Source organism: Macrotis lagotis, chromosome 1 (genome assembly GCF_037893015.1).
Source record: "Macrotis lagotis isolate mMagLag1 chromosome 1, bilby.v1.9.chrom.fasta, whole genome shotgun sequence".
Classification (NCBI taxonomy): Eukaryota; Metazoa; Chordata; class Mammalia; order Peramelemorphia; family Peramelidae; genus Macrotis; species Macrotis lagotis.
Window position 1 is genome coordinate 561,189,918 of NC_133658.1, and position 72,089 is coordinate 561,262,006.

The following is a 72,089-nucleotide window of genomic DNA, read 5'->3' on the forward strand; positions in this document are numbered from 1 at the left end:
TTTAATTCTTTGTATTTGTATCCCCTGGCATATACTGTGTTCTACAAATGCTTTCAATTGACTGACTAATATGATCAGTAGTTGAGAATTCTTGAATTAGTTTCCAGTTTCACTAAGGACTTCTCCCATAATATTGGGCATTAAATATTCTTATTTTATAGCCATGAAACTTCTGCTAGAAACACATGAATGATTTCATACTCTCTAGTTATCTTCATACAAGTCTTATTGTGTCCTTCAAAGGTATGTTTCTTTTTTTTCTCTCTGGTTAAAGCTGCCTTTATCTTTACTTATTGTTGATTCATTTAGTTAGTGAGAAATTAACAGGAAAATGAAACCATTATTTGATGTCTAAGCATACGTTTGGGTTAGCCAATCATTCAACTTTTCACTCCTGCATTTCCAGTAAATATCAAAGTTGCTTTGGTTTTCATACCATTAAAAAGTATAGATTGTCCTTAGTCAATGATGTCAGATTTACTTTGCAAGAGTTCAAAAGACATTAGTAAACAAAGATGATTCAAGTTTGCATGTGGTTGCAGTGAAAGCTAAATTTCAAAATTGCAAAAGACAGAAAAAAAGGAAAGGGAAGAAACCAGCTGTTAATGGACCTAGCACTATTCCAATTCAACATACTTATGATTGTGAAGCAAAGGAAAAAACATATATTTGATGACCTGGAATAAGAGTGAAGAGCTCAGATGAAGAAGTGTCTGTTTGACAGGGAAATAAATTGTTTGTAAATGGACTTTAAAAGCACCAGGAATTGTTTATGTCTGAATTCCCTTCCTGGGGATTTTGTGAGTTATCATTCCTCCTAGCAATAATCAGATAGTACATAATTAACAGACTTGAGCATCTCTGGATGAGAAAAGAGCATTTTAATCCTATTCGAGATGATTATTTTTGTTTTGTTTTATAAATTGTTTGTAAATTTTATTTTCTAAAAGTAAACACTGTTAATGGTTTCTTTTTAAAAATTTCTGCTAGAAATCTTCAGACACTAACAGTTCATATTAATTAATTTCAATTTTAAAAATTCTGGAAGGTTTTGATCTTAGTAGGATTTAGAGAGTGTTTTGTTCTATGGATGACTTGCCTGTAAATCTATTAAAGAAAAAAATAAAGGTTGATGTACTTCTTTGTGGTTTAGGCTATGAATATGAGATCCCTGTAGCAGCCATCAAATGCAAAAATCTAGATACACTAAATCTTCCCTTGAATTTTTCCAAAAACAAAATTTTCAGTGGGGGAAGAATAGTATGGGACCCTGGGAAAAACACTGAGTTTGTAGTCATAGAATTTGAATTCAGGTATACCACTTCTTTCTGTGACCTTGGGAAAGTCCATGAACCTCTGATCCTTAGTTACCTCTTAACTTCACTTTCTTCACCTGTAAAATGAAGGAGATGAGATAGGTGAACTTTTATAAGGCTTTTTACAAAGGGATAGCAAAACTATTTTGATTAACTCCTACTAATGATTACAAAACTGGATGGGTTAGGACTTGTAGGATTGTAGTCTGTTGTTTTCTAGTCATGTCTGAGAATCTTTGCAATTTCATTTGGGGGTTTCATGGTAAAGATACTGGAGTGACTTGCCATTTCTTTCTTCAGCTCATTTTACAGATAAGGAAATTGAGGCAAATAAAATTAAGTGCTTACCCAGGGTCACACAGCTAATAAGTGTCTAAGGCCAGATTTCAACTAAAAAAGTTGAATCTGCTTAACTCCAAGTCCTATACTCAAATCACTGTGTCACACAGCTGCCCTGAAGCTTATGATTGCAGTAATATAATGAGCTTCTGATAAGGAAACTCCCCCAATCATATAACCCATAGTTACCATCTCTGAAATTTAGAATTCTGCAGTTGTTGGATCAATGAAAGATTCAATGACTTGTCTAGGATTATATAGACCAGTTTGTCACAGGTAGGACTTAAATCCAAGTCTTCTCAACTCCAAACTCATCCTGATACATACTATTCCTCAAATTCTTCCTAAAGAACTACATTGGGACAATTGGTTACTCCTTCCTCCTTCCTCCACACATTAATTATAATATTTGGATGAAGAAAACTCCCTAGCCTTACTTTTTTTTTACCATTGCCTGAAACAAAACTAACTAAATAAATAATCAAATTAGATAAGATTTATAAAACACTTTACAAACCTTAAATTGTTATGTAAATGTTAGCTATTATCATAACAGCATTACATTATTTTCATAAAAGCTATTATCATCAAATTTCACTAAGACTTTGGGGAGCTCCTGTATAATATTGCAGTGAAAACTGTTATATCTCCTGATCTGGCATTGGAGAAGATTCAGTCTCCAGATGAGAATCAAAAAAGAAAGAATTAGATTTGAAGAATTTTAAAACTGGTAACCTTTGAAAATTTAGAATCAATGTGGAATTTATGTATGAAGCCTATTCCTGTCTTTACTCAGACTACCAACTCCCATACTGCATTACCTTAAGGAATTTTGTTACTACTTTGCAGACACTATGGTACTTCTGAATACATGGTCATTGTCATTTACACTGTCATCTTCAGGGATTCAAAGAATTAATTTAGCTTTAACAAACCAGCTAATTTTCTCCAAAAGAGTAGCCTGCCCCTTGATAAAATCTGTTTAATACATGACATTTATTCTATTGTCTGTAGCTTAATAATCATTTAAGTAATCGTGATATGATTACAGTCTGCATGTTTTAGATTTTTTTGAGGTCTTCCCTCCCTTCCTATTCCTGCCAAAGCACCCAGCCTCAGGCTCAACCTGGTAAAATTCAGATAAGCACTATTAGAGTATTTATGATATCACAGTATCAATACTCCCACAAACACTATGATGCAGACACAAGGGAAAGAGACCAAAGAGTAACATCTGTGCCACTAGTCATATAATTCCTTTCAGTCTGCTATGTACACATTTAGTCTCCTTCTAACTCTAAAAAAATGCTTTCTCCACTGTAGGGAATTCACCCTCCAATCATACTTTATCACAATCAATGGTAGGTCTCAATGCTCACCAAACTTCATACACCAGCTCCCTTCCTACTCTCTTGGATTCTCTAGATATCTCTCAGGAGATGCTCCAATGACACACTGTTGCCTTCTTTAGCTGCTGCTGCTGCTACTACTGCACCAAGACTTAAGGAGGAAGATTTCCTGTGTACCTGTCCATGTCTCCACCCGCTAGTCCCACAGTGACTATCTCTGGATATGAATAATTTCCTGATGAATTTTCAGCAGCACAGATTGTCAGTAGGTGAGTGGTGATGTTATAGAACTAAATATAAAATTTTATTTTTATTAACATATTTGTTGTTCTTGTTCATTTATTTTCAGTCATGTTTGATTCTGTTACATCATTTGAGGTTTTCTTGGCAGAGATACTGGAATGACTTTTCATCTCCTTTTTACCTCATTTTTACAGATAAGGCAAACAAGATTAAGCATTTGCCCAGGGTCTAAAGTATCTGAGAATGGATATGAACTCAGAAAGGAAATTTTTGTGACTCTAGACCTGCTTCCTATTTAATGTTACTATGTTGTATGTGCATGTATATATACAATATGTAAATATGTTTGTAATAATATGTATAAAATTGTATATGTATATACACACAACCCTGATTGTCTTGCAAAAAATAAAAAAATGTATATAAAGTGAGAGAAATAGTATAGTAGACAGACTCATCCTACATTAATTTGTTCTGGGGAAGCAACATTAAGTAAGCATTACAAGGGGTAATTAGCTTAATAGGAATAATATTTACACTCATAGAATAAGCAATATAGCAACAACAAGTAAACAGAATGTTCAGAGGAGTTGACTTCCTCAGCATAAATACTAATCAAGTTTAAACACGGAATTTAACTCAGATTATTGGTTATATTCTATTACAGTTGGATTCTGTGACTTTACAGCAGTGTTTGTTCTCTCTCTTTCATCCCTCACATCCATTCTGATGCTAAATCTTATTGTTTCTAACTCCTCTAACTTCACAATCTAGCTCTAATCTACCTCTTCAGCCTTTATACACATTTTTCTTCATACTTATATGCTATCCAATTGGTCTTCCTATTCACCCTAACAATGGAGGTTAATTTCTTATCTCTGTTACCCTTTCCAACACACACAAACACACACACACATACACACACACATACACACACATACACACATAACACACACACACACCAGGCTTCTTACACATTTTACTCTGTTTCAAATACTCTATTATCTACCCATCGTAGCCTCACACAAATTTCATCTACCATCTCTGAGCTTTTACACGCACTATCCTCTAAATCTAGAATTTACTCTTTAACCCTCTCTTTCTGTCTTTTAGAACCACTAATTTCCTTCCAGACACAGATCATTTGTCGCTGTATATATATGGAGCCTTTCTTGATGTCCCTAGCTGCTAGCACCATATCCCCTAAAATCACCTAGAATTCATTTGTATCTATTTTGTGCATTCCTCTATATTGAAGTATTGATTCCCTCAATAGAATAAGCTTCTTAAAGGACAGACATGGTTTCATTCTTGTCATATATCTGATGCCTAGCATAGTGCTAGTTGCCTAAAGCTTGGTGGCTGTTTAATAAGCATTTATTTATCAATTGGTAATTAGCAATGTGTTTTGCCTTTAATAGTCCAAGGCCACAATTAATCAAAATTAAAGGCATTCTTAGTTGATTGTTTTAATGAGTACAATGTTTTCCCAGTTTTTGCATCAGATCATACAAGTCTTTCCAGGTTTTCTAAAATCACAATCAAATACTTGTTCAGTCATACCCCAGTTGACAAGTATCCAATTATTGTTGCCAACAGGTATCCCCTCAGTTTCCAATATTTTTTTGGCATCACAAAAAGACCTTCTACAAATATACATGCACACATGCATACATGTTTTTTTTTACATATGGCAGACCCTTAGTTTCTATCACACACTTGTCCACTGTTTATATAATCTGTTGAATTCTGCTCTACTAGAGCCTTAGTTTCCAATGGCTGCTCCTCAAATAGGAAACTCTGGTCTCTGCAGCATATGACTATGGCCCCTTTTTTGTGGTGGAAAAAAAGTACTAGATCTGATCAGAGGACTTTAGTTTCAAATTCTGATGCTGTTAACTTGTTACCTTTATGACCTAACAGACCTTACATTCTAGGTCTGACTTTCATCTTCAAAAAAAAAGGAAGTTGGACTGGTGGCTTCTTAGGTCCCTTCTAACTACTTAAATTCAAACTAAAATCCCATCTTTCACTGGAAACCTCCCCAAACCCCTCTTCATTCTAGTGCCTTCCTATTTTTCCTGTCTATACCTTGCTTTATATATATATATATATATATATTTGTTTACATGTTATCTCCCCCATGATAGTCTAAGCTTTTAGAAGGCAAGGAGTCTTTTGCCTCCTTTTGTATTCCCAAGTGCTTAGCATAGTTTTTGTAAACAAAAATAAAATTATACAATATTAGATTTGAAAGAAATAGACTAGGTGGCCCAAAGTATTTCCTACATAAGAAAAGAGTCCCAGACAAGCTAGAGGATATGTCTGAGAGCATACACCTAACTTATGTGAGTACACCATATTGATTTAACATGAGTTTGTTATCATGGTGGCTGTCTCACCACTCCTGAGCTTTGCCTTTACCTTCCTTCCTATCCTCAATGCTAATCATACTGTCTGAAACATAGCAAATGTTAGTTGACTTTTTACCAGAGATGATTGTTTTTACCAGACTCTAGATTTCCTGGCAATGGAATACCTTCTATCAATGTAAGTAGTAACTGTTCTTCAACTAATAATATTAGAGTCACGGTTACTTAGTATGTATTTGAAGAGGGACTTGAATGAACTCCTGTTCTACAGCCTCACAATCAGCTTGCAAGGTGAATTTAGAAACCAGAAAGAGCTCTTTATTTAAATATGTCAATATATTTAAGTGTCCCAAAAGTCTTAGTGCTATTTTAGCTTTAGTAGTTTAAATAAATTCAAAATTAATACAATAGTTTAAATAAGTTAATAGTTTGAAATTGCATTAAGACTTTTGAGAAATAGGGGAAGACAGAACTCTGCCTAACTCTTTCTATGAAACCAATATGGTGCTGATACCTAAACCAGGAACAGTTAAAACAGAGAAAGAAAATTATAGACCTATCTCTCTGATGAATATAGAAGCAAAAATTTTAAATAAAATCTTAGCAAAACGATTACAACAAGTTATCACTAGGATGATACATTTTGACCATGTAGGATTCATCCCAGAAATTCAGGGTTAGTTCAATATTAGGAAAACTATTAGTATAATCAATTATATCATCAATAAACCTATTAGAAATTATATGATCATATAAATAGATGCTGAAAAAGCTTTTGACAAAATATAGCACCCATTTCTACTAAAAACACTAGAGAGTGTAGGAAAAAAATGAACTGTTTCTTAGAATAATAAGCATCAACAAGCATTATATTCAATGGGGAGAGGCTAGAGGCATTCCCAATAATATCAGGGGTAAAACAAGGATGCCCATTACCACCACTACTATTCAATATTGTATTAGAAATGTTAGCTTCAGCAATTATAGAAGAAAAAGAAATTGAAGGAATTAGAATTGGGAAGGAAAAGACAAAACTCTCATTCTTTGCATATGACATGATAGTATACCTATAGAATCCCAAGAAATCATCCAAAAAACTACTGAAAACAATTAGCAATTTTAGCAAAGTTGCAGGATATAAAATAAACCCTCATATATCCTCAACTTTTCTATATATGACTAGCAAGATACAGCAGGAAGGGCTAGAAAGAGAAATTCCATTCAAAGTAACCTCGGACAATATAGAATACCTGGGAGTCTTTTTGCCAAGGCAGACTCAGAAACTTTTTGAAAACAATTACAAAACACTTCTCACACAAAATAAATCAGATTTAAATAACTGGGCAAACATCAACTGCTCATGGATGGGTAGAGCTAATATAATAATATAATAAAAATAACAATTCTACCAAAACTAAACTACCTACCTGTTTAGTGCCCTACCAATCAAAATTCCAAACAATTACTGTAATGAGTTAGAAAAAGTTGTAAGTAAATTCATATGGAGAAATAAAAAGTCAAGAATTTCCAGGGATTCAATGAAAAAAAGTGCAAAAGAAGGTGGCTTAGCTCTACCTGATCTAAAATTATATTATAAAGCATCAGTCATCAAAACTGCCTGGTATTCACTAAGAAATAGAGTGGTGGCTCAGTGGAATAGACTAGGTGCAATATCAGGAAATGATTTTTTTTAAGGTTTTTGCAAAGCAAATGGGGTTAAGTAGCTTGCCCAAGGCCGCACAGCTAAGTAATTATTAAATGTCTGAGACCGGATTTGAACCCAGGTAGTCCTGACTCCAGGGCCGGTGCTTTATCCACTGAGCCACCTAGCCACCCCAGCAGGAAACAATTATCATAATCTGCTGTTTGATAAACCCAAAGAGTCCAGCTATTGGGATAAAAAACTCTCTCTTTGATAAAACTGTGGGAAAATTGGAAGTTAGTATGGAAGAAACTTAGATTAGACCAACACTTCACACCCTATACCAAGATAAGATCCAAATGGATACAGGATTTAGACATAAAAAACAATACTATAAGCAAATTAGAAGATCAAGGACTACTTTACCTGTCTGACCTATGGAAAGGGAAGCAGTTTATGACCATGGAAAAGATGGAGAACATCACTAAAAACAAACTAGATGATTTCAATTACATTAAATTAAAAGGCTTTTGCACAGACAAAACCACTGTAAACAAGATTTTAAAAATGTATTAAACTGGGAAACAATCTTTACGATTAATGTTTCTGACAAAGGACCCGTTTCTAAAATATACAGAGAACTGAGTCAAATTTTTAGGAAAAAAAAAGCCATTCCCCAATTGAAAAATGGTCAAAGGATATGCAAAGGCAATTTACAGATGAGGAGATCAAAACAATCCATAGTCACATGAAAAATTGCTCTAAATCATTACTTATTAGAGAAATACAAATTACAGCTTCTCTGAGGTACCACCTCACACCTCTCAGACTTGCCAATATGACCAGAAAGGATAACAAGCATTGTTGGAATGGTTGTGGGAAATCTGGGACACTATCACATTGTTGGTGGAGCTGTGAACTCATCCAACCTTTCTGGAGAGAAATTAGGAACTACAACCAAAAGGCAACAAAAATGTGCATACCCTTTGATCCAGCAATACTACCACTGGGTCTATACCCTGAAGAGATGATGAAAAGGGATAAAAACATCACTTGTACAAAAATATTCATAGCAGCCCTGTTTGTGGTGGCGAAAAATTGGAAATCAAGTAAATGTCCTTTAATTGGGTAATGGCTTAGCAAACTGTGGTATATGTATGTCATGGAACACTATTGTTCTATTAGAAACCAGGAGGGATGGGAATTCAGGGAAGCCTGGAGGGATTTGCATGAACTGATGATGAGTGAGATGAGCAGAAACAGAAGAACATTGTGTACCCTAACAGCAACATCAAGGGGATGATCAACCTTGATGGACCTACTCATTCTATCAGTGCAACAATCAGGGACAATTTGGGACTGTCTGCAATGGAGAATACCATCTGTATCCAGAGAAACAACTGTGGAGTTTGAACAAAGACCAAGGACTATTACCTTAAATTTAGGGGAAAAAAACTGATATCTTATTGTCTGATCTTGCTATCTCTTATACTTTATGTTTCTTCCTTAAGAATATGATTTCTCACTCATCACACTCAATTTGGATCAACGTATAGCATGGAAACAATGTAAAGACTGACAAACTGCCTTCTGTGGGGGGTGGGGGGAGGGAAGTAAGATTAGGGGAAACATTGTAAAACTCAAAATAAATAAAAACTTTAATTTAATAAAAAAGACTTTTGAGACACCTTGTAAAAAATTACAATCAAACTGCCAACTTTACTATGAGCATGATCACTATCTCACCCTTTGTGTTATAGGGTGTCTGTGTGTTTGTGTGTGTGTGTGTGTGTGTAAATAGAAGATGCAAGCTTTCTGAACTTTAAGAAACTCTTAAGCAACTGACCCCTGAGCATTCCTGTCAACACATGTTCATGTAATTATGCCCAAGAAGCACATGATCCTTGAGGCTGCTGCTTTTCCCACTTGTTAACACCCCACCCCTCTTCTTCTCTCTCCCACCCTTCCTGCTCTCCTTTGTCACAGCAGACAAATGGCTTTCTTGTCTTCTGACATGTGAATTGACATCCGTGAAGGTGTGATCACCCACAGGAGCCATGTTAAGTAAAAGCTGGACTTGCTCTTCCTCAGATTAACTGGAAGATGAGTGCACCCCTTAGACCTGATTTTTCTTAACCTTGGTTGTGTCATGAACCCCTTTGGCAGCGAGATGAAGCTTATAGACCCTTTCTCAGAAAGAATTTTTTGTAAAATCACCCCCCCCCAGATTAAGAAGTTCCTGTTCCTAGTCTTGACAGTATCATAGATTCCTAGTGCTAAAATAGAACTTGAAAGAACATCTTAATTGTATGGATAAGCAAAAAAGAAAGGCAAAATAATTTGTGTAACAAGTCCTAGCCAATGAGAGGAAGACCCAACTTCTATTCCAATGTTCTTTTTCCTGCATCATGTATGTGTTCTAGTCTTACCCTGATTTATATAATTCTAGTCTCCCAATATATTCATACACATAGACACACATACACACACACACACACACACACACACACATACACACACACAATCCTGTGCAACAACTTTGGACCTTTCTGCCTTTTTGGGCTTCAATCTCCTCATCTTTAGGTTGGACTAGATAATCTCAAAGCTCCCTCATTCTAGCATTCTTCTTATTTGTTGTTCATCCTTTGTTTCCTAAGAAGACAAATAGCATCATGATGAGAGATTTCTTATTGTGTTAAATTAGATTTAAGTGAAGCAGAGTCACACAAATTCCTCAACCTTACTCTCTTCTAAAACTATTGAAATCCCACACTAAAACAAAGTCAAAATGCCTGGGGATGGCCCTCAGTGCAGAGGATGACCTTTACATCTTCAATGTCTTACCCAACTCTAGGTGCCCCTCAGCACCTGCTTCAGTTGGCTTCATGGCTTTTGGAAGAAATCTACCTATTCTGCCTGGGAGAAAATCCTCAAAGATTTAAGACCAATATCCTCCTATCTTTCCAACAGGTTTAAAGCTTATTGGCTACCCTCAACCTGCCTTAGCCCATCTGCCAAGACAGTTTACTGGCTTCTTGGAGCCACAGGTGACAAGTGGATATCAAAGATGGATGAGCAGTTCTGAAAAGGGCTCAGCAAGCAGTGAATAGGGTTTTCAGGGAGGACCAGCATCTCTTAGGAGTTTGTGATTCACTTGAAAAAATGAAGCATAGTTATAAGCACTTAAAAGGGTAGATTTAATATCAGAACCTCAATGACTTTCATTTCTTCTTGAATCTTCTTTCTGCAAAGGAGTAATCACTCAGGAATATGGCATAGGATACATTTCTCTCCTCTGCTATAAAAAGGAAAAGTGAGTTCATTCAGTATATTACAAAAGAATGTTATCTAATGACCCATGATTTATACCACATTCTGTCCAACATGGCATTTCATATGCTTATTTCTATTTCCACATATGTGGTCTGATAAGACCATCATATAATATTTACTTGTCATAAGGCATAGTAATCAAATCAAAGTCAATCAATTTGTATAATGGTTTCCAGCTCCTATGTGGATGTGGAGGGCAGGCTGAAATATTTATCTAAATCAGCTGTCACACTGAGGCAGGAAATGTGCCTGGGGCTACATGATTGCTACTAGAGTGACTTTTTAGTTGCCTTAGTCTCCACTGAAGTCATCCTCGTAACTAATGGACCCCAAAATATCGTAGTTCTTTGTTTACTGCAAACTTCTTGAAAGAAATTGCTTTATCTCAGGATATGCTCTGTGGGCTCTGCTTAATGCTAGTTCATTCTATTTTTTTTATTTTGAATGAGTAAATAAATTTCTACAATATATTTAAATGTAATTTGTTACATGATCCTTTTTTCTAGAGTGTGTAGTGGGTATGGGGAAGATAAGAGAACAGTTAGAAGTTATTCAATAATGTTACAAGTCTGTATGTAGACAAGTGATGCTTTATTGGTGTTATTAGGCAAATTTATCACAAGTCACATAGAGTTTTAACTGCTAAAAGAATAAAAATAATTAAACCTTTATTAATTATGCCTGTCAAAATGCTTAGTGTGGTTAAGTATTATATGGCTTGATTTTAGATTTTAAATTGTACTCTGGCTCCAGGAAAAAAATATATTTCATTTTATTACACAGAGAGTGGTTATTTCAATCAATTAGTATTTATTAAGTGCACCCTATGTGTTAGATGCTATGGAAAAAAAAGTTCAAAGAAAATCCTTGCTCACAAGCTCATGGGGAGATAACAAAGATGTACAAATAAGATATACATAGATGGATAGATAGATAGACAGGTAATGGATATGTATATATTATATACATAAAACAAATAGGAAATAATTAACAAAGTAAAGGTATAATTAAGAGGGGTTCAGAAAGGTTTCCATTAAAAGATGGGATTTAGTTTTTTATGTGGATATAAAAAATAAATGACTTGCATGGCAATCACATAATCACATCTATATAACATTATTTTGCTTTCATATATATTAATACACTTAAAATATGGATATGTACATACTTGTTTCAGTGGTAACTTTTATAATGTTCAGTTTATTAAAACTAAACTATTTCCATATTCTTTACAATAGTCATATTAATATTGCTCTACTGATGTGTATGAGATGTAATAGGCATGCTTAGAAGGAAGGAAGCTATGAGGCAACTTCAAAACAAAGGCAAAGAACAGGAATCAGAGACGGGACAAGGGGCACTAGCATTTCAAGATGGACCAAAAAATAGTTGAAGAAAGGCAAATCAAGTGAGAGTCTCCCTCCTCACCTGAGCTTGCTCTTCAGTCTAGTGCCTCCATTCCACATGGGATTAACAAGTCATCCGAAGTGAGCAGGATTCAGTAGAGTCAAGCTAACTAAACCTAAAAGCTAAAAGTTGTGTCAGGAAATAATCAGAAGGTAAGGAAGAAATCCCTGCCAGCAACAAAGAAATAAAAGAGGAAGCAAGGGTCCTGAATCCGCCATTTGATGGAACATTGAACCTCTAAAAATTGTAAACATGGGGAGGGGAACAGGGGATGGTTTAGAAGGGGGATAGAATCCAATCCTTGTTCCAGGTATTCCTAGGTTTGAAGGATGTGCTCATGGACTAACCTGAAGTTATTGAGTCTGGGAGAAGCTATGTCCATATTACAATTGTTTTGATGAGGTTTTTTTAATCTCTTTTGTTTCCAAGGTTATAAAAGAAGATTATTAAACTCATTGACATTGTCTAGGTCACTCCTAAAATTCACAGTAGCTTTTGTTTCTTTGACCCTTATTTCAGCTTTCTCATTGAGTTTTCTAGATTTTCTTAATGTCTTCTGCCTATTCAATTGTTTTTCCTCATACTATATTCTATAGTCTTTTCCCTGATAATGTACAAAACAATAAAAAATGTTGGAGTTTGGGAATCAGATCCATTATGTGACTGAATCCATTATATCATGACAATGTGATTGAAGCCAGAGAGGTAGCTATGTGAGTGAAGAGAAGGGAATGGATGAGAAAGAGGTTGTGAAGATAGAAATAAGATTTGGCAATTAATTGGACCTCAGTGAGAAGCCTAGGAAATCTGGTGATGTATTTGACTGTAACAGGGATATTACTATTAATATCATGTAGTGGTCCACAGACTGGTGGCTAAAATGAAGTTTCTTTTTATATGGTGGGTAGGTAGAAGTGGGGTGGAGGGGAAGAGCAAGCTTTTCCCTACATAGTGTTTTTATATAAGCAAATTCTGGTTGAAAAATGTAGATCAAAGACAACTTGAAGAAACTGAACCTAGAACAGTAAATGCTAGGAGGGAAGAACTGTGCAAACCTCCTTTCTATCCCAACTCTTTTTCCTCTTTACAAAAGAATAAGTGTAGAGGGAAGATTTTCAACACATATTTATTACTGAATGCTTTCTCTATAGGTGCATTCAAAATATGCCTATTCAAAATGTCAATTTTGAATGCGTAATGAGTGATGAATAAAAAAAGTGACACTGGAGTCAAGATAACTTGAATTCAAATCTAGCTATTTGATCCTAAACAAATCCCATACAATGTTTCAGTTAGCTCCTGTGTTCAATGGGAATTGTTCTAAGGATAAAATGAAATGTTTGTAGAGAACTTTGAAAACCTTACAGCACTAAGTAAATGTTAACTATTATTTTGATTGTCATTATTATCATTATAAGATAGTCTCTATGGTTTCAAATGAGGAAAAAAATCTATTTTTTCCTGAATTGAGAGGCCAAATTTAAATTTGAACAAAAGATAGGAAAAAATGAATAAGCATATAGAGAAAAATGATATATTCTACACTTAACTAATGGTCTTTAAAGGGTCTGTCCTCAAGGACTATGTATTACTGAACTTGTGCCTCAGGGTATGCTAAGTGTAAACAAAAGGACACTGTGTCTGTGAAATTGAAAAGAAAAACAAAATTCTCTCAAAGCACTTGATTGCCTATTCATTTGCAGGCTTCCACTTTGCACTGAAGTCATTTGGTTGAAATTAATTTAACCTTCCATCTGTGAAATTATTGTTTTCTGTGGGTTTGGTCGCATGGCGATTAAGCGGTAGTTTTAGTTTCGTCATTTTCTTTATTACAGTTTAATGCCTGTGTTTTATTATCTATGTAGAAAGTGGGACTGAGGACTGTAACCACATTCATCAGATTTCCACTATAAGGAAGCAGTTAATGAGCTTCACATAAAATGCTACCTTGAGGAAATGTCACAATTAAAGGTACATGGCTGTTCTGAATATGTAAAATAACTATCCTGCTGGAAAAAAAAAAGAAGAGAGGTATAGACTTCACCGTTATCATTTCTAGAGCACTGCATTTACAGTCCTTTGTAGAATAAAAATCTCTCAATATCCTTCCTGTATTTACTTCCAGTACTGTATTATCAGACATCCTAAGATCAATCTTCCCTAGATGGAAACCTACTTGTGACTATAGCATCCCACAACCATACCAACAGCTGCACCCCTACAAGCCTGTTTATCTACTCTCTCAGTGCCATTTCCACACACTTGATACAACCAAGTTAAGAAGTTTTAAATGATTCATGTGCTCCTCCACCCAGGAGGTTTGTTTGCAGGAAGCAGTTGTAAGTCATTTGGGGCAATTCCCTCCAACCCCTCCCTCTTCACCAGAGGAGAAAAATAAATTCCAAATAGAACAGAACAGCCCCAATGATGGCATTTTAAACAGACACAAGGGCAGCATATCAATTTGATCTCTTGAAACAGATGATATCCCAACCATTTAAGTGGTGATAAAGGCTTCATTAAATAGCAGGACTACTGATACCCTGCTACTACTGCTGCAGTATTTTGCCAGGTGGCACAGCTTCCTTAGACTCTGGCACAAACCTGCAAAATAGATCATATTTCAATATAAACACATATATTTATATAAAACCAATTGCTTGCATATAGTAATTATAAGAAATTCATGTTATTTACATACCACGCTTGAATATATCACAAGATGAATTGGGCTCTAACTGGTACAAAAACCTTTAAAGATGACTCTGAAGCAATTTATTTTCCTCCTCTATTATTTGCATTCCATCTCCCAAACACCTTTGCACAGAATCTCAAAATTACAGAACTTTCTATAATATTTATCATCTTCTTTTGGACAAATAATGATTTCTCTCCCTTCCCTCAACATGTCAACTCCTATTCTAGATCAAAAAGAAATTGGCCTTTCTCTTGTGGACATCATCTGAGCATGAGATCCCCAGGTTTGACCATGCAAGTCAATCACAGAAGATAGAAAATTGAGGTTGTGCTTCTAGGACCTATATGACTAGTAGGATTTTTGACTTAGTTATTGTGAAAAGCTCCCAGGGTGGAAATTCCCTATACTCATGCAGATCATAATAATTATAATAATAATAATAATTATTATTATTATTATTATTATTATTTTATATATATATAGTGTTTTAAGGATTGCAATGCACTTTATAATAATTATTTGATCTTCATAGTTTTTGGTTATCATCTCATTTTATAAATGAGGAAATTGAATCAAACAGGTTAAGTAACTTACCTAACTAGTAAGTATTTATGTTTCAGTATTAAACCTTTTCAAATTGTCTGATCTAAAATTGACATTTATGACATTGTAAGGTTTGTAAAACACTTTACTCACTTTTTCATTTGAATACCACCAATACCTTCTGAGGTAGTTAGATAAGGAAACAGATACAGAGAGGCTAAATGACTAATACATGATTGTACAATAAGTAACCACCAAAATGGGAATTTGGAGTCTTTCTGACTCCAGTCCAGCTCTATATCTACTATGGTGAGACCAGGTACAATCACTCCAATTCACTTGCCCTGCCCTTAAAAAAAAATAATTAAGGACTTGCTGGAGAACTAAAGCAATGAACTGATGATGATGAGTTAAGGATGGAAGAATCATTGCACCAGCCTGAATGTCACCCCAAGGGAGTAGTCTCTTCAATTTGATGAAGAGAGTTATACAAAAGGGATTGAATCTATTCCCTAGGGGTTAGAAATAAAAGGCCTTCTTGAGTTAATTTTCCAGGGACAGAGTTAGCACTTTGTTAAATAAGGCCTCCCCTGACCCATATACAACAAACATTGGTGTTGCCTCTCCAGGCCTAACTTATTCAGTCTTTTTGGTTCTGTGTAGTCCAAAATATATAGAGCACTCAGTTTCCCCACTTAAAGTGAGCACGTTGAATCTGGTTAGCCAGAACTGACTTGACCTAAGGAGAGAGAAAGGTGGGGAAGAGAAAAAAATATATTAAATGGAGTGGGAAGAGGTGAAAAAAGCAAACAAATAAAATGCTAGCGTAATCTGAAAAGTTGTATGGCATAGTGAAAAGAGTTGGCATAGGAGTCAAAATGGAATACTGGAAAGATCACTAACTCTAGAGTCAGGAATCCCAGGTTCAAATCCTCTGATTCTTACAATTAAGCCTGGGTGACTTTACATAAGTCATTTAACTTTAGTTAATTCAGTGTTCTCATCTATAAAATGAATTTTTTGATTGAGATAGCCTCTGAGGTCTGCTCTAGATATACATTGTCCTGATTCAGGAAGTCTTTGCTCTAAGCCTGATTAGGTAGTGTTATGTCCTGGTGCAGGTCAAAAAATTTAGTTCTCAGTTTCCCAATGTATAAAATAAAGAGACTTGGGGCAGCTAGGTGGTACACCAGCCCTGGAGTCAGGAGTACCTGAGTTCAAATGTGACCTCAGACACAATAATTACCTAGCTGTGTGGCCTTGGGCAAACCACTTAACTCCATTTGCCTTGCAAAAACCTAAAAAAACAAAAACAGAACAAAACAAAAACAAATAAAATAAAGCGACTCATAGGATTGGAGATCTGGAACTGGAAATTGAACCCAACCCCCTCATTTTACAGATGAGGAAACTTAGGATATCTAAAAAATTAAGTGGCTTGCCCAATGTCACAGAGCTATTAATGGTCTAAGAAGGCATTTGAATTCTGGCATATTCCTAATGCCAGATCCATTTAAACCATGCTCCTAAGACAAGATTTCTGAAGTGCCATCTATCATTAACTTGCTATGATTCTATGAAGTTTTCAGAAGGAAGATAATTTTCTGGGTCTCTATAATATTTTGAAATGTGTGAATCATTCAAAACTACGTAACTCATAGCCAGAGTACTGGTGACAGCGTCAGAGAAAGAAAGACAATTATAACAGGAGAAAGGGAAGAGCAAGACAAAGCAATGCAGGGTAGGTCAGAGCAAGGAGGGAAAGGGAGGGAAAAGGAGGCATGAGGAAGAAAGAGGAGAGGGAAGAAGAGAAAAGAGGAGAGGAGAGGCAGTAGAGGAAGGGGGGGAGTGAGGGAAGAAAGAAAAGGGAAGTGAAGAGGCTACATTTATATAATTCTAATTTTATGCAGAAGATTGTCAACATATATTCATCATCATCATCACCATCAACAGCAACAATAACAACATCATAATCATTACCTATTTGTATATAATATATGGCACTTTATGGTTTATAGTATGCTTTCTTCACAATACATCAATGAAGTATAAAACAGAATATCCATTTTAAAATTGAGCATTTAAAATCAGAAAGTTCAAGTGACTGACCTAAAGTCACAGAGTAAATTGCAGAGCCAAGACTCCATTTCAGGACTTCCAATTGTAAGATGTGTTGTTTCCACTACACTGAGTTAACAGAAACATAATTATCCCTATTTCCTAAAAAGAGATGCACAAAAGAATTTTGCCTAATTAAGATCCCATTCCAAAGGAAGGACTGAAAAAGAACACAATGAGGTCTCCAATTATTATAGATTTGCTATCTCTATCTCCTTATAATTGAATTTTTTTATAAATATTGAATCTATGTCGTTAAGGATATATATGTGAAATACAATGACAACTTTAAGCATAATATAACTGTTGGCTATTTTGATATATTATGCTTACATTTTAAAAATTTACTTTAAGTATATTAAATTCAATATAGCTCTCTCATTTTAATCATGAGTAAATTTTTAATGTCTTAAGTATATTCCTTGTAACGAAGATCGCCTTGAAATCTAATTTTTAATGCCTTATGATAGCTCCTTCCATTTTATGAGTGAATTCATCTCATTGGCAATTACAGCTGTGATTATTGTATATTCTTTCTATTATATACTTATGTTTATATCTCTTTATTCTTACCCTTTTCTTTACAAAGAAGAGCAAGGAAAGATGATCAAGACTTATAAAATATAACTTAGTAATTCTTCTTTCTCTTATCTCTTTCCCACTCTCAGATCTTGATATATTGTTCTTTCATCTTCTTTCTTTTTAATTAACCCTTTTATGGTCAACCTTCTAAAAGTGAAATTTATCTTGCTTTGTATCATCCACCCTCCAAATCTCTCCTTTTTTATACTGCTGTCCCCACACACACATATATGCCTATTGAGTTTAATGCATTTCTATGCCAAACTAATTTTATGTTTGCATGTATCTATGTATGCATTTTAAAATTTCTTCTATTCAATTCAAGCAATATTTGTGTCACATTTATATAATTTATGTTAAATGATTGGTTCTTCCCCACCTTTTTCCTCACTTCACCGCTTTCTATTTTCTTTCCTTTTTTAAAAACTGCAAATCAGAACAAAACCATGCCTATGGCCTATACTTTACTTAATTCTGTGATTATTGAAGACATTAGTATTCTGAAGGGACATTTTTCTTATTTCCTACCATGTAAACAGCGTATTTTTTTTGTTCTTCAATTATTTGATTGAATTTACCTTCCTAGGCTTCTTTTCATTGCTGTGTTTTTATTTTAAAGTTTCTGCCCAGCTCTAGTGATTTTATCAGGAGTTTTGTAGAAGCACTTTATTCTTTTTAAGGTATATTTTTACCCTGGCAGGATATTATTCAATTTTCCAAAGTTAGTTATTTTTGGTTATGTCTTTCTCTTCTACTTTTTTGAATAGCATATTCTAAATGGTTCCCCACCCCCCTTCAAAGAAGTTGTAGATAAGTCTAATGTGATCCTGAGATTGATTCCTTGGAATTTGAATTCTCTTTTACTGTCTATTTTCAGTATTTTATAGTTTACCTAGAAGCCATGGGTTTTGGCTATGATATTACTGGGAATTTGTGGATTTTTAATAGGAGGTGATTATTTATATTTTCACTTTGCTTTCTGGTTCTTATAAATCTGGTCAATTTTCACTTACAGTTTCTTGGATCATAACATCTAGGCTTTCATTTTTATGTTTAAAGTTTCTAGATATTCCTATAATTCTTAGATTATTCATCACTAATCTTTCTTTCAAGTCACATTTAGACTCAGGTAAGATTCTACTGTCCTTTCACTTGACTGATTCTTTAATCTGATCCTAGCAATAAACTAACATATTCCTTAAAGCAAGAAAAAGTAAATATGACATCTTCTGAGCTATTTTTTATAAGAAGTGGACATAAATGCATTGTCTCTATTAGACAATCCTTGCTTACTGTGTAACACTCTAGAAGTACAAAGACTTTGTTTGATCTTTTCAAGTAGTTTACTTAGGCTCAATGGCCATCAAAAAGAATGTTACAAAAAAAAAAATCAGGATTCCAAGTCTAAAATTCAACAACAGAAACAACAAAACCTCCTTTCATAGCAAACAAATTGAGAAGCCAAAAATAGGGAACAGAGGTAGGGAGTAAATTTGTCCTCGTTAATGAACTAACTATGCTTTATGCAAGAGCCTGTGTCTGCTACAAATATTTTACAAGGTTTTGAAATTTTAATTATAAACTTGAAAATTAATGAAGGTTCAGGCAAATCCTGGCAAAATAATTAAATGAAACTTGAATATAGTCACATGGCTAATTGAATCCCATTTTGGCCAGAATACTGGTGACCTCATGCTTTTATTTTGCTATATGAAGCATCTTCCAGAGCCATTCCATGTCTTGATATATGTTAATATTCTCATATAAAAAAATTAAAGTTTGCTATTTGACACAAGGATAATTCTTCTCTATATATTGATCTACTCTTATACATTAATCTACCCTTATAGTAATAGACAGATACAATATTTCCTTAGCTTTGTGATCTTGGGCAAGTCAATTAACTCCATTGCCTTGAGAAAGAAAGAAAGAAAGAAAGAAAGAAAGAAAGAAAGAAAGAAAGAAAGAAAGAAAGAAAGAAAGAAAGAAAGAAAGAAAGAAAGAAAGAAAAAGGATGGTAAAGGAAGCATTCTAGTCAAGCCTTCTCAATATTTATTTCTAAAGAACTTTAAAATAACACATCAAATAGAAATTTTAAAGTGGAATAAAAAAAAGATTGAGCTAAGACATTTTCAACTTAAGAGGAGAGAAGGAAAGGTCTGCAGCTCTGGGATAGGAGCTATCCATGAGCAAGGCATGGCAGTGAGACAACTGTGGATCATGGAGGTTGCCAGGGTAGAGCTCCAGCAGCAGCAGTTCCAAACACATTTACCACCCAGAGATGGTAAGGAAAGAGATTACAGGGAATCTTTGGGCTAGCACTGGATGAAGGACTAGGCACCATTTGGCAATTTCACAGTTTCAAATTACATTTCTTAGGAGAGAAGTGCTTGGAGTCACAAGGAAACAAAGGTCCTACCTACTCAATGATCATGGTTCTCAGGAAGAGAAGTGTTGAGATCCTGAGAAAACAATCTGGATAAGAACCAAAGAGTAGATCGATCAAACAGTGATCATAGCTCTCCTCCAATCATGCCACTAAGGAAGCACTGAAAAATTATAGGACCCCAGAACTAGCAGAGTGAAAAAAATGAGGGTGAAAAAACGCAAACTTTGAGACAGTGACCCTCATTTCATCCCCCACCATCCATTGCCTTTACAAAAAAAAAAAGTTTACTTTTTATACTGAGAGATACAACATAGACCCAGAAAAACAAATACTAGATGATACTCAGATATGAGGGAGGCTGAGATGTCAGTCATATAAAACCAAATTATCTTCCCAGAGATCAGAGATAAATTCTATCAAAAATTTAAGTCAAGAAATAGGCTGAAAAAATGAGCAAACAGCAAAAAAGGACCTGACCATAAAAATATGGAGATGGGATATGGATTAAAATGGATTAAAAACCAGCAAACAAACTCAAAAGAAGACAATGTTCTAAAAATATCTATAAGTAAAATCACAATGGAAAAAATTGCAAATTGGACAGAAGTCCAATGAGAATTCCCAGAATAGCTTTAAAAAAATTTAAAGAAGAGCAAAATAATTTTGACTGACAGAATAGTAAATAGAATCTATTTCAGACACAAATTTTTGATGAGAAAACTGAAGGAAACAGAAGTTAAGTGACTTGAAAAGGTTCACACAGCTAATGAGTGTCTGAGACTAGATTTGAACTTAGGTCTTCCTAATTTCCTGGAGTTTAACTAGTTCACCACCTCAATTCAACAACCATTCATTAACCACCTACTTGTGTACAGCATAACATATTAAGTGAGATTGTTTCAGTCATGATACTTGTCTCCCCAATACCTAGTACATTAACTACATCATAGGAGGTAATTATTAAAAATTACCAGTTTATATTTTGGGACAATTAAGTGGCATAGTGGATAGAGCACCAGCCCAGGAGTCAGGAAGACCTGAATACAAAATACAACTTTAGATGCTTAATAATTACATACCTGTGTGACTTTGGGTAAGTCATTTAACTCCATTGCCTTTATAAAAAAAAAAAAGTTTACTTTTTATACTGAGAGATACAACATAGACCCAGAAAAACAAATACTAGATGATACTCAGATATGAGGGAGGCTGAGATGTCAGTCATATAAAACCAAATTATCTTCCCAGCATACTCATCCAACTTTTTCCCCACCATATTCTTGGGTGAGGCTTCCCAGTAGCTTACTCACTTTCAGGGACATAGCTTCCCCTTCTCAACAACGTATCCCCATCCCTTCATAGCAGGGCATGACTTGCATCAGAAGCTAAATATTCACTGTAGAATAATTCTAACCAGCAGCAAGTGCAAATAATACCTATGGTTTACTCCCTTAGCAATCTTAGTTTGTTTCTTACTAGCTTGTTTCACAGGAAGAATTTATTCTGGAATATTATTTCACTCTCTAATACCTGTTCTTTGAATAAGTACTCAGCTTGAACTCCTCTTCCCAGTCACATTGTATTGTTAAATTCAAATATGGGTTTATGGAACCTCTACTTTAATCTAATACCCATCTGGATTTTTATCTTCTTTCTGTTCCCAATCTCACTCCCAGCATTCAGACCAACAAAATGAGCCTAAACGTGAATGACTGACTGTATTTTAATATGAAGTCATACATTGACTGAAGAAAATCCACTTTGTTTTAAAACAATGTTGTCACTAGCTCATACAGAGACCCAGAGCTCAAACCAAGCAACATTCCTACTTGCATTGTCCTCAACAGTCTGGCTCAGAATTCCTATTGTGGCTCAGAATTACCATCTGTCCATCATAGTGCCAACTTTGTCCTCCCTGCATGTTTTTTTTCATCTCATTTACTTGACTGGACTTCCTCCTCTTTTATCCACAAGCCCCATCCTTTGAGATCAGGGCCTGTCACCTCTAGGTAGATGACTAGAAATGCTTAGAATTTCAGGAAGGCTGGAAAGACTAACAGTCCCACCCTTCTCCCTCTGCTACAGTCCTCACCTTTTGGTGGAACTTCAAAAGACAATTTACAAAAAAAAAAAAAAAAGAAAAGAAAAGAAAAGAAAAACTAAAGTAATTTGGGAAGACAGAGAAGACTCTTAATGAAGGGTAGGGGGAATTTAGGGAAGGCTTCAGGAATGTAATGCCACTTGCCAAGCCTTGAAGGTAAGATTTATAAGAGGTGGAAACAGAAGCAAGTGCACCCCAAGGATAGAGGACAGCTGTTGAAAGGCTCTTGATTCATACTGAACTTGCAAACCACTTAAAACATGTAGGTTTTTGACAAAGTACTTGCCTCTAACCATTTATCCCTCATCCTAAATTTACAAAGTTGACTTTTTTGGAACCCAAATGTAGAATTTCATATCTATCCTTATTAATTATCAATTAATTTAATGCAGTTCACAATTCTAGCCTATTGAAATATTCTTACATTTTTTTCTATTATCCGTAATAATCATTGCTAAAATTGGCATAACATTTTAAAATTTACAAAGCATTTTACATATATTATCTCATTTGATTCTCACAACATCCTTAGGACATAGTTTCATTTGAGGGAAGGTTAATTACCCCACCAAGAGTTTTAAAACTAAGAAATGTCTGAGGAAAAATTTGAACTCAGGTATTCTTGACTCCAAGTTATTCACTGTCTATTAATAATAATAATAATAATAATAATAATAATAATAATAATAATAATATAATGATTCTTTAAGGCTTGCAGTGCTTCATTTGATCTTATAACAATCCTGAGATAAGTGTATTGTCCCCATTTTACTGATGAAGATATTGAGGAATAGAAAGGTTAAGACTTTTAAGTGTCTGAGGTCATATCTGAATTCAAGGCTTCTTGGCTTTATGACTAGAACAATGTACCAGCTAGCTGTCTACTATATCACCTAGCTTGCCATTTTCATGTCATCTGCAAATTTGATGGGTGTGCCATACAAAACCTGCATCTAAAAAGTCAGTGATAAAAATGTTGAACAGCATAAGGTCAATGATTTGATATATAGAAAATGGAAAGGACATTCTAATGAGAAGGCAAGGAAAATACACACAATACTTAACAGAGATGACAGAAATATATAAGTAAATATATGGTCGAAAATATATTCATGTGTGATGAAGGATTGCTAGGATGTTTGAAAAAGGTAGAAGTGGGGAAGAGTAATCCATTAAAGATTTTTCAATAGGAAGTAAAGTTCTGAAGAAGAAACAAGGCTATTCCAAGTCTAAGGAATAATGGGTAACTTAGACTAAACTATGTCATCAGATTTACTTAAGGAGTCAATAAGGGAAAATTACTAGCCCAAAGCTTTTCTGCTTTTGCTTTAATATTTGTTCCCCAAAATACCAAAGCCCTTTGAGGACAGGGACTCTTGTTCCTTTTTCTTTGTATCTCCAGTGCTTAGCACTCCACAGAATGTGACTTATACAATAAATCAACTTACAAAATACAACCTCTATTAAAAACAAGGCAACTAAGGGGTACAGAGACCTGGCCCTGGAGTCAGAAAGATTCATCTTTCTGGGTTCAAATCCAGACTCAGACATTTACTAGCTGTTTAAGCCTGAGCAAGTCACTTAACTCCATTTGCCTCAGTCTGTAAAATGAGCTGGAGAAGAAAATGGAAAAGCACTCTAGTATATTTGTCAAAAAAAAAAAAAACAAAAACACACCACAAATGGGGCCACAAAGAGTTAGAGAGGACTCAAAGATATATAGATAGATATAGATATAGATATAGATATAGATATAGATATAGATGATATAGATGATATAGATATACATATAGATATACTATAGATAGATATATAAATGTAGAGAGGCAATTGAAGCCAGTGGAATGACTACTTGGACTAGAATCAGAAGACCTGTGTTCAAATCTGTGACATTGAACAAGTCATCTGAAATTCCTACACTGCAATTTTTCCATCTCCAAAATGAAGAGATTTTACTAGCTAAACAGGGCCCTGAGGTCCTTTCCAACTCCACATCCAATGTAAAAACTTAAAATAATATAACAAATAAGAAACAGTATGTTATAAACTTCTTGAGAGCAGAAACCAGGCCATCTAAATTCTGTGAACAGGGGATACTGATAAATATTTGTTGATTGAAAATAATACCAGAGATGTTGTGGAGCAGAGCTCTGCTTCCCTATAAATAGTCTTGTTGTTCTTATTTGTGTTTAGTCACTTGGTCATGTCCACCTCTTCATGACCCCAGACCACAAAATGATAATACTGTCCATGAGGTTTTCTTGGCAAAGATTCTAGAGTGGTTTTCCATTTCCTTTACCAGCATATTAATATACACAGGATTAAGTGACTTGCCCAAGATCACAACTACTGATGTCAGATTTGAACTCAGATCTTCTTGATTCCAGGTCCACCCTCCCTCTCTCCACTGAGTTACATAATATCACATAAAATAATACAAAGGAAATGCACTCTGTTAAGAATATTAAGCATTTGCCTCACTTGAGATATTAATTCATTTTTCCAATTTGTTTAAATCTCCTTTATAAAGTTAAATTCTACTGGGAAAATATCACAAACAAAGGAATTTACATGAAGGAACATACAAAAGCATCTTTAGAGGTAGCTCAGAGGTCATTATGAGATCTGATATTCTTGTATTAACTAAGCAAGGTTCAGAGGGCCAACTTGCAATTTTAGTTATATCAGAATGCCATTTGATAATCTCCTGGTTCATCAATCCAATAAATGAGTTCTTGCATGTATCTGAAACACAGTATTTTCTTTAAATAAGTAATCCTGTTTTAATATATTAACTCTTAGTGTACTAGTACATTTCAGAAAGTAGTATAATGGGTATCACAGAACAACAATCAAAAAGGATCTAATGAAGTAAAAATGCTTTCTCTAACAATAGAAAGAAGTTGTTAGCCCAGAAAGACTGATATGTGGGATACTTGTCAGTGGTACAGGAAAGGATGCTGAATCTAATCTTTCAACTAAAGCTAGCAAATGATGTGCTTTTCACTTTATTCAGAGACACTTCATCTGCCAAGAATACACTATGAAACAAATTGTGAAAAATTCTGTAACTACATATTCAGGTTCTTCTCATTAGCTTTGTGTCCCTTAGGATGTCCCTTAGGACTATGAATGGGATTTTTAAAAGGGGAGGGAAATGATGTCTGTATAAGGAAAGGTTTTTATATGAAAACCAGCAAACCTCTAAATTGAAAAATAAAATCTAGTTTAGAACAGAAAACTTAAAAGAGTTATATTTTAAAATATTTTTCTAAGTTCATAATTATTTGCAAATAACCTACCCCCAAAAGAAAAAAACATTCAAGTAGAGACTATGAACTAAAATTAAATTAATATAAAATTAGCATTAAATGGGAAAACTGGCACTTTCATAAGTTTTTAATAGGGTAATCTATAAACAAAAGATAAGATGGAGCTTCAACATATCTAAGAAGGAAGAATATTTCTTCTCTAACATGACTATGGTACCAAATCCCAGGGTGCCTTGCTCAGCCCTAGACTTCCAGGATTATTTTTTGCCTCCCTACCAGCAAAATTCTTGTACAGCAGATTCCTCCATCCTTATGACCTCCTTCTCTGCTTGATGAGGTTCTCCTAGTATCTGCCTTTGGAGGAAATTAGAGGAAATACTAGTGTTAGCCATATTCACTTCTAATCCAGCCTTAGCTCCTGACTCTCTGAACTACTTTTCACCTTCCCCCCCCCCATCATTCCCCATTTTGCACAGGTGACCCCTTTTATCAGCACCCTTTTAGGGGTTGGTTTTTCTCATTAGAATTTAGCACCTTGAGGACAGAGACCACCTTTCTTTTTGCCTGTATTTACATAAAAAATACTCAATTTATCTAGAAATGGTACAGAGGAAAGCCCAGTTCTATAGAATGAAATCATTTTATAAGAAACTGATCCAATCTAGGCTTTACTTTTGTTTGTTTACAAGGGTGTGATTCTTTATCTCAATTCATATTTTTAAAAATTACCCTGATTTTAAAAGCTCCAAATAATCATTTTATGTTTATGGATCTTAAATATAAACATACATTTTATGTGTGTCTTATTGATCATGCTAGCTAATATATTCTAAATTCTAAGATATTTTCTACTTTCTCATTTAGTGACTTTAGCCTATTTTCTCATTTAGTGACTAATTATTTCATACTTCACTAATTCAAGAATCTGTAATTTCTTCAATGAAGGTCTTCCTTTGACTGAAGTAAATTGTATCTCTTTCTATAATTTTGTAAAAGGTCTCTGAGAATTATAATGGCCAAATATTTCTTCATACTGTAGAAAACACTGTGATAATTCTATTCCATTATGATTATGTATATAATTATCCAAATTATTTCATTACTATAGAAAACAAGAATGAATATGATTCATTTTAGGGGCTAAATTATGACATTTAGCTGTCTATATTGGCCAAAAGAATTGAGTAATTGCAAAATAACCATTTTTCTATACTGTGTTAATCAAACAAAAAGTGAGATGAATTATTTGGTTTATTTAATCATTGTGGATAGTCTATCCTTTTAAATTCAAGATGAAAATATATTTCTTAGTCTAAAAAATTGCAATCAATTTCCTAGAGACATCAAGGGGTAGTAGAGAAGATCCTGGACACAAATGTTTAAGCAAGGGATTCTGACTGCAGATGCTTTACTATAATTCTGGGTAAGATATATACTCTTCTCTCTCTATTTGCAATCTTGAAGTTAGAAGGTTCTAATAGAAGTCTTGTTACCAGTTTTGTCACTTAGGCCATATTTGCTAAGCTCTCTATGCCTCAGATTCCAAATTTATGAAATATGAATAAATTCTTAATAAAAAATGAAAATGATTTAATAAAATTAATTCATCAATTAATAAAATTAATAAAACTTGCTTTTCCTAAAATGTTACTATGGGAATCAACATGGAAAAAAATGTTTATGAAAGTGAGTTAGAAATATTTCATAATTTTATGAATAAAACTGTTGCGGTTGTTGATATTAAAATTAAGGCATTGGCTGTGAGGGCCTCAATTTAAGATGCATAGATCACCAAGGGGTCTCTAAATAGATTTCCTGAAATCCATGAACTTGGGTAGAAAAAAAATTACAACTCTACCTTCACTGACCTCTAATTAAAGTGTAACATTTTCTTCCATTATGAATTTAGGCAATGAAACATTTTTCTAAAGGGAGGGTCTTAACTGGATTGTAAAAGGGGTCTATGACATGAAAAAAGGCTAATAACTTGGGTGCTAGATAAACTTTAAGATTCCTCACAATTCTGATGTGTTAAGTTGCTGTTAGACTAGCTGCTCAGGAAGTGTTAGGTTCATGCCGACTAGCCTATCCCTACCCAGGAGAACATTGAAGGGGTAGGAGACAAGGAAGATGAGGATGACAAGGTCTCCTTAAAATTCTCCTAGATCTCCAAGTTCTCTGTTTATTAAACCAAATACAAGTGCTTAAATATCCTCCCCAGTCCCTGGTCCACTCCCACTCCCATGGCATTCTACAATCAATCAGTAAATAATGCTCTGGTGCTAGAAGACACCAGGTGATGAAGCTTTACAGTACTCCCACACACAACAGTCCCTTACACTGATGATTCCTCATGATAATCATAATTTAAAACTGGAAAGGAATTGAAGAAACTTGGACCCTAAACAGGATAAGGAACTTGAGCAAAGTAACATAGTCAATAAATGCCAGAAACCAAATATGATAACCAAGTTGTCCTATCTCTGGCACCTGATGCATTACACTGTGCTGTCTCTCAGATGATACAGTAGAGTATGCAAAATGTCAGCAGACAGGGTTACCAAGGACTCTAGCTGTGTCTTAGGAGCAGAGAAGAGAGGTCAAGGTTGAGCCCTAGGATGGAACTTAGAAAGAACAAACTGAAACTTGGGGCATTATTCCCCAAACATATAGGCAAAAACTTGATCACACTAATAGCTAATATTAATAATAATGATGATAATTATAACAATAATATAATAATAAATTCAATGATCAAGCAAAGGAGAAATCTCACCACAGATAACCACTATCGAGATAAGAGAAAATCTGGGTTCATATTCAGAGGAAGATAATGGAGCTTAAAAAAGTCACTCCATTTTCATTGAGAAATATCAGATTAGCATTAAATGGGAATACTGGCACTTTCATAAGTTTTTAATAGGGTAATCTATAAACACCCTTGTAAACAAAAGTAAAGCCTAGATAGGATCAGTTTCTTATAAAAATGATTTCATTCTATAGAACTGGGCTTTTCTTTGTACCATTTCTAGATAAATTGAGTATTTTTTATACAAATACAGGCAAAAAGAAAGGTGGTCTCCGTCCTCAAGATGCTAAATTCTAATGAGAAAACCAACCCCTAAAAGGGTGCTGATAAAAGGGGTCACCTGTTCAAAATGGGGAATAATGGGGGGGGAAGGTGAAAAGTAGTTCAGAGAGTCAGGAGCTAAGGCTGGATTAGAAAATAATTGTTGGAAGAACTCCAAAAATCAAATAAATAAATTAGGAAAAAATAAGAGTAATCCAAAAAAATCAAGAAAATTATGAAAAGAAAGTCAACCAACTTGAAATAGAGAATCAAAACTTAAGAAAGAAAATAATTCCTTGAAAATTAGACTTGAGGGACAGCTAGGTTGTGCAGTGATTAAAGCACCAACCCTAGAGTCAGGAAGACCTGAGCTCAAATCCTGCCTCAGACACTTAATAGTTGCCTAACTATGTAACCTTGGGCAAGTCACTTAACCCCATTGCGTTAAATAAATTTTAAAAAAATAGACTTGAAAAAAGGTAAACTAATAATGTTCTAAGACACAAAGAAATAAAATAAAATAAAATAAAATAAAATAAAATAAAATAAAATAAAATAAAATAAAATAAAATAAAATAATGAAAAAATAGAGGACAATGTGAAACATCTCATCAGAAAAACAACTAATCTAGAGTACAGATTGAGAAGAAATAATATGCAAATAGTCAGACTGCCTGAAAATTATGATTGAAAAGAACAATTATTATATAATATTATAATATATGTAATATAATATTATAAGAAATTATTATGACATTCTAGAACAAAAAGACAAAGAGGATTTTTTTTTTAAAAATCAATCCAACACCTGAAATAGATCCCAAGAGGAAAACTTAGAGGAATATTGTAGCCAAGTTTCAAAATTCCCAAATTAAGGAGAAAATATTGGAAGCAATAAGAAAAAAATATTTAAATATTGCGGAGCTACAGTAAGGATTACACAAAAGTTTGCTACTACTACAATGATACACCATAGGTCTTGGATACTATATTTCATAGAGCATAAGAGTTGGAGTTTCAACCAAACCCAACTTACCCAGCAAACTGAAATATAATTCTGAATGGGGGAAAAAATGAATGGACATTTAACCATTTGACAGGTAGCTGTGACATCAGAAAGTAAGGGAAAAATTAATATATATATATATATATATACACACACATATCAATCAGTAGAAATATAAAGTAAGTTTTAAGGATAAAGTATGTGACATAAAAAGACCAAATTTTTTAAATTTTATATGTGAAAATAATATCAGTTCTCTTATGACTATCATTTTTATTTAGCTAGTCTGAAAGAAAGGTTTGGGCTGAACCAAGTATAATGGGGTGAGTCTAAAAAAGTAAAATGGAAAGAAAGGAAAATTTAAAAAGGAGCAACTTATCTCATATTAATGAGGCAAAAAAAAGGAAAAAATACAGTAACTTGTAGGAGAAGGGTAGGTAATGCTGAAACCCTACTCTCATTGGAAATGGGTTAAAAAGAGAACATGTATATCTGGAAGGTTTTAAAATCTTCTGATTTCAGAAAGAAACAAAAGGGTGAGGGAAAGGGTAGGGAAAGGGGGAAGATAAAGGAGACATTCATGGAGAAGTGACTAGGTAAAGGGATAGGAAGCTAAGGTAACTAATGAGTAGAAGTAAAGCAGAGAAGAGAGGAGGGATAGGAATATAATGAGAAGGAAATGAGGGGAAAAATAGGAAGGAGGAAAATATATAATAAGTAATTATGGTTTAGAATGTGGTTGGGATGAAATGACCTATGAAGTGGAAAGTGATAACAGATTAAAAATTTTAATTCAACAATATGTTACTTTCAGGAAATGCAATAAAAATATTTAAAAAGGTCAGAAGTAGAATTTATTATATAGAAAAAAGTAATCATTTCAAACTTAAAGCTAAAATAGATTTAATCAAAAGAGAAAAACAGAAAAACTAGCAATATTATTCAATATTGTTTTAAAACATTTAAAATAACTAGACAGAATAAAATACCTGAATGTTATGAGAGTAAACATAAAATTCTTTTTATACAAGTAAGATCTAAATAATTATCATTTACTATTTCATGGGTAGGTAAAATCAACATAATTTTTTAAGCTTTTTTTAAAATTTTATTTATTTTAGGGTAATGAAGTTAAGTGACTTGCCCAAGGTCACACAGTTAGGCAACTATTAAGTGTCTGAGGTCAGATTGAACTCAGGTATTCTTGACTCCAGGGCCAGTGTTCTATCCACTGTACCATCCAGCTGCCACAATATAATTTTTAAAATGACAATTTTACCTAATTTATTTATGTTATGCCATTCCAATTAAATTACTAAAAAAATTATCTAAGTTAGAAAAAAATAATAACAAAATTTACTTGAAAGAACAATCAGAAACTTCAAAGAGACCAGGGAAAGAAAGATGTAAAGGAAACAGATTCAGTAGTATCAGACCTTAAACCATATCATAAGATGAGAGCATTGTTGAAGTGCAAAATGGATAATTTTGATTATTTTAAATTAAAGTTTTCTTGAAAAATAAAATATATGCTGCTAAGAATAGATGAAAATTGGAAAGAGACTTTCATGGACAATCAGATAAAAAGTGATTGGGTTGGAATATTACTGTGTATAGGAAATGATGAGCTGGTTGATTTAGAATAGCATGAAAAGACTTGAACTTCTGAAAGAAGATGCTATCCACCTTCAGAGAAAAAAGACAGATGAAGATAAGCATGATATGGACTTAAATATATAAGTGTATATGTGAATATATGTGTATGATTTTAAATACTTAAATATAAATGTTGTATAAGTATGTGTGTATATGTGTATGTATATATGTGTATATAACTATACTTGATTGAAGTCTTCTTTGGGAGGAGTTGGGGGAGGAGTTAAAAAAGTTAATAAGTAGAGATCAAAAGTAACAAGGAAACAAGGAAAAGATGGATAGATTTGAATGCAATGATGGCATTTACTATACAGGTTTTCTGGAAATGGCATAGTGAAACCTCTCCTATGTTCTGTTGTATACGTGGCAATGTTTTTTTCTTGTACTTAAGTTCAAAAGTTTTAAGATTTAAAATTTTACAAAAGCATATACGATAACTTGCTCAGTCATTCTTCAATTGATGGGCATTCCCAATTCTTAGCCACCACAAAAAAATAGATGCTATAAATATTTTTATATAAATAAGTTCTTTCCCCTTTTTTTAAAAAATCTCTTTGGGAAAGAGATCTAATAGTGATTTTGCTGGGTATATAGTTTGATAACCCTTTGAGGTATAGTTTCAATTGTTCTCCAGAATGTTTGGATCAGTACACAACTCCACCAACAGTGCATTAGTGTCCCAGTTTTTCCATTTCCTTGATATTTTATTATTTTCCTTTTCTGTGATTATACTGGTTGGACTCTTGAAATAGCTTTCTAACTGCTCTTTTTGTCTTTTCTTTTCAATTTATTTAAATTACATCTCCCACAGGGTCTAGTAAAATGATCGGTACACAGTAGGTACTTAAGATTTTTTTGTTGAATCAAATTGAATGACTAAAATATAAATGCAAATATTTGTGAAATCAGTTATTTGAGAACAAACATATAAAATGAGTGTCTCCCTGCAGCCTGCACAATGTTTCACATCTTCCTTTTTGCCATTGAAAATGATGCCTATGGCAAAATTAATCAGAGCTCATCCAGACATTTCCAGTCCAATTAGAACCCATTAAATTGCTCTCAGGCTCCAGTGCCTTTTTTCAGAAATACATGAGTTTAACATCTCATTCTTCTTTGTAATTAAATTAATTTGGGCTAAAAGTAAATTCTACTCTTTGTAAATTGAAACATACAACTTAGTTATTACAGTTCCCATTGAACAGGTGATTCTTGGTAACTTAACATATTCTATTATTGGTTTTCTCCATAGCAAGTCAAAGAGAGTTTGGGAGAATATAATGGATTAACTCTAACTGATAAAAATACATACGTGTGTGTACATTTATGTGTATACATATATGTGTGCATACTTATGTTTATATATGCATATGTGCACTTTTATAAATATATGTGTGATAAAATTTGAAATCATAAAATCTGCAATAAAACAGTTTCTGATGCTAAGGGATTTTTGAATATCTGCTTTGCCTGCTCAGTTCCTTTGAATGGAAATGGTGGATTATACTCATAGAAATTACTATTTTATGGCTTTGGGTTTTTTTAAACTGGAGAATTTTATAGTTAGGGAGGAAACCCTAAATGCCATAATGGTAGTTTTTAGACTGTTGATGAGTCACTCTTATTCAAATCTTGGCTAGACAGTGAAAGATTAGAGCATTGGCCTTTTTTATCACATGGTAGCATATTTACAACTGGTAAATACCCAGAGGCTACTTAATTCAATGCCCCTCCTTTTGTAGCTGATAAAATTGAGACTCAGGAAGGTTATGTGACTTAATCAATCCCATCCAAGTAGTAAACTTAAGAAATATGACCTGAATGAGAATCCTCTCTTTCCATCATTACATCATACAATTTGAATAATTAGTATATGCATACTTGAAAATATTCTGAGCTGTGTTTCAGGTCCTATATATATATATATAGCCCCTTAGTTAAAATAATGGATCAAGATTTAAAACTGACAGGGAACTTAGAGGATATTTAATTAACCATCAAGGTGATTCTGGTATGCCTCGTTTTCCTTATCTCCAAATTTAAGCTACATAGAAGAGAGAAACTATCCTATAGGAGAGCAGTAAAGAGAATTAATGACTGAAAACTAGAAATTCTATAAAAGAGTAACTAACAGAAACACAAATTTATTTATTAAAACACTCCCTTCCATACAATAGGACATACATACACACACACACACACACACACACACACACACAAAACATTCCTAACAAAACCATGTTCCCCAACATCTGTAATGTAAAACTCAAAATGAATAAAACCTTTCAAAATTTAAAAAAAAGGAAGGGATTTTAAATGAAATAGTGTGGCATTAGGTTGGAAGTCAAAGGATCTAGATTCAAATCTCAACTCAACCATTTACTATTTGCATGTAATTACATAAGCATATGATTTTCTCTCTCTGGATCTCAATTTCCTCATCTGTAAAATAAAGTAGTTAAACAAAAAGACCTCTAAGGTCCATTACAACCCAAAGCTTATGATCTATGGTCCCACTGTATAAAATCTTTGATGGACCTTTCATGGAAATACTATTTATATTACTCATTAATTGCTTTGTTTCCTTCTTTGATAATTTCTTCAATAATTCTTAGCCCACCACAGTAATTGGATTCTACTCCTGTCATCCCTATCAAGTAATAATATCTAGCTAAGGCAACACTATTCTGGCTATCCTCTTTTCCACTGTTAAAAAAAATCATTAAATTGATATTTAATCATTATAATTTTCAGTGAGTAATAGGGAGGTTTATGTCTGCTGGACATTACTCATCAGACATTCTTAGCTTAGGCAGTTAACATAAATATATAAGACGACAGTATAAGAGCTAGAGAGGAAAAAACACAGTAAAACAGAATTCAAACACCCTTTCCAAGGCCCCTTTTCAGTCTTAGATCCAAATTAAAGCCTGCCTCTCTCTCTCTTTCTCTCTCTCTCTCTCTCTCTCTCTCTCTCTCTCTCTCTCTCTCTCTCTCTCTCTCTCTCTCTCTCTCTCTCCACACACACACACCCCTTCAGTTCAGGTTCTACTCTTTTGATCTTACTCTCAAACTCATTAACATTAGCACACCAATTTCCTTCTTATTTATCAGTGACTCTGAAACCCAACATTCAAAACCAGCTTCATTCCCAAATGCTCTCCTCAATCTCCATTGCATCTAGACCTGCCTTTTATGGCTTTTAACTGATGGGGGAGAAGTGAACCAATAAGCTGAAGGCAGACAGCCAGTCAGAAGGTGGTGACAAATCAAGGACTAACATAACATGAAAGTAGGTATAGAGATTTAAATATACCTTTTGTTCCCTCTATTTCTCAGTATTCTATTTTTCTTGACTCAAAGGTCTTCTCACTTACCAATTATTCATTGTTGTCTTGTCACCCATGGAACCTTAGATTTTTTTGCTTTTAATTGATTTCTTTTATTCCCTGAATAAGTAGAAATATATGACAATTTAAAATGAAGCTAATGGTGAAATGATTCCTATTTTCTCAAGTTTGGCAATGATAAACAAATACACATTCCACACTGATTTTCAAAAATAATATTAATAAGAACTGATATTTACATTTTGCTTTAAATTTTATAAAGCATTTTACATTCATTGTTTATCCTCATAATGATTTTGTGAGATAGATACAACAGATATTTTTATAACCATTATACAGATGAGTATGCCAAGGTCCAAATACATTTTTTGCCCATACTCACACAGTTAGCAGGTGCTAGATGAAGATTTGAATCTATCTCTCTACTGTCTCTCAAATTAGTATTCTAAAAAATGTTTGTTTCTTCTGTGTGCATGTGTATGTGTGTGCATACACTCTCATGTAAACCTATATTTATATATACACATATGTACCTGTGGTATACACATGTGTACCTGTGATTTGACTGGTGGAAACCAACACAGATCACAAGCTAACATCATTTGGAGGACCTGACTGCGGCTTAGACAAGTAAAGTGATTTTCCTATGATTAAGTAATTAGTAAGTGTCAGAAACAGAAAAAAAAACAAATCTTACTGACTCCAATCAATTCATCACTTTATCCAATATATTACATGGTACATATGCACACAGGAATGCAAGTATGTATGTGTGTGTGTGTGTGTGTGTGTGTGCGTGTGCTCCTTTGAAAGAATCAATCATACTAAAATAACTAATCCTGGGGAAACTGGGCCTTTAACCTGAATATCTGAAGTTGTTAATGTGACTAAATCTTAACACTTGGCTCACTTGGCTGCTATAATTATTTTGCTTATATGATGCTCTACCTTGTGTCCTGTGAGATATTACATATATATATATATATATATATATATATATATATATATATATATATATTAACTATTCTGGTTCAAGTGTATGAAAAAAAGCTGACCCATCAACTAACTAATTAATCCTTATAACACCCTTAATTCAAATATAGTATGATATTTATATTGCCCTATCTGAGGATAGTCTTTGTTATTTTCTACTCCTTTCTAAAACACCCCCTTTAAGGGGAGAAAAAAGTATAAATAACTTGCTTGGTGCTCAATATAGAAAGGTGTGTTTTTCTCACATTCTCTCTTAGAAAAGGCAGAGCAGTGTGGCATAATTATGATTTAAGAGTCTGGCTTTCTTCGCTCCAGAGAAATGGCACCACTCCATTTTTCTGTCTGTGATGTTCCATCAGCTGCATCCTTGTCTCCTCTACTTTTTATAAAGTCACAACTTTTTATGTCAATTTATTTTCTTAGAGTACATGTGCATCATGCTCCCATGCATGTAAATATGTATAAACTTTTAAAATTGTCAACAGCCAGAGCATAAGATTTTTTTTTTAACACATAGGCTTTTTACTTTATGTGTCTCATCTGCCAAACCTCAACCTATAAACAAAAAACATGTCATCATCACTGGAGGTATTCTGAATTATAGTGGTATATACTCTCCAAAAACATCCTTAATAGCTTTACAAATCCCTGTCAATCACTTTGATGTATTAGATACTCCTGGTTATTTAAACATAATTTTCCCAGCTCCTTGTTAGTTTGTTCATTACCTTCAATATTTTCTACTTAACTGAACATTTTCCATCATCTTAACATCAAAGCTTCTTTCCATTTGGCTTGTCTTCACATCCCTTCAATTACTGAAGTTGCTACTATGGTATTTACAAAATGTTCAAAATCCAAACTTTCTTGTCATTTTCTGAATCAAAACACTTAGCTGAATGCTTTAAAGGAGATTTTTATTTTCTGTTTGTTTCCTCCAAAACAGACCATTTCATAACTGCTAACAATAAATTACCACCTGTCTGAGGAAGTCATGCTGTTTGAAGGGTTTTTGCAAAGAATAGCTCCTTGAATTCAAAGAAGAATTTAACAGGAGGATTATATTTTTCAAGAGATAGATAATGATGTTGGGATCTTTTAAACATATCCAACTCTTAGTGACTCTTTTCTAGTTTTTCTTAGCAAAGACACTAGAATGGCTAGCTATTTCCTTCTCCATCGTGTTTTACAGATAAGGAAACTGAAGCAAATAGGGTTAAGTGACTTAAGATCACTTAGTTTTCAGTTAGTAAAGGTCTGAGACCAGATTTGAACTCATGAACATGAGGCTTCCTGATTCCAAGCCCAGTGTACTATCCACTGAGTCACCTAGCTGTTCATGTAAGTTTAAGCTATTTATGTGATATAATAAGAATATTCCAAATCATACTTTCACAAATTACCTCAAATAAATAGTATCCATAAAAAGAAATAGCAATGGAACTTAGAAGGGATATGAAATTTAAAGAACTGAGACAGAGCCCAGTTTCCTGATAAATTGCTTCCAAGGAAAGGTGCTTCCCAATATAGTAGTAACTGGAGAAATAACCCATTCCTAAAGGTTAAAGACCTTGATCTCAGAAGAAATATTCTTTGATTCACAAGAAGAATGTTATTATATTAGCTATATGGATATGAGATAAAAGTTATAACCTGTTTCCTATTCATTATGATACAGCAATCTTGACTCTAGGTGAAAGGTTTTTAACTTTTTTGTGTCTCATAATGGATCCCTTTGGCAATCTGGTGAAACCCACAGACACCTTGATTTTAAACTCATAAAATCAATAGGATTACCAAAAACTCAAATATATTGAAAAACAATTAACCCCCCCCAAAAAATATCAAGTTCATGAATTCTTCTGCTTATCTGTTGTTGCTGTTGAGTTGTGCCTATGTTTGTGACTCTATTTCGGGCTTTTATGGCAAACATAACTGGAGTGATTTGTCATTGCCTTCTCCAGCTCATTTTACAGATGAGGAAACTGAGGCAATTAGGATTAAGTGATTTGCTCAGAGTCACACAGATAGTAAGTGTTTGAGGTTGGACACATGAGTCTTCCCGACTCCAGGCCCATTGATTTTCCACTGTACCATCTAGCTACCCCCTTGCTTATCTATAGACAGTCAAAATTGAGGAGATAGATGTTAGTAGTTCCCTCAGTCCTACTAACCTGAAATTCACTGAAACCAGTGAATCACAAGTCCTTATAATATTACAGCAAGAAGATAAAGTATACATGATGCTAAGGCAGGAAGGGCATTAGAAGATTATCATCCAATGCCAAGAACTTCCCAGGGAAATAGATTGTTATCTTGAGTCTAAAATGTCCCCAGGGGAAAAGATGAATAACCTCCCTTGGATACCCATTATAATTTCCACATTGCAAAGATACTGCTCCCTAGAATTCTCCAAAACGTTTCTCATAAAACAAAGCAAGTGTTCTTCTGACCTTGACAATAATATGTCACATAGAAGACCTGAATCCAGGAAATCTCTGTCTATCTGTCTGTCTGTCTGTCTGTCTGTCTCTCTCTCTCTCTCTCTCTCTCTCTCTGTCTCTCTCTGTCTCTCTGTGTGTGTGTGTGTGTGTGTGTGTGTGTGTGTGTGTGTGTGTGTTTCTTTGTCTATCTTTGTCTCTCTCACTGGCATATACACAGATTTCTCTTTGAAAGAGAAATATATTTACTACAATATAATATATGTACTACAATGTACAATTTAGAGGGGAAGAGAGAACCTTTAACTCATAAACAAATGTATAAAAATAATAGATAATTCTAACTAAGAAATCTATTACAAACAGAAAGAAATACACACTTACACACAAGTACAGTAAGGGGTTGAATTGGACTGTTTTCCATTGGAACTCAGACCATTTTTGTTGACAGTCCCTTGCTAGAGGATCCCAGTTAGTCCCTTGATCTATGTAACAAGCTGTATGGAAAATAATTGGTGACTGAGTGAGCAAAAGTCATCCACACAGGATAGACTATAAATGGAACTTAGGAGACATCATTTCCTCTATTCAGAACATGCCTCTCAGGGACTGAGGCAACCTCTGCCTTGCATTTCCAGTAAGAGGCCAGGGTGAGGAGGAGGTACCAGTGGAGGGAAATCTCTCTCCCTTCCTCCTCACAAGCATTAGCTTCTCTTGGACACATTAAAAACACATACTTGACTAAATGAGCATGAAATTTGATCTCAATCCCTGGCTGTCTAGCTTTGTGACTTTTTTTAACCTACCCTATTCCATCCCACCCCACCATACACAACCAGCACAAATAGCAAATAAGATTCCCGAAAGATGGGGGTTTTCAAACTCAGCAGCTTTCCTAAGATTTCTTGTATCATTCAATCAGGTACCAATTGCCCTGTGGATGGTGTTCCCCCAACTACACTCTTCCAGAGCAGAAAATTACCTTAAACTATGAGGATGAACCATGCAAGTTTGATTGCAGAAAATATGGACTTTAAACCCTTGAATAAGTTGCCCAAACAGTAGAGATATAATATAAACATAAAATATCTGTAAATCTAGATTACAAACATTTATTAAGTATCAGTTTTGTGGCAAGACTTTAGATACAAGAAAAAGCAAATACAATTACCTCTTCCATAGCATAACTTTTCTCATGGCAGTTTGATATATATATATATATATAGCAGGTTGGCATAAAAAATGAAATGGGGGATTTGGGGGAAGTTTTGTGGAAGCCACAGACAATACAAGAGCAGCAGACAACACAGAGTCCATGAATAAATACTTAACCCAAATTTTATAATAAGGTACTGTAAATACCCCATAAGAGAAAAAGAAAAAAAATTCAGAATTCTTTTCTGGTATGAAGGGAGGTCCAAAATATTTTATAAGGATTTTCCATATTGGAGAGATGGGAAGGCATGATATGCTTCTAACACAACACACCTCTCCTCCACATCCCCACAGCTCACAGTGTGGAGGAGAGAACTATATAACAATTTTTATTCTCAAGGAGTTCACAGTCTAATGAGGAAAACAGTATGCAAACAACTATACAAATTTTATTTGTGTGTGTGAATTATATATATATATACACACATACATATGGAATATATGAGGAAATAATCAACAGAAAGAAGACATTAGTACTAAGGAGGCTCAGGAAAGTCTTCCTGTAGAAGATTCAATCTTGAAAGAAGTGAGGGAAGTCAGGATAAAGAGATGAGGGAGAAATGGGAGAAATGATTTCCAAACATGGGGACTATCAGTGGAAATACACAAAGGGAGATGGAGAGCCTTGTGTGAGGAACAAAAGAGGTCATTGTTACTGGATTAAAGATACATTAATAGGAATTAGGTGTAAGAAGCCTAAAAAGGTAGGAAATAGCAAGTTGTACATAATAGACTTACACTTTGGAGTGCAATCATCTTTTTTTTTTTAAATGATGCTATATTGTGGAAATATTTGCTTTATTCCATAAATTATAAGTAAAATAAATAAACAATTTTTTAAAATCTCCAGGCAATATATATTCTACTTTCTGGTCTTTATATAGAGGTGTTGGGTTGTAGTTTATATGTGTTAATTCATGTTTGAGAGTCTTTTATATTTTAAGCATCCCTTTTGTTATTTCTTTTGTGGTGGAGGAATATCTACTACTCTGTTAGAACACCCAGACATGCACTATACCTAAATTTTGTTTTAGAGGTTATTCCAGGAAATCTTGTGTAAAGGCATATTAAGCCAGATTGCGGAAGTAAATAGAAAATTCCATTTTTATTCTTCAGTTTTATACCTTTCTTCTTTCTGTCAAATGGCATGTTTTCCAATAAAGGTCACATCATCTCAGGTCACTACAGAGAAAAAAAAATATTTGAATTCAAGAATACTTACTGGATACAAGGTACTTCACTTGGGTACACATGAAGAGAATAGAAATAGGGTGTCCTAACCTTTTTCTGACCCTGAAAGAAATTAATTTATTTATATTAATTACAAATCCAAATACAATAAGATTAGCAAACATTTATTACACACATTATATGCAAAACACTTTTTTGGCAATAAATATATAAAGTAAAAAAGACAAAATCAGTTTCCTTACAGAGTTTATATCCTGACAGGATCTAAATACATCTTCATTGTCTATTTTCCTTTTTTAAGCATCAAACTTTTTTCTTTCTTCCTACATTCTGTGTTTCCATCAGCCCTGTCTTTGGCCAAGATAAATGAAGATCAGAGTATTGCTGGCCCCATTTTTCAAGGAAAGTCTTTTCAACCATCAGTCCTACTGACCTCCAGGATGTCCTACTGGGACTTTTCTTCTGCTGGTAATTCCCTCATATGAGTACCTCATTAAGCAGTTGTAATTCAACAAGTTGATGAGTAGACTTTGCAAGGAACCCAGCAAGCAGGATGCCAATAACACCCTAAGTGTTGTCATTAGAACTTGGGTATAATTGTGGCTTATTTAGAGAATAGAGCTTAATGACTAAAAGATCTGGTTTTTGTAAATCCATCTCTGACCTTTACTAGCTTTTGATTTTTTGCTATTGTATCCATGATACCTATCATAATGTCTAGTACAAAATAGAGTATTTAATAATTGTTTACTGATTTATAAGTATGCTAAGAAACATACCCAAGATACTCATACTCTTGGTCCAGAAATCCTACTGTTAGGCATCTACCTTCAAAGAGGTTAAAGATAGAAAGAAAGATCATATTTATGGTTAAAGACTCAGAGCTACTCTGTAGAAAAGCAATGAATTGGGAAGTAGTGGGATTTTCATAAATCATACATACATACATTTTATATGTACATATATATGTATATATTTACCAGTTGGATAATGACAACAATTATGATACGTGCATATAATGGAACTTCAGTTAATTATAAAAAAATGAATACAAAAAATTCAGGGAAGCATGAGAAGACATAGATCAATATAAAGTGAAACTGAAACAGAAAAACAATATTGGCAATGACTGTTACAACTCCTCTCTACACACTCAACAATTCAACTACAATGGCTTCCTTTGTACTGTCTGTTCCTCATGCCCAAAATGCTTTCTTTTAATACTCTAGCTGTCTTTTAGACCGATCTCAAATTCTACATTCTGTGAGAGGCCTTTCTCAGTTCTTTACACACAAATGTCTTCCCTCTGAGATTACCTTCCATATTTTCTATGTATGTATACATGTATATTTTATAACCATTTCTATGTGGTCTTCTCCATTGGAATATGAACTCTCAAAGGAAGGAGACTTTTTTGATTGTTTTAGTTTTTTGCAGGGCAATATGATTAAATGACTTATACAAGTTCACAAAACTAGATAGTTATTATCTGGGGTCAGACTTGAAATCAGGTCCTCCTGACTCTAGGGTTGATGTTCTATCTAAAGTGCCACCTAGCTGCACCAAGAGAGTGTTTTTGACTTTATATTCTGTGAGGTTTTAAAATCACCAGATTTGCAGGAAAAATCATTAAGGCAAAGCTCTAAGACAATGACATTAAATTAAAAGGTCCATGGTCCCCTCTAATGAAGTAGAACTCAGATCTTCCTCATGATCTAAGAGACTCCTTCCTCTAGAATCTTATTTTTATAAGGTTGATACCAGGATTGACACCTGAGCATTTTAGGAAGGTTATACAGAATACAGAATTCTATTGATTGATAGACTTTGCTTCAAGGAACAAATGATGTATTATCCAAAAAATTACCAGGAAAGTGAAGCAGGGTCTCAAATTGGACAAAACATGGGGCATCTCCTATAAGATGACCACCTGCTCATGTTGAACACGAGAGAGTAATTTGGGAGATGAGAGACTTCCAAACTATTGAGTCACATTTGCCATGCTGGTCTCAGTCACCATAACAAAGAAAAACAAGGGTGGAGGGTTTCTGGTTAACTTCCCTATAATTAAACAAGTAAACTTACAATCTGCAGCTCACAGCTCTGGGGCCTAATAGTCAGAACTTATGATCACTACCACTGTGGAATCATATACCAAACTGATTAACATCAATTGAAACAAAGTAGGGGTCCAAATGAATCCTTTCTCACAATTTTAACTGCTTAGCACAGTGCCACACATAGTAAGTGCTTAATAAATTCTGGTTAACCAATTATTAATTCTGTTAACTTCTTGTTTTTCCTTTTTTTTTTTTTTGGTTATAAGGATTGAGTGGAGAGGGAGGAGGGATATACAGGTAAATGAAAACAATATATCATCCAAAGAATTAGCAAGTATTTGTGAAGCAACCTCTATGTGCCAGACATTATTCTAACCACTGGGAATACAAATGCAAAGCTTGAAATGTTAATTCTAATGATTTAAATGTTTATGGAGTGTGCCTTTAGATCACTTAATTCCTCAGAGCCTCAGCTTCCTTATCTGTAAAATAGGAATAAGAATAATAAAAGTGGCAGTATCTACTTCATGGGGGTTGACATGAAATATCAACAAAGTCCTTTGTAAATTGCTCAAATGAAAGTTATTATCTGGAAAGTGAACTAGTAACCAAAAGGAAATAGCCTAAGGGCATGCAAGCATTCCTTAAACAATAAAATGGTAGGAACTTAGTGACAGAGACTTTTTTGAGTGTGACCAGTGCAACAATAATATGCCAATTCTATTCCTTCTCTGCTAAAGAAGATTTGTGTGACATGGATGATCATCAGTCTTATCATTCCTATAATGAGAAGACACCAGAATTTCCACATTTAAAGCTAACCACAGTCTGAAAGTCTGACAATCTTCTCTGGGAAAAGGAGGAGATCTGAGACTGACAGACATATACTTTGTTTTGGAAATCTTAACATTCAAAATGATTCCCAAATCCTTAACCAAGGGAAGATCTGACCCTTGGGGCAGCTAACTCCAGTCAGCTGTTGCCTCATTATATAAATCAGTAGTGATTCAATTGTGAATAAAATAGACCCATGCAGCAACCCTGACAAGGTCTCTGGGAGAGCCAGTATGATTTGAATAGAATCATTTTGTCAGATTTCTATGTGAAGTAATCCTACAGTAGGTAATTTAAGCATCCATCTGGGTTCCTCTATGTTGGCAGAGGGATCCAAGCTATGAGTGGTTGGTTTGTTTTGCAGTTTTCTCAGCTGAGTTGCAATCTGCCTTGAAGGAAAAGTGTAGCGATTACTTATATTTCACCTGTGAGAGCAAAATAAATATTTACTAAAGTGTATTGTGGAAACAGTCCATCACATATAGATTTTTCTAAGATTTTCCTGTCTGCTTTCAATTTGGCTTGTCGGAGCTCTCAGATCCTCACCCTTCATGTAAAATCATTATTGAATGGCAAACGGGTATGGAAATAGCCAGGCTCCACAGCTTAGTGACTCAGACAGCCCCAGCCAAACCACATTGTTTTCTCCACACTATCTCTTTAAGCCCTTCAGGGGTCTCATATATCCAGGGTAACTTCAATACCAAGTTGCAACTCTGCTCCTTTTCTTCCTACTGAATTTTTACTTCCATAATCCCCTTCTGATAGCAACACTTTTTTTTTCCTGTCTTTCTCATCTCAGTTTCTCTCTATTCCTTTTTCTATTTGGCTATCTCTCATTCTCTTTCTTTGCCAGTCTGTATACATTTCTCCATTTTTTTCTTTCTCTGCCTCTGCCTCCCTCTGTCTCTAATTCTGTCTCTGTCTTTGTTTCTCTCTCTAGTCTCTGTCTCTATATCACTGTCTTTCTGTCTCTCTGTTTCTCTGTTCCTCTGTCTCTGTCTCTCTCTCTCTCTGTGTCTCTTTATCTTTCTCTGTGTCCCTCTGACTCTCTCTGTATCTCTGTTTCTCATTATGGGTTCATCTTTCATATTTCTTAGGTCTAACTCAAAACACTTCTACCTGTTCATCCCCTGAGATTCCATTTGCATATCTCTTTCCACTTTCAGCTCTTACAGGAAATGCTTCCTACATTACCAGAATCTCCTTCGAATTTTTGTTTGTGAGCTTGAACATTGCTGAGCCAGCATTGCAGACCAAAATAAGCATAAATCCTGACAAATAAAAGATATTTTAAAATTGATTTTCAAAAGCAAAGTACAAACTGTTCTGTAAAGGTGGAGGGCTTTCTTGCCCTGCTATTTCTAGCTCTAAAATCTTTGTATATTCCACTTCTTACCAATATCTATCATAGCCAGCTATTCTAGTTACTTAATTTACAATGTAAAATCACAGATCAGAAGGAGTACATTGTGTTTTTACAATCTACCTCAAATATAACAAGATATAGTTTGATTATGGAAACTCATTTCTCTGACTTCCTTGGGCTAGGCATGACCTAGTTCACTAATAATTGCAACCAATCAATCAATAAGCATTTATAAAGAACTTATTAAGTGCCAAACACTGTATTGGATCCTGAGGATACAAATATAAAGGGCTTAGACCCAAGATGGCAGAGTAAAAAAGCAACTCTTGTGAACTCTCCTGATATTTCCCTCCAAATAACTTTAAAATCATCTGTCAAACCAAATTCTGGAGTTGCATGGTCCAAAAAAGCCAAAATAAGATATTTTTCTAGTCAAAGATAACTTAGGAGACAGAAGAGATTTGTGATAGTCGAGTAGGGGCTAACCTACAAGAAAATGAAGGAAACTTATTTAAAGAGAATTAGCAGCTTAAAAGAGAAAAAAATTGTAGTAAATTAAACTTTATAAAAAACAGAATTGACCAAATGGAAAAAATAAGTGCAAAAATTCACTGATGAAAAGAACTTCTTAAAAAGTGGAATTGGTCAATCCCCTAAAAATTAGAATCAGTCAGCTGGAAGCTAATGAGTCTATGGTGTATCAAGAAATAATAAAGCAAAATAAAAAGAATGAAAAAATTGAAGAAAATGTGAACTATTTTATGGGGATAATAGATTAAGGTAAAATAATTTGAGAATTGAGGTTATCAGAGAGTCATAATCAAAAATAAAACTGATACAGCATGTATCAAGAAATTATGAAGGAATACTCCCAATATCCTAGAACCAGAAAGTAAAATAAAAATTGAAGGAATCTACCAATCACCTCTTGAAAGAGATCCCAAAATAAAAATTCCCAAGAATATTATAGTCAGATTCCAGATTCCCAAATCAAGGAGAAAATATTGTAAGCCACAAGAAAGAAACCATTTAAATATCTTGGAGGTACAATCAGGATCATACGAAATATACCAGCTTCCACACTGAAGTACTAGAGGACTTGTAAATATAATCAAAATATTAGGCACAAGATATAGGATTACAACCAAGAATAACATAACCAGTAAAACTGAATATAATCCTTTAGGGGGAGGGAAATGGATATTTAATGAAATAGAGGACGTCCAGTATTTCTTATGAAAATACCAACACTAAATAGAAAATTTGACATTCAAAGCCTCAAGAGAAGCATTGAAAGATAACCATCTTGGGGAGGCTAGGTGGCAATGGATAGAGCACCAGCCCTGGAGTAAGGAGTACCTGAGTTCAAATCCAGCCTTAGACACTAAATACCTAGCTGTGTGGCCTTGGGCAAGCCACTTAATCCCATTTGCCTTGCAAAAACCTAAATTAAAAAAAAAAGAAAGATAACCATCTTCAGTCCCTGAAGCATATATGGGCCAGTGGAGACTCATTGAAGGACCTCCCTTTTCAAGGAATGCAGATGGCAAGAAAATATGTTCTTGAGTCAAGCTCCTGGTCAGAGGCAAGGTACATGAAACTCATGTGACAAAGGAAGAATGGCCAGGTCACCCACAGCTGTAGAGGAGGTTTCCTTCAACTCTTGTAGTCCTGCCAGACATCAGGACAAATGCAGTCTAATGTTGCATTTCATTTACATAGCACTTTCATCTGCTCACATCTGACCACCTCAGATTCATGAGGCTGTTCATCGTGCTAATTCTGGACTGGAACATTAGATTACAAAGGTGCTATTAAACAGTCTCATTGTAGTATTACTGTGGTATTCTCTCTGCTGACTAAATTTTAGCCAGAAAGTCTCATTGACTGAAAAAACCTACTGAGAGACAGAATGCTTTTGAATTGCATGCTTTATAATAATTATTATAATTCTACTGTCTTCCAAGTTAAGGGACAAAGAGAAAGGGAGATTTCTCAAAGCAGCTGTTAGAAATCCCTTCTGTTTTATCACTCTTTCTTGAAAGAAACTATTGTGCTTCTCAGTGGCAGGACTACCATAGTAGTAATACAGGTATGAATTTCTGCAGGTATCCTAGAATCAGGATCTAGATTATGACTATGAAAGAAACAAAACTGCCACTTGAAAAAATAAGAATCAGAAAGATTTAGATTCAAGTATTTCTTCTGCCTCATGCTACATACTTGTCCTGTACAAGTTCCTTAACATCTTTGTACCCCAAAGAAATTCTCTTAGACTGGAAGTTGAATAGCTAATGCTGACTGGCATCAATAAAAAGTGTTTTCTCATCAGGAGTTTCCAAACCAGAGTTATTCCAGTTCTAATTAAAAAAAAAATAATTTAAGGGTATTTTATGTGTTGTTGTTGTTGTTATTTGGGGAAGGGTCATTGGTTTGTTTTTACGTAATAATTTTTTAAAATATACAATAATTATTTACAATTTAAATTTTATTTATTTATAATAACATAATAATTCTTTAAATTATTGAATATTTAAGACTAACTACAAAACCTTTACAACCATAACCTAAACTGGCCGGTTTGATGGAATAGAGAATCAAGATTCTTACACAATGAAGCAAATCAGTTCTGCCATTCTTCTTAGTTCATATGGACAGAATAGACCCTGAGTCTGTGAATTAATCTCTATCAAGATCTCTTCATGAGGAAAATCTTTTTCTTCTGCACCTTATAGCTTGAGACAGATGCTTAGAGTCATGCAAAGTCAGATGACTTACCTAGGGTCATACAATTATGATGCAAAAAACTTTAAAAAATTCTACTAGTTCAATTATTTCCTATAAGTAAAGATTATTTTTTGAACATAATAATAATAATTGGAAAAGTGAAGAACTGGGTTTCTAGGCAAAACAACTGAGTCCAGACTAGAAATATGACTAAATTTTAAAAAATATCTTGTGCCAGACCTTACTAATTCAGGATGGGAGAATTCTTTTGTTGTTTAGTTATTTTCAGTTGAGTTCAATTGTTTATGACCCCATTTGAGGTTTTCTTGGCAAAGATCCTGCAGTGATTAGCATTTCCTTTTCCAATTCTTTTAACAGATGAATAAACTGAGGTAGTATTAAACAACTTGCCTAAGATCACAGAGCAATAGTGTCTGAGGCCAGATTTGAATTTAAGAAAATGAGTCTTCCTGACTCCAGGCTTGCATAAAGAGCAATAAAATCCTTATTTACATCATACTATTTATCCCTTAATGCTTAAAATTTTGGGGTCATTTTGTGAGAGTGCACCACAGTTTATGGAGGAAGAAGAGTACTCTCTATGTTGCCAGTAGCTCAAACCATTTACCTGAAAATAGATCAGAAACTCCTCTATTTCTGCTGGCTTTCTTTGGGACCTAATTCTTCTTAGCTGCAATTTATTTTCTGACCCTATCGAACTGAAGTCCTCTTCCATGATTGAGAGTCACCCCCCCCCACCTTTTTAAAGTACTTTTCAGACATTCTAAACTAAGCAGTTAAAAAGTTGACTCTTTGTAATTGGCTATAATAATTGGAATCATGCTTTTATTACATTGTAATTTCCTCTTATCAGTCCCATTTAGATGAGCACTTTTATTATTCAACTATGTACTACAAATATTTTATCAATAATGCAAGATCTTTGTCTTGATAAGGAAATCAATCCCCCCCTCCCCTTTAAGTTCTCTTGTGAAATCCCTTTCCTCCCCTGCATCAAAAGCCTTTTTTCATCATCCTAAATCTCCTTTGGTCCAGTTCTTCTTGCAAATGTAAGCCTCCAGAAACTTGCCCCTTCCATTCTCTCTCTTTTTCCCAATCTACAATCTCTCTTTTCCTATTAATTACAGTTTGACATAGTGACTGTAGTGCTGGATCTGGAAGCAGAAAGACTTGACTTCAAATCTGGCCTCTGATATGCATCAGTTGTATTATTTTAGACATGACACTTAACCTGAATCTCAGGATAGTAAAAAGGGAGATAATGATAATTATGAGGTTTTTCAAAATGGATGTGTTTTATACATGTTAAAAACTATAAAAATGTCAATTATTTTTCTCCACTGATAAAAAAAATACCCATGTGTTCTCCATCTTTTAAACACCTTCATTTGACCCTGCCATTCACATAATCTGTCATTTTATCTCTTTTCTCTTCTATAGACAGACTTCTAAAAAGGCGCATACTTCCATTTCCTCACCTCCCACTCACTTTTTAATCCTCTGCAATCTAGTTTCAGCACTGCAAATGCTGTCTCCCAGATTATCAGTGGCATCTTAATTGTTAAATTATTGCTTACCATTTTAGGGAAGGGGAGGGAAAAAGGGAAAAAATATGGAACAATTTTTTAATGAATTTTAAAAATTATCTTCACAAGTAATTTGAAAAAATAAAGCATTATTAAAATAAATAAATAAATCCAAAGAACTTCTCAGTCATTTCATTCCACTCAGAAAGACCTGAGTTTAAATCTTGCCTCAAACACATACTATGTGCCCACAAGTCATACTCTCTCAGACTCGGTTTCCTTATCTGTAAAATGTGGATAATCAGAGAATTGCTGTAAAGACCAAATGAGCTAATAAAGCACTTTTTAAAACTTAAATTGCTATAAAATTGCTAGCAACTAGTCATTCAATTACTGCTGCCATCACAACTACCACATTGTCACCCCTTTCTCCTGCACTTTCCTTTCTTGGTTTCTATCACTTTTTTCCTCTCTTGTTCCTTCTAGCTGCCAAGTCATTCCTTCTCAGTATCCTTTTCTGGATCAGATGCTTTCTCCTGCTCAATAAGTCTGGACAATCCTTGATATTCTTTCCTGATATTTCTTTCCTTCTTTCTCTATACACTCACTGTTCTTTAGTGATTTTGCCTCTATCCTGATCCACCTATCACTAGTATATCTCATATATATCTCGAATTCAACATATTCAAAACTTATCTCATATTTCCCAAATCATCACTCCTTTATATATCCTCTTTATATTGAGGACTCTTTATATTGAGTTGCTCTTTCAGCAACTCAATTTCACAACTTTAGAACCATCTTTGACTCTCCTCTTTTTCATACTCCATATATCTAATTCCTCACCAATGGCACTTGTCATTGCTACCATTATAAACTCTTGAATCTATCCCTTTCTCTCTCCTCTCATAGTCTCTCCCTAGTTTGGACCCTCAGCACTTCTCACCTGGACTACTATAATTGACTCCTAATTACTCTACTTTTTTTTCCAGAACATCTTTCATGCTACTTCCAAGTAGATAGGCTTAAAACATAGTTCTGACCCTTATACTTCTCCTAACTCAAAAATTGTCAATGCCTCACTTTTGCATCTAGGATAAAATATAAAATGTACATTCTAGGATATAAAGGCCTCAATATTCTGACCCCCATCTTCCTTTCCAATCTTGTTTTATGTTACTCTCTTCAAAGTCTCCATTTTAGTCAAATTGTGCCACTTGTTATGCTTTATACATAGCATTTCATCCCTGCTCCCCAAGTCTTCACCTTCACCTCCTAGAACACTCAGCTCCCTTCAAAGATCAACTCAGGCACCACCTTCTATTAAAAGCCTTCCCGGCTCTATTTCCTCCTCTTAAATTTCTCATTGAAATTGTTTTATTTTGTTTTGCATCTATTTTTTCTATATAGATACTGGATCCCCAATTAAGGGAACCTTGAGGTCAGGAATTTTCTCATTTTTGTCACTGTATTCCTCCTGCCTAGTAAAGTACTTTAAACACAAGTTATTTCTTTAAAACTGTGATTTTTATTTAAATTAAATGGGATTTTTTTCCATTTTAAATAAGAGAATACCATATAAATTTTCCATTTATACTGTTTGCTGTATTTAACCCTTTGTGACTTCATCTGAGGTTTTCTTGGCAAAGATACTGAAGTGGTCTGCCATTTCCTTTTCCAACCCATGTTACAGAAAAGGCAACTGAAGCAAAATGATTAAGTGACTTGCCCAGGGTCACACAATTAGTAATTTTCTGAGACTGGATTCTTACTAAGGTATTCCCTACTCTATGCTCAATACTCCATTCACTGAACCACCTACCTCTTAATTCACTCTTGTCCCTAATCTTCATTCATGCCTTCATAAAAATTTCCTCAAATCCAACCTCCTTATAATTACATAACTGAGTTTACTTCAAAAATATTTTATAATCTTTAATATCTATAATGTGTGATTAAAAGAAAAACATATAACATTATTTCCTCTGAAATTATCATGACTAAAGATCAATGATTTTTAGGCCTTTGAATGTGGGGGTGAAATTACCTAAGGACAATTAATGAGAAAATTATCTTCATTGGGTTTTTGAAGGATTTAACATGAGCCAGGGTTTCTTATTATAGTTAAAATCAGTTTCCTAATGTTATTATTAGCTAGAATTTGGAGTTTAACTATAATTTAGTAATGTCACAGATTATATGCCACTTAAGACATATATAGTAGCATGAAATGAACAAGTTTTGTGTGTGTGTGTGTGTGTGTGTGTGTGTGTGTGTGTATGTATGTGTGTGTAAGGAACATTTTATTACTTTATTCTTGGGCCAGAAAGAGAATATTCTCATTCAGGGGACAAACTGTAGTCAGAACATGTAGTTGAAAGAACTATATTATAATTCCCACACCTAGTCTAATGAGAAATAATATTATCAGCTCCATATCTCTACTTCTCCATTCAAAACAATCAGTGCAATTAACATTGATCATCTCCTTTACTAGAAGGAAGATTAAGAAGACAAAGAGTTCAAACTTCTTTTGAGCTAATGTGAATAAAAAAGACTTGTAAATATAAATTTAATCATTAATTTGTTATTCAAAGAATGTTTAACTGCCTTTCAGGGGGAAATCTAAACTATGATTCATAAACCTTATTGGAATATGTGTGTGTGTGTGTGTGTGTGTGTGTATTGATATGGATAGATAGATAGATAGATAGATATTTGTAAGTAAAATTCATTTATCATTAATGTTTTTCACTATCAGATAGATTTACTATCTTAATGAATCAAGCCAATCAACCAACCAGACAGAGCCAAACCAAGTCAACCAATAAAACAACAGAAAATTGGTAAAATTGATACAGAAATTTCAACAACAAATGCTTATATAGGCCCAAATTTTAATTCTAGGTTCACATTTGGGATAGGAGTAAATTATAAGCATTAGTAAAAATTAATGTTTCAGCTGAGGCTGAATATAAACCTGATCAACTGATTGGAAGAGCATATTTATAGTAGAAAGTGCACTTGATTTAGGATCAGAGAATATAACTTTAAATTATGGCTTTCCTACTTGTTACCTGAATGACTTTTCATTTACCTCTCAATTTCTTCAATTGCAAACTAAGAAAGTAGGACTAGATGACCCTTTAAGCCTGTTCAAACTATAAATCTCTGAATCTTGAGGTCACATGAAGTAAGAGAACATCACAGAGGATTTTGTGCCTTTTGGGGTTGTTTATAATAATTCAAATTGAATTAAAATCAGAGTTATTTTAAAAGTGGGACAAAACAGTATTCATGTCATCAGCTAACAAGTAAACAATTAATGGCAAGAAAATTTCTACAGAATTGGACGTTAGAAACTTGAAGCAATCAAGCATGATACAAAGAGGAATGTATGTTTTTCAAGGTAGGACTTCGATATAAAATGTCCCACTCAGATTCTTTTTGCCCCCTTCTCATCTCTTTCCATTTACCCTAATTCCATTCATCAATGGTAAATACATCAATTGGTAAATCAGTTTTCAGTTCAGTTCAGGTTCAATGGTAGCACATTGTACATCATGTTTTTTCTTCTTTACCTTTTAATTAATATTGCAATCTTAATCATTATGAACCACAAAATAATATTCCCCCCCATATCTTTTGATGTTGAGGTCACTTAAAAACATTTTATAATTTTCAAAACAATTTTTGAAATTTTCAAAGCTTTAAAAATGTTTTTCCTTCTTTATATGTAAATGTATTTAAATGGAAAAGTCATTTAAACAATCTTTAATATTGTATCTATTGTCTAAAACTTAAAATTTAGTTTTAGCAATGTAACTTTAATTATAAAAGCTCTCAGTCAATACTTTGGTCAAAATGGAACTGATTGAGGGCACCTAGGTGGAGCAGTGGATAGAGCACTGGCCCTGGAGTCAGGAGGACCTGAGTTCAAATACAACCTCAGATACTTAATAATTGCCTAGTTGTGTGACCTTGGGCAAATCACTCAACCCCATTGCCTTAAATAAATAAAACCAAAAAAATGGAACTGATTATGATTGTCAATAAAACTGGTGACAGAGGTAACTCTTACAGCAAAGGTACCAAACATCAAATATACAGCTCCTTGGGCTTCATGGGACCCAGAATACTTTCATGTATGGTGTGAATTATATTAAAATATAATTCATAAATATTTTTTAAAATATAATAAAATGTAGATGATATCACATTTTAAATCTAAATCAATATGCTACCTGAAGGGATCTTTAATGTAGAAAATAGTGGCCAAGTTTTTATTTGAGCTTGACCACAGTGTCATATAGCATTGTTCTTTATTTTGTTTCATTGATTAAATACAGTGCTCAATATAGGATGGTATGAGACAGGATAAGATAATAAATGACATTATTCTGTAGCCAACAGAATTAATCATAGAATGTCTATCCTGACCAATACCCCAAAAAATAACCCTGGATACTTCAGGCACCAAGTCAGCATAGTCTTGAAAGTCTGGATTTTATCTTAAGATTCCAATCTATATTCAAGGTCTCCAAAAAGCAGGCTTTGATCCAGTACCTTCCTAGCACTTTTCAAGCCTCTGCTACCTCCTCCTTTCACCCTATCATCTTCACCTCTACTGCCAGAAATTATATTCTACCTCAAGAAAGAAAAGAAATCCATACAACCAATGAAACACTTATGATTTTCAAAATAAATAGCTGGGTGGTGATAGAGTCAGTGCTAAAGAAGGAAGAAAAAAAAATATCCCATTTCTCATGGTAGCTCACATAAACTCTGAGACATCTTCATTCTCCCTTACCAGAATTTAACTGGTTACGTTTCCCATCTACCTTAGAGTTATGTGAAATGATTTTTAATGTCATCAACTCAACAACAATGTGTTTCCACCCAAGATTTTCACTGAGAATGATAGTGAGAATCAATTTAGGCAGTCAATTAGTTTTTTTAAAAAGGTATTTACTAAGAGGGTGCAGTAAGAACAACTGGTACAAAACATCCTTCCCTAAAGTCTGTAGCATTCTTTCTCTTAAATATATATAAAGGTTAAGAGAACGTGATTTTAAACATAAAGAGGACATAAGGCAAAGAGAAAGCTCACAGCCCCTGGTTTCTGAAAGTCCCTTTCTCCTACTCATGGAGTATTCACAAAGTTCCCCTAATTTTAATGAATATGTATCCATATATATTTGGTTCCCAGAGAAGACATTGCCTACTTGTCATCGGAGACAATTCTAGGGAAATGAAAAAAAAAGATGTTAGCTAGTGTAGTCCCAATGCTGTGAGCCACTATTGACCTGAGGGAATGATGCAAGAATAGCAATGGACAAATGAGGCTTCAAAAACCCTCTTAACTCTTCAAGAATGACCTAGTCCTCTGGTCAAAAGCCAGAGCAGGAAAAAACACCTGAAAAAGCCTCTACCTACTCCCTCCCCCACCCTCAGGGAGATTGGACAGGAGGATTCACTGTAAATTCCATATTTATTCTCAGTTTCTGAAATTCTCCTTTCCAGATAAATGAAGGGTTTCATACAAGATCTAGATTTCATAAAAAAATCCTTTAGCCAGCTGGAAGAGACTTTTTGTCTGGCATCATTTTACTTTGTCAAAATTTTTTTAAAAGACATTTGGTCTTGAAGACTAATATAGATTAATCATTTGAGATATCTCACTACCAGAAGAACCAGAATTTTAGTATAACTTGAAAAACCAAGTTGCATCAGTTGACACAGTTCATTTTTTTAATCTATAGGGCAAAGTGTATAGATATGGAAGGATTAAAATTTTTATTTCAAAAATCTGTTTCATATTCAAAGTATCTGCTTCATATTCAAAAGTATATTTCTTCAAAAAGGAGAAATCATATTAAATTGTAATAAAATTTTCTACCAAAAATTATGTCAGTGGAAACACCTGTTCCTTCTATGTATCAGGATTAAAATAGAGTGGAGTATCATCACACAAAGGGCAAGCCTGAAGCTTTCAGATGTTTATCATGATTAAATACTATCAGATCAATAAATGCTATTAAATAGGGAACTAGGGAAAGAAATGATTATGAGATAGAAGAGTGATCTGGTTCAGGGATCCTAGGCTAGCTTGTCTTCATTTCACAAAGAGGCTTCTAAGATGAATGGGAAGTAAATGGTTGTTCTGGTCTTGGTAGAGAGAAAAAGTCTCTCAAAGAAGTTTTCATGTGCTCCAGAATTTCTGACTTGGGATACTTCCTACACTTAAGTCAAGAAATACAAAAAGAATGATGATTTCATTTTCCAAAAAGAAACTGCCAAAAAAATAAAAAAAAGAAGCTGCCAAGAGAAACCTCCAAAAACATTAAAGACTGTCCTTGCTTGACTGTCTACTGTTTAAATAGCTCCCACCCTCCTCCTCTATGCTAGTTTGTCATTCTCTTTTCTAAGAACCTTCTGGAATTTGAAAAGGTCTTTCAGATACAGCCAAGGAAATAAACAAAACAAAGGGTGAATGAATCCAAGGATGTCTTAGTCAGAGAGAGGAGGCTTTCTTCTGAAGCACTAAGGGCTCTCAGGACTAGCTCTAGTACAATTCACATTTGAGAGTTTTATTCTCTCCCCTTCTAGTTTTCAACTTGTCCTGCACATAAAGGAAGAAAAATAAAGATCTTCAATATGAACACATACATGCTGGGAAAGGATATGACATCCTTAACTATTTAAGAATGCCAGGCCTGGAGTCTGGTAAAACCTGTGTTCAACTCTGGCCTCACATTAGCTGTGTGACCCTGGCCAAGTCACTTAACACGGTCTCAGTTTCTTTATCCATAAAATACCTGGAGAAGGAAATGGCAAACTACTCCAGGATCTTAGCCAAGTAAACTCTAAAACAGGTCATGAAAACAGAACTGAAAATGACTAAATACAACAAACTAGTCAGCATACTATGTTTCTGACCCAAAGGCCCAGGATTGCTCATGTAATTCAGCTCCACATTTCATCTCCAAAGCCCCTGGTAAATTTTTTATATGTGCTGAGGATGGATCTTTATACTCTTCCAATCTTTTTCACATGTGTATACCTAAGAATAACTGGCTTATTCTAATGAGTATTGAACTGAGTTGGTTTCCCATGCTCTTATTTGATTCTGGTAAGGATAGCAGTAAAGAGGTTGAGGCACCGTGGGTTGGCACTTCTTCCCATCTATTGATCTTCTAGACCTTACTGTGTTCTACTTTCAAGATATTCTGTGTTGTTGGGATTGGGCCTGACTTTCATTTTCCCAACTAACCCCTATCAGCTTTGTAGAACCCAAGCAGAGGAGGATCCTGAGAGGGAAGGGAAGGCTACAGTGGTAGGACAGAGGGAAGTATGGGAAAAAGAATGAACATTTTATAATGCCTACTATGTTCAATCAGGCAAAATATATTTCCATACTAGTCATATTGTAAAAGAAAACTCAGACAAAAATGACCACAAAAGATAAAGTGAAAAATAGTACACTTTGATCTGCATTCAGACTCTCTCAGTTCTTTCTCCAGAGGTGAATAACATTTTTCATAAGTTCTTTGGCTTTCCTTTGGATCATCATATTACTGAGGAATAACTAAGTCATCCTCAGTTGATCATCCTATAATATCACTATTACTGTATAAAATGAACTCCTGGTTTGCTCACTTCACTTCATGCAAAACTTCAGGTTTTTTTGAAATTATCCTGCTGATCATTTCTTATGGCACAATATTATATTACAATCATAAACCACAACTTATTCAGACATTTCCCTATTGATGGCTATCACCTCAGTTTCCAAAACTTCGCTACCCCAAAAATAACCGCTATAAATATTTTTATACAAATAAGTTCTTTTCCATTTAAAAAAAAATATCTTTGGGGGGGGCAGAGTCAAGATGGCGACAAGAGAGGATCTTCTCTTAGGCAATCTCTCATAAAACTTATAAACTAAGGACTCTAACTGAATTTTTGAGAGACAGAACCCACAGAGGGACCCAGTAAGGCAGTTCTCCTACTCAAGGTAACCTGGAAAAGAGCAGAAAGGCTCTGCTCCCCGGGGTCAGAGGGGCAGCCCACCAGAGGGGTAGCCGCCAGAGCAAAAGAACTTCAGCCTCCTGGAGGCAGCCCCAGGGCGCTGGGAGCCATAGCTCACAGCAGCAAGGGAGTTTCCTGACCTATGCCCCAGGGAGCACCAGACACAACTTGGGGGAAGAGCAGGGGACCTCTGCCACAACACTGAAGCCCAGCCTTCAGGGCACACAGCAAGCAACATGGTCAGACCAGGAACAGGAAGCAGAAGCCGGTAAGCAAGAGCCCCCAGGGCATGAGCTCTCTGAGCCTAGGGAAGGATCAGAGAGAGAGACACTGCCCAGCTCTTTCCCCTGTCCCTGGAACAAGACTCTGGGGTTCTGATCACATTCAGATCCTGATTGCAGTCTAAGCGCCCCCCCCATAGAACAGCAGGAACCCCCCCTACCTCAGCCCCATGGCAGAGGGGGGCACTTATGGTAATTCACAGACAAGAAGGGAGGACATAGCCTCACACACTGAGATCCTTGTGGGAGTGTCCCAAAAGTTCAGGAAGCACCCCAAAACCAGGCTCAGGCTGGGGAAATGAGCAAGCAGAGAAAAAAGAACACCATTGAGAAATATTTTGCCTGTGAGTCTAAGAAGGATCAAAACACTCAGTCTGAAGATGAGGAAGCACAAGCTCCTGCATCTAAAGACTCCAAGAAAAACAGAAATTGGGCTCAGGCTATGACAGAACTCAAAAAAGACTTTGAAAATCAAATGAGGGAGACAGAAGAAAAACTGAACAAAGAAATGAGATAGATGCAGGAAAAACATGAAAATGAAGTCGGTAGCTTAGTCAAGGAGATCCAAAAAAATGCTGAGGAAAATAGCATGCTGAAAACCAGCTTAAGTCAAATGGATAAAAGAGTTCAAAAAGTTATTGAGGAGAAGAATGCTTTAAAAAGCAGAATTGGCCAGATGGAAAAAGAGATAAGAAAGCTCTCTGAGGAAAACAAATCCTTCAGACAAAGAATAGAACTCAGGGAGATTGATGAATTTATGAGAAATCAGGATTCAATACTTCAAAACCAAAAGAATGAAAAATTAGAAGAAAATGTGAAACATCTCATTGCAAAAACAACTGATATGGAAAACAGATTTAGGAAAGATAATTTAAAAATTATTGGAATACCTGAAAGTCATGATCAGGAAAAGAGCCTTAACATCATTTTCAAAGAATTATTACAGGAAAATTGCCCTGATATCATAGAAGCAGAAGGCAAAATAGAAATGGAGAGAATCCACTGATCTCCCTGAGAAAGAGATCTGAAAAAAAAAACAACCCCCAGGAATATTATAGCCAAGTTCCAGAACTCCCAAGTCAAAGAGAAAATATTACAAGCAGCCAGAAGGACACAATTCAAATACGGTGGAGCTGCAGTCAGGATCTCACAGGACTTAACAGCAACTACATTAAAAGCTCATAGTGCTTAGAATATAATATACCGGAAGGCAAAAGAACTTAGAATGCAACTGAGAATCAACTACCCAGAAAAACTGAATGTCCTCTTCCAGGGAAAAAGATGGACTTTCAATGAACCAGGGGAATTTCAAATGTTCCTGCTGGAAGATCCAAAGCTGAACAGAAGGTTTAATCTTCAAATACAGGACTCAGATGAAGCATAGAGATTGGAGGAGAAGGGGAAAATATGAGGGACTTAATGATAATGAACTACATTTATTCCTGTATAGAAAAATGACACCGATAATACTCATATGAACCTTCTCAATTAACAGAGCAGTTAGAAGGAGTTTTTATAGATGAAGCACAGGAGAAAGCTGAATTTGAAGATAAAATAAGGTGTAAAAATGGAGTCAATAGAAAAAAGGGAAATGTAATGGAAGAAAGTAAAAGGAGAGGGGGAATTGGCCAAGATATTTCATATAATAAGATTTTTCTTTATTACAATGAGCTATTGCAATGATGTGGAAGGGGGAAAGGCAGGGGGGAATGAGGGAATTTTTGCTCTCATCAGAGGTGGCTAGGAGAGGAAACAGCATATATACTCAATGGGGTATAGACATCTGAAGTAAGAAGGAAGGGGGGGGACAGGGGGAAGGGGGCTTATGTGAGTGATGGAGGAGAGGATAGACCATGGGGGGAGAGTGGTCAGATATAACACATTTTCTTTTTTACTTATCGCAAGGGGCTGGGATTGGATGGCCTGTCCGGGACCATAAGACTAAGTGAATGTTGAGCCTAAGGGGTGGTATGAGGGCTCAGGGCCTCTTGGCCCCAGGGCCAGGGATTGGTCCTCTGTGCCACTCAGCTACCCTACAGTAGAGTCAGAGTGAAAGGAGAGAGAAAATATAGTACTTTGGAGTGGAGAAATACAAAAGGAGAGAGTTGTGATCAGCAATGGCAATGGTGGAAAAATATGGAAGTAACTTTTGTGATGGACTTATCATAAAGAATGTGATCCACCCACGACAGAGTTGTTGGTGTTGGAACACAGACTGAAGCACATTTTTATCATTATTATTATTATTATTATTATTATTATTATTATTATTATTATTAGGGGGGTACAGGGCAAATGGGGCTGGGTGGCCTGCCTGGGGACACATAGCAGGTGATCGTTGGGTGTCTGAGGTCAGATATGGACCCAGGTGCTCCTGGCACAAGGGTCAGCACTCTGTCCACCACCCAGCCGCCCCTACTATTATTACTATTTTATTTTATTTTGGATCTTTTTTTTTCTTTTTTTTGGTTTTTGTGGGGCAGTGGGGTTGGGGTGGCTTGCATGTCACACAGCTGGATGATTGTTGGGTGTATGGGGCTGGATATGGGCTTGGGTGCTCCTGGCTCCAGGGCTGTTACTCCATCCAATGCACCACCGGGCCATACCTATAATTATTACTATTATTTGTTTTATTTTAATTTTAATTTTTTTCTCTCCCCTTTATCGCTCAAGCGAGTCTATATTTTTGGGGGGAGGGGGGATTTTGTTTACTCTTAAACAAGAATATTTTATTAATGTATAAAAATAATTATTTGTACAAAATGAGAATAAATAAATATAAAATTAAAAATTAAAAAAATCTCTTTGAGTTGCAGTGTTATTAAGTTCTTTACTCTTTTGAAACTGCTTTGGTTATTGGCAGGAAGTACAAATCTAGAACCTAACTCTAGAGACAACTGAATTTAACAGTGAAGAGTATAAATTTAACTACTGACAGTCTTTCATCATCTTACCACATCAGCATTATTACTAAACCTCACTATCTATGTCATCAACACTACCTTATAGTAGGGCTCCCCGTTAAAAGTCTTGCTGTGAATTTTGACTCTTTCTTTTCTTCATATTGTATCTTAAATCACTTACCAATCCAAGTTTCACAATATCTTTACTATCCCTCCATTCCTCTCATTTCTACAGCCCTTGTGATCATTTACTTATTTTCAGTAGCTCCCCCCATCTTTCAAATATGTGATATGCACTATTACCACTATAATGCAGTGGGAGGACCCCATTACCTTTTTTGACTAATACAACTCTTCCACATGAAATAAAATAGGAAGCAATAAAGACTGTGAAGCATGAAAAGACACTGTAACTGCTTCAAGTTGTACAGTTCCCTTTAGGGAAGAAATTCTTTGATTAGTCATGGAGGCACTCAAAAAGGCCTATCAACTTCAGCTGCTTCCTCTTTGACTTAATTGCATCTGATAGAAATCAGTGACTTGATCATGCTGTCTGGTAAGAGACTATGTGATAAAAGGAAAGACATTCTCCCTTCTTAAGCTATGTGGTCCTAAGAAACAGGTCTTTAGCAAGTCAAAATGGCAGAGCAGAAGAAACTGTAACTGAGCTCTCCCAGCACAATCTTTCAGACAATTTTAAAATGATACCTCAAATTAAATTTTGTAAGAGCAGAGGTAACATAAAAGACAGAATGAGACATTTTTTCCAGCCCAAGGCAATTTAGGAGATCAAAAAAAGTGGTTTGTAACACTGGGGGAAGACTGATCCAATAGAGTAGCTTCAGAAGTTGCCGAGGCAGAGAGAGTGAGGAGATAAGGCAACTAGTCAGAAAAACATACATAGGGAACCTAAGTGCTGGCAGTGGATCTAGGCTTTGTTTGGCAACTCCATTGCCTATACCTATTTCTGGATTGCAGATCCAAAGCAGAGACATGTTTGCAGTCACAAGAGATCAGGTGCTCTGAGTAACACTAGAACTTATGACGGCAAAGGATTGCAGGTCTTTTCTGGGTAAGAACCAGAGCATAGAAGGGTAAACATACATATTTTCATAGATCACATCAACTTAGAAGCAGTAAAAACTTCCAGAACTATCCCTAAGAACAGCAGTGTGAAAAAACCTGAAACTTGAGACAATGTTTGCTCATTCATCCCCATCCCAATCAAGAAATTGGTTGAAAAAACAAGGAAACAACAAAAAATGAACCTGACCATAAAGAGAGTGACAGGAAAGATCAAGTCACAAACTCAAAAGAAGCTAATGATGTCACAACAACTTCAAGCAAAGCTTCAAGGAAAAATGGGAATTTGACACAAGCCCATCAATAATTCCAGGAAGAGAGGGGCAGCTAGTGGATAGAGCACTAGACCTGGAGTCAGGAGGTTCAAATCCATCATAGTGAGTCCAAAAATTCAGCCTCAGACACATAATGATTGCCTAGCTGTGTGACCTTGGGCAAGTCACTTAACCCTATTTCCTTGGATAAATAATAAAAATAAATAAAATTCTAGGAAGAACTTTTAAAATTTTTTTTATTTTAAAAATTAAATAAGATTGGTTAGAGGAAAAATTGGAAAAGTAAATTAGAGGGATACAAGAAATTATGAAAAACCAATGAACAGTTTGATAAAAGAGACTCAAAAAGTATTGAAGAAAACAGTACCTTTGAAAACAGAATTTGTCAAATAGAAAAAGAAAAAAATTTCACTCATGAAAATTCCTCCTTAAAATAGGAAAATTAGCTAAGTGTAAAGAGAGGTTAAAAAATGCTCAATGAAATAAATAATTCTTTTAAAAATTGTTGTCTTAAGGGATTGTTAGCTTCAACTTTGGAGGAGAAAGTGAGGCTGGTGACTTAGCATGGCATCCCTTCACTCAAATCCAATAAATTCACCCATAAAATGGAAAACAAATAGAAGAATGAATTAAAAATCAGAGTTTAATAACGATGACGATGATGATGACGATGATGATGTTTCTCCTTAGTTCTCAAAGAAGAGCATGACATCAGGGAGGTGATGGCATATCAACTACATGAATTGGATTTGAGTGAAGGGATGCCATGCTAAGTCACCAGCCTCACTTCTCCTCCAAAATTGAAGCTAACAATCCCTTAAGACAACAAAAAACAATAAAACAAAATCAAAAGAATTAAAAAAATGGAAGAAAATGTAATATGTTTCATTGGGAAAATAACTGACTTGAAAAATAGATTGAGGAGAGATCATTTAAGAGCTATTGGATTATCTGAAAGCCATGAGACTAGACAAGAAATTATAAAGGAAAACTGCCCTGATATCCTAAAACCAGAAGGTGAAATAGAAATTGAAAGAACATACCAATCATCTCCTGAGACAAATTCCAAAATGAAAACTCACAAGAATACTATAGTCAAATTTCAGAGATGCCAGATCAAAAAGAAAATATTTTAAGCAGTCATAAAGAAATCATGCAAGTAACATGGAGTCATAGCCAAGATCCCACAAGCTTTGGCAACTATCATATTAAAAGAGTAGAGGGTTTGGAATTTGAGATACTAGAAGGCAAAGGAGCTAGGATTACAACCCAAACAGAATATTCCTTTGGGGTGGGGATTGTGTTTAATGAAAAAGAAGCATTTCTGATGAAAAACCAAAGAATAGGAAATTTGACTTACAAGACTCAAAAAAAGCATTAAAAAAACTGAAAATGAAAGAGAAATCATAAAGGTCCCAATAAGATTAAATTGTTTATATTTCTCTATTGAAATTACATGTTACTGCTAAGAATTCTATCATTATTAGGACAGTTAGGGCTCTAAATATAGTGAGGGCATGAAAATAAACCAATTGTGTTAGGATGATAAAAAAAAGAAAGGTTGAAAATAAGGATATATTGAAAGAAGAGGGAGAGGAAGAATGGGAAAAAATATCTCACATAAGTGTACAAGGAAAAGCTTTTGCAGTGGAAAGCAAAAATGGAGAGAAGGTAGGCAAGCAACACTTGAATCTTACTCATATAAACTGATTCAAAGATATACAGATAGATAGATATAGATATAGATATAGATATAGACATAGACATAGACATAGACAAGATATAGACATAGACATAGACATAGATATAGATATAGATATAGATATAGATATAGATATAGATATAGATATAGATATAGATATGGATATGGATATGGATTGGATATGGATATGGATATGGATATGGATATGGATATGGATATGGATATGGATATGGATATGGATATTGATGATATACATGATATAGATATGTGTCTGTATGTATAAATATATGCACAAACTCAACCAGGTACAGAAATTTATCTTATCCAACATGGAAGTAGATTAAGGGAGGTAGTGGTCAGAGGCAAAAGAGATACTGGAGAAGGGACAAGATGAAAAAAGAGAGAAGGATAAATAAAAGAAAATAAGATAGAGGGAAAACATGATTACTAATCATAACAGTGAGTGTGGATGGGATAAATTCACCCATAAAATGGAAAACAGATAGAAGAATGAATTAAAAACCAGAGTCTAATAATGATGATGATGATGATGATGATGATGTTTCTCCTTAGTTCTTAAAGAAGACCATGACATCAGGGAGGTGATGGCATATCAAGCACATGAATTGGATTTGAGTGAAGGGATGCCATGCTAAGTCACCAGCCTCACTTTCTCCTCTAAAACCATCTGGGTTCAGTGGTCAGATATGAATCAGAATGATGGGAGATGGCCCTAAATGTAATGCAATTGGGGTAAAGTGACTTTCCTAAGGTCATACAGCTAAATAAATATCAAGTGTCTGAAACTGTATTAGAACTCCTCTTCTCCTGACTCCAAGACCAGTATTCTATCCACTGCACCATCTAGCTGTACCTATTTGACTACTAGCATTGAAAACAGAGAAGAGGGGACAGATGCAATTTGTTGTAGAATGCTTCATGAACTGCATCTTGTCAGAAAAGAGGAATATTTTAAGGAAGCTGTGAAAAGGAATTATATTTCAAATATGAGAGAGTCACTATCATGACTCAGAATTGGGAGAGACTATATTATGCCAGGAATAAAAGATTAGTTGACTTGGGTCAGAGAGTGTGGAGAAAAGATTACTGTCTATTGAGAGAGGAAAAAAATTATTTGGATCATGTTTTGAAGACTAAAACAGTAGAATTTTTATTTGAATCTAGAAGCAATAGAGAGCCACTGAGTTGCTTGCATATGGAAGTGATAAGATCAATTCTAAGTTTAAGATAAATTAATTTATCCTCTGTGCAGAGGATATACAGGAATAGGGAGAGCCTTGAGTCAGGAAGACCAATTGGAAGGCCACTGCAATCATCTAGGAGATGGATGATAGGTTCTGAACTAAGGTGGAGACTTTTTAAATAGATAGAAGTGGCCAAAAGTGAGAGATATGGGGAGAAACAACATTTGATAAGTTACTGGATATGTAAAGTAAGGGAGAATGAAGAGTCAAATTTTCTTGTCAAGACTCCCAATCTGTGACCTCCTTGAAAATCTGAGAGATCAGGAAGTGCTCTCTCTCCAACAGAATGGAAATATTGTCTCCCTTCCCTAGCTTTCATTCTCACTTCTCAGATCAAATGAATGTAGCAAAGAAGTCCCCTCCCAGCCCATAGTATTCCATCATCTCAAACAACATGTAACCAAAGACAATATGCACAAAAGACACTGGATTAAAGACAGAACTAGTTCCTCACTCTTAGCTAGTATAGAATTTGGCTCCTGATAGCCTTGCTTTTGGCCATTGATGAAAGAATTCTCGGTAAACCAGTGCTGTTCCCATCCCCCACAAGAGTTTACTCCCACTTTTCCTTTTATCACCTTTTCTCCTAGTTCCATTTCCCTCTCCCTATTTCTCTATCTCCTGACACTTTTAATTCTTCTTCATTATAGTAAATGTTATGTCTATGCAAAGCCTGGTCTCTTACCCTAGTTGCAGCCCTCATTGGGGGACTTCTATGAAATAGCAATAAATGATGTTTCTTTTTTTGCATACCACTGTAATTTAATCTCTGTGCACCTCTCCAAAACCTTGGTCACCAGCTCCCCCTGGATGTCCTTTATCTGAAATTAAAGGGTTCATAAGATGTATCAAACCACATGCCACCATCTGTGCCCCTTAGATTCCAGAAACTTTCTGCATTTCAATTTTCCTTGTGATTGGTTTTAAGCAAAGCTAAGAGTCTTAGAAGCCCTGGAAGAATCTGCTGCCTAAGCAAACCCAAAGCCAGCCCTGAATCCTAAAACAACAAACTCTTGGCTAACGATGCCACTGAACTTCAAGTCAGTCTTGAAGAGTGATCGTTATTGACAGCAGAATTACCATCCTTCATAAAAAATAAGCAAGAAATGACTGGCACAACCAATTTTGAGCCTCTCCTGAGGCCCACAAGAAATAAACCTCAGAAGACATTCCTCTTTTTTTTTTTGAGATGGCCTTTGATATCAAATAGAAATCTGAAGAATCATTCTCCAAAAGGGAGAAAATTGAATCATCTTAAGAGTTTGACTACACTTACTTCTATGTGACTATATCTGATTTTGCCAAAAAAAGGAGATTAATACAAGACTGTAAAATACCTCAAGGATTTTAGAATTTGCAAAGATAAAAGCCATAGAGGATATCACAAAACACTAATCAATCCTTCTGTGACAAAACCTTAATATCTAATGATGGGGTCATTAGAACACTTGTGTTATGGATAAAATGACACCTGGATCCTATGAGTCAGAAAGCCCCATCATTTGATAAGAATTGACTAGTTGGTCATCAGCCTTGTCCTTTGAGTAGAACTGGAGTACAGTACTAACAAATAACCCTTTTATGTTAACAAAATATTTTAAAACCATTACCCTGTATGACTACAATGAGATGGAAAGAAGACAGGATTTAGAGTTACAGAATGTCAGTTTTAACCTTAGCTTTTTTTTTCCATTCACTTTCTGTATGAGGTTGGGAAGTGAAAAAACTGGGCTTCAGTTTCTTTATCTGCAAAATATGCCATGAGGTAGTTAGGTGACACAGTAAATAGACTGCTATACCTGGAATCTAGAAGACCTTGGTTCAAATTTGGCCTCAGACATTTACTAAATGAGTAATCTTGTACAAGTCACTTAATTTCTGTTCACCTCAGTTTCCTCATTGGTAAAATGGGATAATAATTGTACCTATCTCAGAAAGCTGTTGTGAAGATCAAATGAGTAAATAATTATAAATTAGCACAGTACCTGATAACATAAGTTCTCCATAAATATTACCTATTATTTCTATTTAAATGAAGGGGGTAGACTACATGACCTCCAAGATCCTTTCCCTTGCTTCATCTATTTATTATCTATGGTTAACCATGCGGTTATAACTTATAAACTGCATACTCCTCGTGGTCTGTCAGCATCTGGCAAGGAGTGGAATGTAGCTAGAAGTAACTCTTCTAGAAACACAAAGAACAGATAGTTCAGTGAAAAAAAAATGTTAAGATGTGGAATCGGGGTGGCTAGGTGGAGTAGTGGATAGAGCACTGGGCCTGGAGTCAGGAGTACCTGAGTTCAAATCTGACCTCAGACTCTTAATAATTACCTAGTTGTGTGGCCTTGGGCAAGCCACTTAACCCCATTTGCCTTGCAAAATTCTAAAAAAAAAAGTTGTGGAATCAGTCACCTTCAATACAATTCCAGCTGACACTTATTTTTCTATTTCTGTGACCTTAAGCAAGTCTTTGGGCCTCAGTTCCTATTGAAAAATAATGGAATTGAATCACTTTGTGAATGTAGGGTATACAAATGTAGTACAATATCACTACCATGTTACAAGAAACAATGCACTGACTACAAAGAAGATGGGAAGACATGAACTGAGGCAAAGTGAAGTAAGCAGAATGATGAAAACAATAAGAACAATGATTACAATGTAAATGGAAAGACCAGTGAAACCACTGAAATCAAATTCTGTAAAATTATGATCACTAAGTTTAATATAGGTATCTTATATAGATAAGACTGGATAATATGTGATATGGATAGATAAATGACATAAGCTTCTGGTCAAAGCCTGCCTCAGAGGAGACTGCCATTACACCATTGTGGAAAAGGCGAGGAGGGTATTGGCTGCACCACAAGAAGCATAGTATAGGAGAAGCCAACAAGATCCACAACAGTCATGGATGGGAGGTCACTGCTTTATTCTCCTCTCTCTAAGATGAGTATTAATCTGGAATGATATTTATTTGTTATGCTTCAGCTTTTCTAATCTAATATTCATTGTCTAGCTATACCATGAGTTTTTGTTTTCTTTTTGAAGAAAAATTTCTTGAAGTCTTTTGTTTTTATATCTCTGAGTTTTCCTCAGTATAGCTCCTCCTCTGTCTAAAGTTATCCCAAATTACAAATGGTATCTTTTAAGATGAGAGAGAGAGAGAGAGAGAGAGAGAGTGCAACATATCTGATCCAAACATCAAACATCTCTGAAAATATGTTCACGATGCAATCAATACATGTGTACTGCCCATCAATTCAGAGGGAGGGGTTGGGAATATTTTCTCATATTATCCCTTTTTTTGATATTTCTGTAGCATCTACTTTTGATTTTTTTGTATTGGTAGTTATTCTTCCCTTTTATATTATTGTAATCATTGTGTGAATAAAAGTCACTTTAAAAGTCTTGCTAAAGCAGAGGGTTATAGTTTATTCTTGGCCTACTTACACTCTCCTCCCAAAGCTTAATTGTACTGGAAAACAATTTTGAATATCAAGGAAGCACATTTATCCAATCAAAACAGTAGATAGAAATTGAGGAAGTTATACAGATTGAAGTACATGTTAGAAAATAAAGGGAATAAATGAGTTTTTCAATTTGAGAATGAGATAAAATCTTAACTCTTCCAAGGGGAGAACTATCTTACTGAGGAAGTTTGCTTTTAGCAGTATCACAGGATAGAGGGACATATGAAACTAGAGAGAAATAGTATTATATTCCCCAGATGTCTATGGCTCTAGAGAAATCCCCTGTCCACCATTCAAAAGTTCTTTCCTAGGCAAATTCCTTTCAGCTCTCTCTCCACACAAAGACAAAACAATGACTCAGGTATCTGTCTGCTAATCAGGAATCATATCTCCCTCTAGGTACATAACACACAGAATAAAAGGACTACCCTTCAGGGAAACTCCTCAAGGTATTTTGGGGCAGATATATTTAATAAGCTTGGTTCCAAGGAATGAATAAAGGAGAATATTTTACCTCCCTCCTTTCATTGTAGAAGTAGGAGACCATGGATGTGGAACACTACAAATAATGACAGTTTTCCAGTTTGATGGTTAATTTGGGGGTAACTATTTTTGTTTTCTCCTTTTTGCACTTATAAAGGATGGCTCCTGGGGGGAAGGAGGTGAAGGAGGAGATACTGTGGGAAATGTGGGTGATATAAAAACAAAAGATCTCAATAAAATTGTGTGTGTGTGTGTGTGTGTGTTGTTTTTTTTTTTCAGTTGAGGGCATTCCACTAGATGAATTTAAGGATATCTTCCACTTTTATATCTTTAATCCCATGATCTCCCCTGCCATCTCCTCCTTTCTTGGGGATTCACCAGAAATATATCCCTGAAGCATTTCTCAGACTCATAGATTTCCATTGCGACATCACTACCCCTAATTCAATACCTTCTTCACCCCCAGTATAGACATTAGGATTCAAACAAATTCCTACTCTCTAACATGTTTGAGATCCCTTCTGATTATAAGATTAAATATTATTTTACAATGCTTTTTGGAAATGAGTACATTTGACTCATTACATTTATTATTTGTTTTGTGTTAAATTTTCACTGTCATATAAGAAATTTAACTCATTGGGCAGACAATCAATAGTAAAAGTGAAAGTAAGCTTTGATTTGACCTAATCGAAGAGTCAAAATTATACCCACTCAATGGTGGTAGAATCTCATAATATTACCTTCATAATCTCCTGTAGTAATTTACCTAAAAATTCTGTTGACCAGTAACCAGAAGGAATAGAGATTATACTTTTTCATGGCTAGCTCCATAGCAGTCTACCTTCAATTCATTATCTTTATTTTCTAATTGAAATAATTTGAGAGGCATCTCCTCCAAATAGAATCTAGCCTAACCTTTTACATGGGTGCTATTATAAATCTCTGTAGATTCACATTGTTATGCTGCCAAAAATTCTCATTAAAGGGATAAAAACAGTCATCAGTGAGTTGAGCTTATTATCAAGTCTGTGTCAACCTGACCACTGTATAATTGGATGTGCCTGAAAGATTCTCTTAGTCTAAATTCCTGTGGTTCATCTATGAAACTTTGTAAGCAATGTAGAGCATGGAAAAGGAATATTACCACTGGGAGAAGTCATGATCATTTGAAATCACTGAGCCTTTGGAACACAGCTAATCCAGACCTGATTCTTCTAAGCATTTGGCATCAGAAAGACCTGAATTCTAATCTGGTCTCAAATACTTCTCAGCTATGTGACCCTAGACTTAATCTCTTAGTCACTTAACCTTTGTCTGTCTCAAAAACAGACATAATAATATTTACCTCTCAAAATTGACTTAAGGATAAAATGAGATATTTGTAACTCTTTACAAAACAAAGGAAAATACAAATGCTAATTTTATTATTATCATTATTAATATTAGTATTTGAATTAGCATCTGAATCAATAGTCCTGGACTCCAAAGAAAAATTTTGGTGCCTTAGTACAGTTATTTCTTTTTTTTTTTTTTAGGTTTTTGCAAGGCAATGGGGTTAAGTGGCTTGCCCAAGGCCACATAGCTAGGTAATTATTAAGTGTCTGAGGCTAGATTTGAACTCAGGTACTCTTGACTCCAGGGCCAGTACTCTATCCAATGCATCACCTAGCCACCCCACAGTTATTTCTTAAATAAAAAAATTAATGTAATTTTGTTCATTCATTTCTCATTAAACTATTCAATTACAATAATTTATTAAGCATTTCTATATCATCCTTAATACCAGTACCTTCCTCTGTTAATTATCTCCAATTTATCTTGTCCATATCTTTTGGGGGGCCTTTCTTTGTATCCCCCAGAGCTTAAGATAGAACCAGCCACATAGTAGGTGTTTAATAAATACTTGTCAACTGCCAAATTGCAAGATGTCAGGTATCATGGGGAATACAAAGCACAGCCTCTGATTTTCTATAATTTATAGTTTCAAAGGAAATAACCATAATTAAGATGGAATGTTTCATTGTATAATAAGATGGATAACCAAAAAAAATCATTTTGGGAGTTTGGAAGATGAAATTAGTTCTACTTAAAATGATCAAGTCAAGCTTCATTGAGGTGACAACATCTAAGTTATACCTTAAACAGGTAGTAATTAAATAGTTTCAAATTTTCCTAAGCCTACAAAGTTGCCAGCATGTTTTAATTACTTAATCTAACTCCTTTGCAAACTTCATCTTTCTTGACCTTCTCTTTTGCTGATTCTCGCTCACTCTCACTCAGATTCCTGTGGACACTCTCTCTTTATGGGTTTTCATGACATTGGTTTTCTTCCTATCTAAATTTTCTTTCTCAGTCATGAGAAAATCATGATGATTCATAATTCATTTCATAATCCCCAAATTGTGAAAATCCCCCAAGACACAGTCTTGAACCAACTTCTCTTTTCTGTTTTTTGGCCATTTCCTCTGCACCAATGAGTTCAATTATCAGTTCTATATAAATGATTCACCAATCTCTGTACTAATTGAATAGGATTTCTACTCTTTCCCCGTTTCACATCACAAACTGTCTACTAGACACTTATAGATGGATGGCTTATATGGATATCGAACTGAACATAACAAAAACAGAACTCATTATCTAAACCCTTATGAGCACTCCTCTAGGAACTTCCATATTACCATCAGGAACAGCATCATCTCCCTAATTAGTCACGTTTCCAACCTGAGCATCATCTTTGCCTCTTCACTCTTACTCTCCTCACATTTCCAAACAGTTGTTAAATCTTGCTACTTCTATTTCCACTAAATTTAATATGTACCCTCCTCTCCAGGCACATAGTCATCATCCTAGGGCAAACCTTCATTTTCTCTTGCCTAGAATACTCCAACAGCCTCATAGTTATTCTTCTACTCTCAAGATTCTTTCTACTTTAGTCAACATTCAATACAGCCATCATAATGATTTTCCTGAAGTATAAGTCTGATCATGTTATTCTCTGCTCAACAAATTCCAGTGGCTCATTATTTTACCCAGCAATCAAATATAAGATATCCCAAAATATTAGGATAAACTCCCTTATTTAGCATTCAATACATTTCATATCCCGTTCCCTTCCTACCTGTCCAATCTTCTTGCTCATTACTTTCCTCCTTACATTCTCTGATCTAGTCATACTCGTCTGTTCTATCTTCTATACATATACTACCAAACTCAGTCTCCCCTCCCCTGTGCTTTTGGGCTAGCTGCCCCCCATGACTGAAAATTTGCTCATTCCTCACCTCTCTTTCTTAGAATCTCTGGCTCCCTTCAAGTTTCAGTTCAAATATCACTTTCTTACATTATATATTATATTATCATAGCAAAGCATATCACAACATTCTCCTTATACCTCCACTGCTATTGCTCCTCTCTTTCATAACCA

At 34.8% G+C, this 72,089-nt stretch overlaps 1 long non-coding RNA gene across 1 annotated transcript; it reads left to right on the top strand.

Annotated features, from left to right (window-relative positions):
• The first annotated feature begins 2,928 nt into the window (after positions 1 to 2,928).
• On the top strand, positions 2,929 to 41,211 carry LOC141521407 (uncharacterized). The gene is made up of 4 exons (XR_012477924.1): positions 2,929 to 3,016; positions 3,127 to 3,273; positions 27,043 to 27,127; positions 40,972 to 41,211. It is a non-coding gene; the product is annotated as an uncharacterized LOC141521407 (long non-coding RNA).
• Positions 41,212 to 72,089: the final 30,878 nt, after the last annotated feature.